The sequence below is a fragment of the Eretmochelys imbricata genome, chromosome 11 (assembly GCF_965152235.1).
Source record: "Eretmochelys imbricata isolate rEreImb1 chromosome 11, rEreImb1.hap1, whole genome shotgun sequence".
Taxonomy (NCBI): Eukaryota; Metazoa; Chordata; order Testudines; family Cheloniidae; genus Eretmochelys; species Eretmochelys imbricata.
This window is the reverse complement of record NC_135582.1, coordinates 2468693-2538970: the sequence shown is the minus strand read 5'-3', so window position 1 is coordinate 2538970 and position 70278 is coordinate 2468693. Positions and strand designations below refer to the sequence as shown.

The following is a 70278-nucleotide window of genomic DNA, read 5'->3' as shown; positions in this document are numbered from 1 at the left end:
GCCCTCCAGAAGCTTGCGGTAGGTGGCGATCTCCATGTCCAGGGCCAGCTTGATATTCATCAGCTGCTGGTACTCGCGCACCTTGCGTGCCATGTCCTGCTTGGCCCCCTTCAGCACCTCCTCCAGCTCCTGCACCGTGTCCCTGGCGCTGCGCCCGGCCTGCTCGCCCTGCTCCTCCGCCAGCACCATGGCGCTCTCCAGGCTGGCTCGCTAGCGCCGGGGGCAGAAACAAGGTCACCTTGGGGGGCGGCGTTCTGGGCTGCCCGTCGAAGGGAGGGGGCGATTGCACCGAGCCACCTGCCATTGCTTCCCCAGGATCCTTTTCACCCGGCCCCTTCGCCCTCCCCAGAAGCAGCCTGGGGAACCACGGCAGGGGGTCACTGGGACTTTCCCCCAGTGTGGGGGGGGGAAGAGAACCCAGCTCCCCACCCCGGCAGTGTCTGGCCTCAGCAGAGAAGCCGGCCGGAGCGGGCCGAGTTGCAGGAGGGGCTCCCTGGAAAAGGAGCATGACCCTGCCCCACACCGAGCCCCCCTGTCCGAGAGGCAGGCAGCACTAGGTGGGGCTCACCTGGTTCTTCAGGGCCTCGATGTCAGCATTGACCCTCTGGGCGTAGCGGCTCAGCTCCGCGATCTCATCCTTGATGCTTTTCATCTCGTCGTTGTGCTTCCGGGCCTGGGTCGCCATGTCGTCAACCTGGGGGGAGAGGGAGGTATTGCCAAGGCCTCCCCTCAGTCGTCTTGCTCCCAGAGCCCCTCACCTGCCCTAGAGAGGCACTGGCAGGGAGTCCAAGAGAGCAGAGCTGGGACAAACTCATTAGATCCCATTCACCAAGCCCAGCGCAGGGCTGCTCCCTATGGGCTGTTCTCCAGGGCTCCTGCCCCTTCCCCTGGGAGCTTGTCCATTGCATGGGGCTGGGACGTTATCCCCAGCTTTGTGACCAGGGCCCAGCCAGGGTCCTGCTCTACCAGGGAGATGATGGGAGCAGCCCAGCCCCTGGTTGGGGGATGTGAACCCACGACCTGCAGCTCCTGCTGGAAGCTGTCGCTACCTGAAGGACACACGAGTCTCCGCTGGGGGCCACTGGCGGGATCAGTCCCTGCTGACGAGTCGGCACTGGGGTCCCATCTCTCCATGTGGCTGCTGCTTCCCGTGCCCAGCTTGCACACCCGGGGCAGTGGCGGATTAGCCACTGGGCCAATGGGGCCCCTGCCCAGAAGCCCCCCAAAAATGGGCACCCCTGCACCCCGACCCAGTCTACCCACCCACCCGGTGCTCCTGTGGGCAGTGGGGGAAGCCCCCGTGCGCCAAGCCTGCTCCCCAGCGGAAACTGTAATTTGCCTCTGACCTGGAGGATGGGGGGGGTTCACTGATCCCTGTGGGGAGTGGGTCTCGGTGCTCATTCTTCCATGTACACTTTGGGATCCACAGCTGGAGAAAACCATGGGCCTGTCTGCAAGCCCAGAGGTGCATGCAGAGTTTGCTTGTGCACTCACAGGGTCCATGTTCACTATCGCAACCAGCAAGCTCACCATGCACGAGGACTTGTGCAAGTCTCCCTCCCCCCACCCCCCAGTGACTGCCTCCGACCAGCTGATCCAGCCAAACTCCTAACCTAGTGACAGGTTTCAGAGTAACAGCCGTGTTAGTCTGTATTCGCAAAAAGAAAAGGAGGACTTGTGGCACCTTAGAGACTAACCAATTTATTTGAGCATGAGCTTTCGTGAGCTGTAGCTCACGAAAGCTCATGCTCAAATAAATTGGTTAGTCTCTAAGGTGCCACAAGTCCTCCTTTTCTTTTTACTCCTAACCTAGTGAGTTAGGCAAACCTAGTGACAGAGGATGTGGAAAAGGCTAATGTACTCAATGCTTTTTTGCCTCTGTCTTCACGAACAAGGTCAGCTCCCAGACTGCTGCGCTGGGCATCACAACATGGGGAAGAGATGGCCAGCCCTCTGTGGAGATAGAGGTGGTTAGGGACTATTTAGAAAAGCTGGACGTGCAAGTCCATGGGGCCGGATGCGTTGCATCCGAGAGTGCTAAAGGAGTTGGTGGCTGTGATTGCAGAGCCATTGGCCATTATCTTTGAAAACTCGTGGCGAACGGGGGAAGTCCCGGATGACTGGAAAAAGGCTAATGTAGTGCCAATCTTTAAAAAAGGGAAGGAGGAGGATCCTGGGAACTACAGGCCAGTCAGCCTCACCTCAGTCCCCAGAAAAATCATGGAGCAGGTCCTCAAAGAATCAATCCTGAAGCACTTACATGAGAGGAAAGTGATCAGGAACAGTCAGCATGGATTCACCAAGGGAAGGTCATGCCTGACTAATCTAATCGCCTTTTATGATGAGATTACTGGTTCTGTGGATGAAGGGAAAGCAGTGGATGTATTGTTTCTTGACTTTAGCAAAGCTTTTGACACTGTCTCCTACAGTATTCTTGTCAGCAAGTTAAGGAAGTATGGGCTGGATGAATGCACTATAAAGGTGGGTAGAAAGTTGGCTAGATTGTCGGGCTCAACGGGTAGTGATCAATGGCTCCATGTCTAGTTGGCAGCCGGTATCAAGTGGAATGCCCCAGCGGTCGGTCCTGGGGCCGGTTTTGTTCAATATCTTCATAAATGATCTGGAGGATGGTGTGGATTGCATCCTCAGCAAATTTGCGGATGATACTAAACTGGGAGGAGTGGTAGATATGCTGGAGGGTAGGGATAGGATACAGAGGGACCTAGACAAATTGGAGGATTGGGCCAAAAGAAATCTGATGAGGTTCAATAAGGATAAGTGCAGGGTCCTGCACTTAGGACGGAAGAACCCAAATGCACCGCTACAGACTAGGGACCGAATGGCTAGGCAGCAGTTCTGCAGAAAAGGACCTAGGGGTGACAGTGGACGAGAAGCTGGATATGAGTCAGCAGTGTGCCCTTGTTGCCAAGAAGGCCAATGGCATTTTGGGATGTATAAGTAGGGGCATAGCCAGCAGATCGAGGGACGTGATCGTTCTCCTCTATTCGACATTGGTGAGGCCTCATCTGGAGTACTGTGTCCAGTTTTGGGCCCCACACTACAAGAAGGATGTGGATAAATTGGAGAGAGTATAGCGAAGGGCAATAAAAATGATTAGGGGTCTGGAACACATGAGTTATGAGGAGAGGCTGAGGGAACTGGGATTGTTTAGTCTGCAGAAGAGAAGAATGAGGGGGGATTTGATAGCTGCTTTCAACTACCTGAGAGGTAGTTCCAAAGAGGATGGATCTAGACTATTCTCAGTGGTAGAAGAGGACAGGACAAGGAGTAATAGTCTCAAGTTGCAGTGGGGGAGGTTTAGGTTGGATATTAGGAAAAACTTTCCTAAAAACCAGGAGGGTGGTGAAACACTGGAATGCGTTACCTAGGGAGGTGGTAGAATCTCCTTCCTTAGAAGTTTTTAAGGTCAGGCTTGACAAAGCCCTGGCTGGGATGATTTAATTTGGGATTGGTCCTGCTTCGAGCAGGGGGTTGGACTAGATGACCTCCTGAGGTCCCTTCCAACCCTGATATTCTATGATTCTATGATTCCTGGACATTCAGGCGAGCCTCTGAACACGTGGGGAACAGGCAAGTGCAGAAGGAAAGCTGGCCCACGTGGGGACACACCTATGAGCGCCCGAGGTGTGAGCAGCATGCGAGAATGAGGAAGCGCGGTCAGGCATGCTCACAGCTCAGCGGGCACGGGGCACGCACGGCAGGGGAGGAGCGCCGCTCACCTTGTGCTTGTACCACTGTTCGGCCTCCTCGCGGCTCTTGGCTGCCATGGCCTGGTACTGGGCCTTCACCTCATCTATGATCTGCTTCATCTCCAGCTCCCGGCTGTTATCCATCTCCACCGTCACCTGCGTGTTCTGGATCTGGGACTGCAGCTCCCGGATTTCCTGGGGGATGGAAGCAATTTGGGGGGGAGGGAGGGCAGGAATTGAGATAGGAATCTGGATTCTGCTCTCTCTGGCTGCATTTTAAATGGGCTCCCCCAGCCAGCAGCACCCCAACGCTCCCCAGGAGGGACCCCCTGCAAACAGAGCCTCTGGATCCCGATTGCAACCAGCCGCCCCCCCGCCCCAGACCGCATCTGTCTCCCCACATTGTTTCCTGTGCAACAGACTCAGCAGAGGCCCATGGGCCGGCACCCACCTCGTCATACAGCTGCTTGAGGTAGTTGATTTCATCCGTGATACTCTCCAGCTTCGATTCGATCTCCACCTTCTGAAGATACAGGTTGTCGAGATCCTGCAGGCACAGGAGAGACGCGGTCAGGGCACCTCCGTGTGGGGCAGAGGAGCTCCTGTCAGGCCCCTGTGCACCCTGGGGACAGATCCCTGCAGTGTGGGGACTGGGCAGCCAGCCACTGCAGCCCTTCTGCTTTGTGGACCAAGTGGGTGAGGGGGATGTTGGCCAGGACACCTGGGTTCTCCCCTGATTCTCCCCCCCTCCCCTCCCTGAAATGCCCTGTGGATCTTCAGCCCAGATCCCTTCCACCCATCTCTGGTGCCTCTCCCAGTGGAAGATGAAGGTCCCCTCCAGTCTTCTCCATCTGATCCTGCTTTGGCATGTGCCCTTGTCTGGGAGGGGAGCTGGACCCCAGGGGGCAGGGTGTGTCCTGCTGGGCTGTACGGGTAAAGCAGGGGCTGGCTGGGCAGAGATGTCCCCGGGAGGAAAGGTGGAGGTTTCTCACCTCCTTCGTCACAACGAATTCATTCTCCAGTTGGTTCCGCCGGTTGATCTCATCCTCGTACCTGGGGAGAGAGGGGACGTGCAGGGAGCCGGGCAGTGCAGCAGCATCCACGGGGCCTTAACGTAGCGAGCCGGGACCCCGTCCCACGGGAGTATGGGGATGGATGCTCGGACTCCAAGCCAGAGAGCAGCAAGGCCCAGCTGACAAGCAACGGGCTCTGGGCTCGAATCCTGGGCGTGGCTCATGTCCACTGGCTGTGGGGCTCTGAGGATGCTCAGAGATCAGGGTGTGGGAGGCCAGGGAGGCCCTGGGAGAGGAGCCCTGAGTCAGCTCACTAGCGCCCCCTCCTGGCGATAGCTCAGCAGCCACGCTGGCCAGCGTGGAGAGCCCCAGCCAGTCTGCACAGCAGCCTCGGGGAGGTGGAGACATGGAGTCTCTCGAGAGGGGGGGCTTAGGAGGAGAAATTGCTGGGATCCTCCACAATTTATCTGGGGCCGGGGGGGTGTCTCTGCCCTGCAGCGGGGAGGCCTCGGGGACAAGCGTCAATGAATGCCGGACTGGGCTGGCCCACGGGGGACGACTCCTATGGGCTGGGCCCCTGATTTCTGGGCTCCTCCCTGGGAAGGAGGCTCTAGGCTCAGACCCCCTGGGTTCTGAGGAGGGGAAAGGGCAGATCAGGTGCTGTGGAGGAGGAGTATGTGGGATAAATACGACCTGGGGGCTTCCCGAGGCAGATGGTGGCTGATCCCAGCCAAGACCAGCTGTGGGGTCAGACAGGACAGAAGACAAGAGCCCGGCCCCACAAGAACAGGGCTGTTTCCTGTCCAGCACCAATGTTCTGGGGGATGGGTCCAATGGATCTCACTGACAGGGCCTTTCCTTTCCTAGGTTCCCACCCCACCTTTCATGGTTTCCTCCCTCCTGGAGCTCACCCTGCCTCGCTCGCTGCCGTATGGGGACACCCGCTCCCGGATGCGTGTACCTGCCCTTCAGCTCCTCCACCAGCACCTGCATGTGGTCCAGCTCCGCCCGCAGCTTCCCTTTGTCCTGGCTCAGCGTCTCGATCTGCCGCTTCAGGGACTGGCTGGAGCGCGCCATGATCTGCCCCAGCTTGGACTTGTACTGGTCCTTGTCCTTCAGCAGCTTCAGCTGCGTCTCCAGCACTTTGTTCTGCTGCTCGAGGTTACGGACCTGGAGGAGAGAACAAGCGGTCCTGGGCCCTGCGCTTCGCTCAGCCCGTCAGGGTCGCCCAGGCGGGTAACTGTGCAGTGAGACGATCCCCAGCTGCGGGCTCAGGGCAGGTCCCTCAGAAATGTCTCACGAGGATCAGTTCTCTCAGGGAGATGCACAGGAGAGGATGGCTGCAATGGGCAAAGCAGCGGGTGTAAAATCCCCACACTCCCTGGAACCTAAAAGGTGTGAATCCTGGCCCAGGTTGGTTCTGCCCCCCCTGCCCAGGCGGATCCACAGGAGTCAGTGCTTCCCCTTGGCCCAGGTTTCCCCTCCCCATCCTAGATTCCAAGGCCAGCAGGGACCATTGTGAGCATCTGGCCTGACCTCCTGTCTAACCCAGGCCAGAGAACGGCCACACGATCATTCCTGCAGCAGAACATTTGAAAAACCACCACAAATGAGCTGTGTGGCAGGACCACATGCTGGCTGCATGCACAGATTTGGCAGGTGGAAAGGCAGTCAATCTAGGAACACAGGACAGTTGCCAGTAAGCAGGGCTGGCTGAAGTTTTGCAACCAAAACAAATTCTCCCATCGGAAAATGTGGTTTCTATCAAAAATCTACTTTTCCTGCAGGGAAATGCCGATTTTTGACAAGGGTTTTTATTTGCAGATCAAGCGAAGGAATCGAAACAAGAACATGTTTCAAATCCCAGTTTCCAAGTGAGACCGCTCCCTTTCCATGCTTCCAGACAGGCCGTTTTGATCAAAACACGGCGACGCTTTCGGTTTCGAAGTTGCCGATTTGAAACCGTGCCACGGTTTTGGGGTTTGCAGCATTTTTCCCCTCCGAATTTTCCTTCTGATTCTGAACAAAAAGTATCATAAAACAGTCAAAACTTTTTGACAGCTCTACCCATTAGCCAGCCACCTTTGGCTACTAAGGGATCGAACCCCAGAGATCCCAGTTTCCCCACAAGGGGGCGATGCAGTGTCTCCTTTTCCGAGAGAGCGTTAAGGAAGCTTGCAAGCCGGTGCATGCAATTCCAGCGGGTCCGAGTGGTGAATGCAAGGGAAGTCATTATTATTTGGATTTCTGCAACGTGGAGCAGCCCAGTCGTGGAGCATCGTGCTGTACCAACACAGAACAAACCTGTGATCTGCCTGTGGATAAGAGGGAACAACCGACAAAGGCAGCTCTCTCTAGCAACCAGGTGCCTGGCTGTTAATGAAAGACAGTCCCAAGGAAGGGAGCGATACAGGACTCTGCATGAGATCTCCACCTTGCAGCCCTAAGGTTTGTCCATCTTCTAGGTCACAGACAAGAATGAACCTAATCCACATCCGGGTCCCTCCTGGGCACAGTGCAGCTGGGAGGGCATTTGGCCTGTGAGACGGTTTGTAGGCTCCAGGGGGTCTGTGCCTCAACACATGCCCAGTCCCCGAGGGACTGGGCAGACACCCCCAGCTCCTCCCACTGGATCCGGCACTGACAGTGGAATGATGGGAGCGTGGCATCCAGAAACCTTCGGTGTCCAAAAAAGGAACAGCTGCTAGGTAGTCATGACCAGTCCAGCAGACAGAGGCCAGGGTGGGAGGGACAGACCAGCACAGAACGGGCCAACCAGAGATCCAGAGGGTTCAAAGAGACACAAGGGTCATCTAGTCTAACCCCCTGCTAAGATGCAGGATTTGGAGAGGGAAACCTCAAAGCTACTGGCAAAACCAAGTGCATGGACACGGATGGGGCTCCTTCTACCTTCCACATGCTCTGGCGGGAAACAGCCTCGTAGGGTTTCCAGCTCCTGCAGGGATTTGCAGATCTATTTATTCTATGGATGGGAGCTTCCACTTTGCTCTGTTACTACAGCCTCTGGGATGTGGCTACTCGTCAGACGAGACCCGGACTGAGCGCCACTAACAGATTTCATATGGGCCATCACACAGCTACCAGATGGAAATGACCTGCAGGCACGGGTTGGATTTGGGGGTGATTTAAACTCTGTACCCCATCATCGGGGCCGTCCCATCCCCAGCAGGGTGTGTTTCAGATGATCAGGGCTTGCTCACAATAAAGCAGCCTTGCGGAAATTCTTATTTGCATTTAACTTGCGGAATAAGAGGGGAATTAAGAGTCTTTTGTTCTCTGCCACACGAAGGGATCAAATGGCTGCGTTAGCTTCTGCTCCACAGAACTTCCTTGTGGCTTTGTCACAGCCAGCCACAGCTCACCCAGGGGCACTGGAACAACTTGTATCGTGTGGGTGCTGAGCGCCATTGAACCAAACTGTAAACCCTGCTTATCATGGAAACCACTTCAAGCCAGGGGGTGCAGCAGTTCCAGCACCTATGGGCTCACCCCTTTCGTGCCCGGCTCGGGTCAGGTGCCCTGCCAGCCTGGTCATTGCTACCAAGCCCTTTGGAGTGGTTGACATGAACCAGAGAGTGAGAGAGTCAGTGGGAGTTTTATTATTGATGCTGGGTGAGAACAGGAGTCGCAGAGTCCCAAGGCTGAGCAGGTCTCAAAACTACCTTTTTGCACCCAGTGGTAATTTCCTTATTTTTTAAGCTACACTAAGGCATATGGTAGCTCACAGGTGATCTGCACAGGAGGTCTGACAAACCAGGCTTGTGCCTCTTTGGTTTCTTTATTTTGGACTAAGAAAGCCTGACCCAAAAATTATTGTTTTGTTTTGAGAAGACCCCTCCTCCCCCCGGCTTGTTTTTGATCCTTGGAATATCGGGCAGGTCACATTTGCTCTTCCCTGGTTTTGCTGGAAGATCTGTGGGATGTTGTTACTCTTTAACAAAGAGTTTCTTTCTCTAACATGTTTGCTAGCCATTGGAGTGAAATAAGCATCAAACAGAAAAGCCAGAGTTTTCAAATGGTCTGACGGTCAGACGCTGAAAAGCCCCTCCCAGTGGCTCAGCTTTCACTCTTGGCTTTTGTGATGTTGCTATTTCACAAGCTGCTGCCGCACGGTACCTGAATTGCTAATGTGAAAAACCAGAACAGATTCTTTTAAAAACCCTTCCACGAGCTTCATCCACCAGGAAGCAGCAAAAAAGTCTCAAATTCATCAGAGCAGCAGAGACAGCAGGTGGCCAGATAAAGTTCATGCTATTATTAAGAAACACAAACTTCCCCATGGGTGGATTATCTTTGAACAGCTTCGTTTCAAGAATCTTTAGGAAAACAAGGGTGTCACCTCAGAGGCTGTGGATCCAACCTGTGAGTTAGCTTTAAGGGTGTGTGTGTGTCCAGGTGTGTGTCCGTGTCCGGGTGGCATAAAGAGGAACATAGGAATCCAAGAGTCAGCCGGAAATCCAAATACAACAAACAGAGGGCCCTGGAATTAACATTTGGATCATGGCGTTTGCATAGCTGACGCTCAGCTGGACCAGGGAAAGGTCAAGGTCAAGAGCAATATTAAAGAGTCAGTAACTCAGAATCTGCCCAGTCACGTTCAGTTCTGCTGACTGGAGTAGTCAGTTACGTCCCAGGTTAACACAGCCCTGAATACAGAGCCCCAGGACAGCGAGTGGATTCGATAGGATTCTCGTTTGTCATCACATTTGCTGATTTGCATCTACAATAACGCTAGTGGCCGTGATCCTGCAGAGGCCCCACATGGGGGACAGCTGTGCCCACGCAGAATCCCATAGGGCCGTGCACAGGTACAGACGGCCGTCCGTGTGGTTCCAACTACTGGATGGGCTGTCATTTGCACCTCTCTAGCTCCATCCCCCTGAGGGTTGCAGGGTGTTGTCATGAGCTCAGTGTCACACACCCCTGAGCAGCCGGTAAATGGCCTTGACAAAATTCTACAGAGAGGTGGAGCCGATCACCTAAAGTCACACCAGGCGTCTGGCAAAGGCAGGAACTTAAATGAAGGAGTTTATCTGTTAGGCCACCCGGCTAACCTGGCAGCTTTCGGTTGTGGCTCGAGGTGTCACACCTCTCAAAGCACATATGGAAAGCCAAGGAGAAGTGTTTTACAACACAGAACAAACACTCAGGCCGTGCCTACGTGGGAAGGGGTTTTCATTTTTTAGGTGCAACTCAGACAAGGGATTCTGCCACTAGAAATATTAGAGACAAGGTGGGGGAGGTGAGATCTTTCATTGGACCAACCTCTGTTGGTGAGCGAGACAAGCTTTCGAGCTACACCACGCTCTTCTTCTGGTCTGGGTAAACTTGAAAGCTTGTCTCGCTCACCAACAGACATTGGTCCAATAAAAGATAGGACCTCCCCACCTCGTCTCTCTAATATCAGGGGACCGACCTGGCTACGCCACCACCGCAGGGGACATTAGAAATATTTCCCACCAGGGACGCCAGAGGTCCCTTCCCTGCTGTTTTAGGGCCAATCTGGTTACTCGGAGCGTAGAGGTGTGGCAGGCGGCTGGCAAACAGTGCAGCCAGCTCCTAATTTGCTGGGATTTCCAGTGTCTGACCATTACTGTTAAATTTTTCAAAAATATTTTTCTAGGACCTGACCCAGAGCCCACTGGAGTTAATGGGAGCTGTCGGATTACGCCCATAATTCCTGTAACTACATTGGAACAAGCGCACGTCTAATAAACGCACACAGGTTTAGAGGAAAGCAATCCGCTCCGGCTGGGGACGAAGGAGAAGGATTTATGAGGAGTCTAATTACCCCAGAATCTCTTCCCTTCCCCCCCCCCCCCGACTTCACCTCCACCAGGTGCTTTGCCTTGAACAATAACTGTTTTTGTCCATAAAACTCCAGCAAATCAGCAGGGAAGCAACAGATGAAAAATGCACCCTTGGCTGGAGACTGGAATTCAGACCTCTACAGGGCACGGTGAGTAGGGACCTAGGAGACCTGTGCTCCTGGACTCCATGCTCCCAAGGCTGTGCGTTAGCGTCCACACTGCCCTGTAAAACCGGATTTACAATTGCTGGCTCCGGGTCTCACAACTCCTGTGCTAACTCTTCATACTGCACACTAGGGCTGGGTCCTAGGACCCAGGTCCTGACTGCTTGCTGAAAGTTGTGCGTGCGTGTGGACAGAGCGGGAGGATTGGGCTCAAACCGGAGTCTGAACCGGAGTTTACAATGCCGTGTAGACAGGACATACCCGAAACGACCGGCTGCAACCCCCGTATTTTCAGGCCAGGGGGGCTTCACGGGCGATCAGCCGGGAAAGGGCAAGTGTTTTGCAGGGAGGAGGACAGGGCATGGCAGGCGTGTGTCCGAGGGGGCCCTGGGTCATAGGCACAGGGCGGGGGATACATTTTCACGGTGGTCTTTGTAAATCGGCCCCAGCAGGGCGGGTCCTCCCGCAGAAAGGGAGCGGCGCCAGAGGAGCCTTCGCACGCCCCGTCCCTCGGCTCGCCGCTGCCCGCCCGCCCGCCCCGGCGCACCTTGTCGATGAAGGAGACGAACTGGTTGTTGAGCCCCTTGATCTGCTCCTTCTCCTCGCTGCGGATCTGGTGCAGCGCCGGGTCGATCTCCAGGCTGGGCAGCGAGGCGAGCAGGAAGGAGCTGGACAGGCCGCTGGGGCCGAGGCGGCTCAGGCTGGGGGAGCTGCGGAGCCCCGGCTGGAAGCCCGAGCCGGCCCGGTACGGGGAGCCGCGGCTGGGCAGCGAGCCCTGGGAGCGGCTGCTGAAGCCCATCGGCCGGGAGCGCGGGTAGCTGCTCATGGCCCCGGGAGCGAGGGAGCCGCGCGGAGCAAGGGGCGGCCGGAGTTCGAGCCCCGCCGCCGCCAGCGCCTAAACATAGGGGCGCGCTCGCCTCGCCCCGCCCCGAGCCCCAATTACCAGAGCCCCGCCCCCGCACTTAGCATGGCCCCGCCCACCCGGACTCACCTGCGGCCGCCAGGCGCCCCCCCCCCAGCCCCTCGCTGTCCCCACTTTCATTAGCATAGCGCCAGCCCCCTCGCCGGGGGCTCCTGACTATTGGTCCCCCTCCCCGCGCGGGGGGCGGGGTCCGCAGCCGCGCCTTCCATTGGCCAGCCTCTACCTGTGCATGCAAATGAGGCTCCTGCATAATGCAGCGGCCCCGCTAGATAAAGCGGCGGGGCGGCCCCGCGGGTAGGCAGCGCCGCGCACCATGTCCCGCTCCCGCAGCGGCTCCCTGGCCGGCTCGCCCCGCCCGTGGCCCGGCTCCTCGGCCGGCAGCATGTACGGGGGCTCGGAGCCGCGGGCCTCGGGGTCCCGCCTGCAGGCGCTGCTGCCCGGCCTGCGCGCCCACCTGGACTCGCTGGGGGCCGGCAGCCAGCAGGAGGCGCTGCAGGGGCTGAACGAGCGCCTGGCCGGCTACCTGCAGCGGGTGCGGGGCCTGGAGGCGGCCAACCGGGCGCTGGAGGAGGAGATCGCCCAGGTGCGGGCCCGCCGCGGGGGCGCCGGCCAGCGGGACTGGGAGGCCTGCGAGCGGCCCCTGGGGGAGCTGCGCAAGCAGGTAGGGCCCAGCCGGGGGGGCGCCTTGAGCTGGCCGACCCTGGGGGAGCTCTGGGGACGGTGCTACCCCATCCCTGGGCAGGGCAGGGGCCCTGCTGCTGTGGGTCCCCAGAGAAATGGGACAAGGGGGCTGTCCCGTGTCCCCTGCCCCGTCACCCCTTCCTTAACCTTAGAAAGAGGGCAGAGGGAGTCGGTCTTCTTCTTGCCCCCCGTCAGGTCAGCGCTGGCTGCCTGACCCCCTCCCTGGGGTGACAGAGCCGGGGTAGAACCTCTGGCCTGCCCTTAGCCCGCTGAGGCCAGACAGGAGCCGGGGCAGAGAGATCTGAGGGCGTAAGGGGTCGGACACACCCAGTCAGTGCAGGAAGCGTCTCCAAGCTGGCTGTCAGTTTCTGGAGAAGTACCACGCCCGGTAGCCCCAGCTTGCTGGTGCCGCATTGGTTTGCCCTGAACCACCAGAAACACCAGGGAGGCGTGCGGGAGCCTGGCCCTTTAGGTCTCATGTCAAACTCTGGAAGCTTCTTATTGCCCACGACCAAGTTCTGTGGAAACCCACACGGACCCAAGGGGGTTCCTGCCCCTGGGAACTCACACTTCCCCCTGTTAGTAGGGCGGCTGCAGGCCTGGCCTAGCCTAGCCCCAGCCAACAATACTCCGGCAAGCTGTAAAACCTTGAGCAAGGATACAACTCTGGGCAGATCAATCCTCTTTCCTTTGTCCTCTCTAACCCTCCGGCCCTGCTGCCCTTTGCCGACAGCCAAGGGGAGACATCACTGTCAAAGGTCAGGGGGTTAGTTAGGCTTAAATTTTCAGTGGTGACGTTAGCGTCCTTCGGTTTGGGATGCCTTGAAGAGGCCTGATACTTTCAGACTGTGCGGAGCACCCACTTTCTGAAAACCAGACCTCTTTAGACATCTCAAGTTACACCCCCAAAACCACTGTGTTTTGAAACAAGGGCGCTCAGGGGCTGATCTATCAGGAGCCCCTTGCGCCCGTGAACTGCAGCTGCGGCTTTGTCTGTCTCTCAGTGAATCTCTTCAGGTTTGAAAGTCCCCAGCGGATCCCCTGGTGTCTAATCCCTCCTGTTTCCAACTCAGCCATCCAGGCAGGGGAGAGGAGGGTGAAGTGCCTGCAGAGAGTAGCTGGGCTTCCAGAGTTGCTGAAACAAAATCCCTTGTCCTTTAAAGTCCTAACATACCTGTTGGGTGCAGCTGGCTTGCCTGGGCCAGCTGTCCCCACAGCACTGCCTAGCTGGCCTCCAGCTGGCTCTCTTCCCCCTCCCCCGCTTCTGGCAGTCTCTTGGGGCTGATGGTTAAACAGTCACTTCTGCTAAAGCTGCCAAACATAAGCATGTGTTTTTTTCCCTCTCTCCATTATTAGCCTCCTGAGAGTAAACAAAGGTGCCTAGATCCGGATTCCCTGTCTCTGTACAGATCTCGTCATCTGTCCAAACAGTGTGAACAAGGATCTGGACATGCCCTGTGGGTTTCAGCAGACCCAGGGATCAAGCTGAATTCAAGGTCATTGTGACTCTTGCTTCCCTGAATATAGTCATAAATTCAAAGGCCAGAAGGGACCCTTGTGGTCCCACTGCCCAGCCCAGGCCAGAGAACTGCCCCCCACTCATTCCTAGAACAGACCGTTTGGAAGAACAGCCCAGTCTGGAATCCCACCATGAACTTGGGCAAATTGTTCCAATGGTTAATTACCCTCATAGTTACAAATTTACACCTTCTTTCCAGTCTGAATGTGTCTAGCTTCGGCTTCGAGCCACTGGATCGTCTCCTTTCTCTGCGAGCGCCAAGAGCCCGTTATTAAATATTGGTTCTCTATGTAGGTATTTATAGACTGTAACCAAGTCATCCCTGAACCTTCTCTTTGTTAAGGTAAATAGCTTGAGCTTTCTGAGTGTGTTGCTATAAGGCATGTTGTCCCACCCTTTAATCCTTCTTGGGGCTCAAACTGGAGAGGGCTCAGTGATATCAACATCCTTCCTGAGAGCAGAATCCTTCCCCCAAGGGAGTCCTGGTCTAGGCATCCAGCAATGGTGGGGACTCCAGAGGATTCCCTGTTCCCAGCTTGGTTCTAGGGGGTGTGCTGTTGGATGAGCCCCTGCTTGCATGGGCTATAAATCTGGAGTCCTCACCACTTGTGGTCATTAAAGATCTAAGAACACAAGAATAGCCACTGTGTCAGACCAATGGTCCATCTAGCACAGGATCCTTTCTCTACCAGGGGCTGGGGCTAGATGCTTCAGAGGGAATTAACAGAACAGAGTTTTTTTTCAGTGATCCATCCCCGGTCTTCCAGGCCCAGCCTCTGGCAGTCGGGGGCTAGGGCCACCAGGAGCATGGGCTTGTGTCCCTGCCCATCCTGGCTAATAGCCATTGACTGACCTGTCCTCCAGGAACTTCTCTAGTTCTTTTTTTGAACCCAGTTAACTGTTGGCCTTCACACCATCTCCTGGCAAGGAGTTCCACAGGTTGACTGTGCGTTTGGCCTTGTGTTTGTTTTAAACCTGCTGCCCATTAATTTCATTGGGTGACCCCGACGTGTGTGTTAAGTGAAGGAGGAAATGACACTTCCTGATTCACTTTCTCCACATCATTCATGATTTTGTAGACCTCAATCAGCTCCCCTGAGTCGTCTTTTTCCTAAGATGAACAGTCCCAGTCTTATTCATCTCTGATCACAAGGAAGCTGTTCCATCCCCCTCATCATTTCTGTTGCCCTTTTCCATACTGTCCCCAATTCTAATTTTTTATTTATTTTTTTTTTTTTTGGAGGTGGGGCAACACAAACTGCATATGGTATTATAGGTGTGGGCGTACCATGGATTTATATAGGGGCACTATGGCACCTTCTCTCTTACTTGCTATCCCTTTCCTAATGGTTCCTAACACTTAATTCTTTCGGTTGCTCCTGCCTGCTGAACAGATGTTTTCAGAGAACTAGCCACAACGGCGCCAAGATCTTTCTTGAGTGGTAACTAACTTAGACCCCATCATTTTGTATGTGTAGTTGGGATGATGATTTCCAACGTGCGTTACGTTGCATTTATCAACCTTGAATTACATCTGCCATTTTGTTGCCCAGTTTTCTGAGATCCCTTCGTAACTCTGCGTGGTCACCTTCACCTGGAGAAATTTTGTATCGTCTGCAAACTTTGTCACCTCCCTGTTTCACCCCTTTTTCCCAGCTCCTCTATGAATATGTTGAACAGCACAGGTCCCAGTACAGATCCTCGAGGGACCCTGTTGTTCACCTCTTTCCATGGTGAAAACTGACCATTTATTCCTACTCTTGGTTTCATATCTTATAACCAGTTACTGACCCATAAGACCACCTTCTCTCTTCTCCACATCTGCTTACATTGCTTAAGAGCCTTTGAGGGACCTTGTCAAAGGCTTTCTGGAAGTCTAAGTACAATAGATGCACTGGGTCACCCTTATCCACATGTTTGTTGACACCCCTAAAGAATTCCAATAGCTTGGTGGGGTGTGATTTCCCTCTACAAAAGCCGTGTCGGCTCTTCCCCGCCATATCGTGCTCATCTGTGTCCCCTAATCCTGGGGTGAGCAGATGTCCTGATTTTATAGGGACAGTCCCGATTTTTGGGTCTCTTCCTTATATAGGCTCCTATTACCGCCCCACCCCGATTTTTCACATTTGCTGTCTGGTCAGCCTAGATAATTCTGTTCTTTAGTACAGTTTTAACCAATTTGCCAGGTACTGAAGTTAGGCTAACCAACCTGAAATTGCCAGGATCGCCTCTGGAGGCTTTTTAAAAGACTGGTGTTACATTTGCTATCTGCCGGTCATCTGGTCCCGAGGCTGATTTAAGTGATAGGTTACGCACCACCGTTCATAGTTCTGCAGGTTCACAGGAGTTCCTTAGAAGTCACGGCATTTCTCACAAGGCTAAGGGTGTTAGCCCGGCTGTCCAGCATCCGTTGCAACGCTGGCCACTACTCTCCGCTTCTCCAGATTCCCCCCGCCGTTTCCATTGCACACGATGCTCTTCTTTTTCCTGTCTCAAACCGCCACCTCAGAAGTGGCTGCATTCTGGTGACGGGTGAAGGATCCCTGTATATTGCAGCCTGTAAAGTCCACCCCTCCCTGAGAGTTTTGGCTGGAAAACAAGAGCATCCAGTTTGGGCTGGGTGGGTGATTTGTTTAAATATTTGCATCCCAGTCCAGTAGAGAAACAAGGGACCTTCCCCTCCTCCCAGCCCCTTTCCTGCTGCATTTATAAACAGGAATGAGGAACAGTATATTTCAGATGGGAATATGAGAAGGAATGCACTGGGGCCATCTGAAATGTCTTTTAAAAAACCAAACCCAGTGAACTATTAGCAAAAGATGAATCCTTTCCACCTGCAGGGGGCAGGGTTGACTCGCTTTAAATGTCTAACGACTGATCCAGAAGGGCCCCAGTGTTCAAGCTTGTGTTAAACGTAAAGCGCTCAGGTAGGATTTTCAACAGCACCGGAGAGACTTAAGCACATGGGCCCCAGGGGGTTGCGTGGCAAAGTCCCTTGGGCACATCTGAAAATCTCCCCCTGAAATAGACGTGGCCTTGAGTCTCGTTCCAGAGGGGCTGAGCACCTGCTGCCTTCAGTGAGAGATGGGTGCTCAGCACCTCCGAAAGTCAGTCCACTCATATACCGACTGAATTTGAGGCCTTCCAAATCTGTCGCTGGGCCAGCAGAGAACTGCCTGGAAGGGAAAGACCTCGCTTACTCTGTCTCCCATCAGACTCCTCAATCATTGTCGTATGGAAGCCAGGGGTACCTCCGATAGACCTAATCTTGCACTGACTGCATTGTCTTCTACCTTAGTGGGTCTCTGATCCTGCCACGAGCCCCATGGAGACAGACAGCCCCTCCCTCTCCCTTCTGGGTGAAACGCTGCAGCTGTATCTCGCTGTGCCATCTTCTGATTAGGGAAACTCAAGAGCGGGAACCTGGCCAGGTGTCCGAATGGGGGTGGCTAGAAAGGCCGCGCTGAAACAGAGCGGCTTGCTCGGGAAGTTGAGGACTCTTTCTGGAGCAGCAGCGTAGGTCCACGGCTCAACAACATCCGTAGATTCTAACAAGCTCTGGATCCAGCCCAGACTGCAGAAAGCAGCTTGGTTGGAAGCCGCTGCTAGCAGCCGGATTGTCCGTCTCAGTTAAATTCTCCTCCCTGGAACGTGCCTGGGCGACCTGACTCAACGCTACTGGGAAGAGATCCCCACGGGCCGCAAAGTAACAGCTTCTCCCCTGGGGACAGTGTAGCCACCTGCCCTTGGCTTGACTTTGCTGCAACCCAACCCGGTGGCTCGAAGAGCCCCATGGGGCAAAACAAATGCCTTGTTTTGCTTTGCAAATGTGCCAGTTTCTGAAACATGAAACCCACTGGCAGGTTCCCTCTGTGCTTGAGCTGCGGGTCTGAACTGGTTTCAGGAGGAGCTAAGCTGAAGAGGGGATCAAGGCTGAGATAAGGGCACTGCAGTGGTCAGAGGTCCAATGAGACCCAGGTCACTTCCAGCTTTTGAGGCCCCTAGCCATAATAAAAATAAGACATCGTCTAATCTTGTGCCATCAGAACCGATGTATTTTAATATTTATGAACATTTTAAACCCTGATATGACAATCTATATCTATTAACAAAAACCTGTCTTTTACCAAATCACATCTCTTATTTGCTTAAATTTGCAGCTCTAAGCTGAGGGTGTTTCACATTTTGGTTCGGGGGTGTGTGTGTGTAAAATAACCTGTAATATGTCACTTAGAGACCACAATGGCGGGAGGGCAGGGGGACAGCCTGGCTAGGAGTTGGAAGGACAGCCCAGTGGTTCAGGCCTGGGGTTTTTCCAACCTGGGCTCAATTCCCTGCTCCACCACAGACTCCCTGGGACTTGGGATCTGTGCCCCCATTCTCCCTCTTTGAAAGGGGGACACTAGCCCTGCCCTGCCTGCGAGGGGTAGTGAAGACAAAGGACTGGGAGGTGCTTAGCAGACAGTAACAAGGGGGTACTAGGGGGATGGACCGGCTGACTGGGAGTGGACCGGGGTTTGCCAGGAAGGGAGCGGAGGAGGCGGCCGGAGGGCAAAGAGGGAGGCCAGGGTTTCGAATGGATATTCTCAAAGAGCACACACTGCAGCGATGGGCGGCCCTGCGTGCCGGGGGGACGGGTGCCTGCCCTATGGAATCCAGCTCAGTGTGTGCCCAGGAATGAGGAAGTCTGGGAGTGGGCAGGCGTATGGAGATGAGGAATACTAAAGATGTAGCATTGATCAGACTGGATCTGATCATCCCTTCTGGCCTCAATCTATGGTAGGGGCCTTTTCCCCTTCCAATTGCTTCACCTTTCATTGATCGCTGCATACAGGTGCGAGCCGACAGCTAGGCCCAGATCAGGGGCTTGACTTGAGAGATTACAAAGCCCCTACAGCCCTCGCTGACATCAGCAGGGTGCTCAGCCCCTTGGTAAAAGTGACCCTAAGTGAGGTAAGACCCCGAGGGAATCTGTGCAGAGCTGAGGCTAGGGTGGCAGGTCGAGTCCCAAGACCCCACCTTTGGCCTGTCTCGCTCAGGGATAGACACGCGGTGATGGAATTTAGCTTCTCTGCAGCTGGGTTCCTCAGCTGTAAGCCACGCTCCTGCCGCTCTGCGGAGAGATGGGGGGGCGGGGGGGGAGAGTATACGTACTGCCTTTGCTTTAGCATCCCTTCCTGAAGTCCCTTGCCTCTCTTGCAGGTGGAGGATCTCAACATGGACAATGCCAAGCTGCTGCTGCAAATGGATAATGCCAGGCTGGCGGCCGATGACTTCAAGGTCAAGTAGGTCACCTCATTCACCTCACTACTCGTGTCGCAGCCAGCCTGGCCACTTGAGCTGTGTGTCGAGCAGAGGATGCTCCCCCGGACTGGGGAAACAGACCCGCTCAACAGCTGTGAGCTTGTAGCAATCCACTACTGCGGCCAAACTCCTCAGAGCTAACGGTGCCCTGAGCTCTGTCCCTGGGGTTTAGTAACAAATGCCCAAGCATTAAAACTCATGCACAGGAGAGAGGGACAACGTCCCCAGGTACTAGGTGAGATTCTCTGGCCTGGGCGATGTGGGAGGTCAGACTAGATAGTCAGCGATCGCTTCTGGCCTTAAAATCTCCGACTCTTAATTCGGATCCCCACATTTCTTCTCTGGAGCAACTCCATGTGGTTGAACGCTAAGTACGTGTCCACTTCTAACTCCTCCCACTTTCTTCCAGTCACCTCTCCTAGGGTCAAGCTGGAATCCAGGGCACCTTGCCCCACGTGGCAGGTGCAAAGTGTCAGTCTAGAACAGTGAGAGTGGATTCCCAATACAATGTAGGGCAGAGAACCTGGTTTCCCTTGCTAGTCTCCCAAACATAAGAATGGCCAAACTAGGTCAGACCAAAGGTCCATCTAGCCCAGTGTCCTTTCTGACAGCGGCCAATGCCAGGTGCCCCAGAGGGAGTGAACCGAACAGGGAATTATCAAGTGATCCATCCCGTTGCCCATTCCCAGCTTCTGGCAAACAGAGGCTGGGGACACTTCAGGTCATGGTTTCCCTTGACCAGCAGCTCCACTTTGGGAGGAAACAGAAGCAAGCCCCTGAATTAGCGTTGCCCTCTGATTAGAGGGCATTTCCAAAGGGCCAGTGCTCCAGAGAGGAGCTACTTCTAGGTGGGGCATCCTCTGTTACAGAGGTGCAGGACAGGTGCTCAGCATCTCCCCTGGATGCTGGTTCTGGGAGAAGTTGCTCATGCCGACCTCCCCTAGCTTCAAGCTCTCTGGGTGCCAGCCCCACATCTCTTTCCTACACACCTTGTTGCCTTCCCCCGACATGACTGAATGTGTTTAACCCTGAAGCCTTTCTTTGTAAGATCTGCTAGTCCTGGGGCTGGCTTTGTGGCTTCCCTCGCCATCCTTCTTGGAGGGCAGGACAAATCCACTTTCTGCTGCCTTGAACCATCACACCCAGAACTTTCACAAAGCAACTTGCCTTGCCGAGTTTGAAGGTTCCTGCCCTGGGGGCAGCTCCCTCCCCCAGGTGTCGCTAAGGTGGCTGGCGTTTTCCAGACTACTGGCCACATCAGTGCTTTGAAAGTGCCTGTCCGCATTTCTATTGTGCCCCTCACCCTGGAACTGGGACATGTCTGAATCCGCAGGCTCCAGTGTTACTCACACCTTGCTGGGTTAACTCGTCCTTGTCTTGATCCAAGAAAGCTTCCTGCAGTAAGAAAAGCCGGTGCTCGCAATGCAATCTGCCTGAAACCCGCTCCTCCGCCTTTTGATCTGATCTCTCCCCAGGCTGGAGGCGGAGCAGGCGGTGTGCGACAGCGTGCAGAAGGACACCCAGGGGCTGCGCAAGATCATGGAGGACACCAGCTTCCTGCGCATGAAGCTGGAGGCGGAGCTAGAGGGGCTCAAGGAGGAGCTCGCCCACCTGCGCAAGAGCCACAAGGAGGTAACTGCTGGGCAGGGCAGCTCGGGCTGCCGGAGGCATGGGAGCGTGGCTGGCTTGGCCACGCTTTGACTGGGGTGACGGTGCTTGGGGGCGACCAGCGCAGGACCGCGTGCGAACGGCTAACAGCCCGTTACCCTTTCCGCAGGAAGCGGAGGCCCTCAGGGCACTGATTGCTAACTCCGACGTGACCGTGGAGGTGGATAACCCGAAGAAGCAGGAGCTGAGCGAGAGCATCGCCCAGATCCGGAAGCAGTACGAGAAAGTGGCCGAGCAGAACCGGCATGATGCCGAGAGCTGGTACGAGGACAAGGTGAGGGGAGAACCCAGGAGAGCGGCTGCCACTCCGCGCCGTGACGGCCTCTGGCGTAACCATGGTGTCCCTCTCCTTTCCCATAGTTTGACACGCTGTCCCAGGAAGCTAACGTGAACACCCAAGCGCTGGAGGAAGCCAAGAGCGAGCTGAGTGAGCTGCGCCGGCAGCTTCAGGGCCTGGAGATTGAACGCCAGACCCTCCAGAAAATGGTGACAAGACCCTGCTTTCCCCCAGCTCTGTTCCTGGCAGCACGTGCTGCTTCCCTGGCAGGGCAACATTCTCCTCCTGCAGTCTGAGGAAGCAGGGGTTTGAGATGGGGTGGGGGGGGAACCATCCAAGACCCACTCCTGGGTGGGGCCGGGTTTTCTTCCTTCTACCAGTGAGCCTCTTTCCTTAGGAAGGAGGTGAGGTTTGCACTCTTATTGCCCCTCTCCTAAAGCTGTGCAGTGAGCCAGGTAAAGGAGGGACTGAGTTACACGCCCCGGAAGGATGCATCTGCCGTGTCTTCTCCCCCGAATCCTTGCAGGCCCGACCTGAAACTGACCACGGCATCAGTCTCTCTGGTTACAGCTCCACTAAACCTTAGCAAGAGCCATGCCCTGGCCTGGAAAGGGACCCTGCTGTAACTCCTAGGCGCCAAATGAGCCGGTCCCAATGTCCGCTACACAGTCACAGGGCGAGCAGCCGACCCCATACCAGCTCCAGCGGGGATGGAGGGTTTTTAAAAAGCTGCCTCTAAGTCTCAGGCTTTACTGGCCAGACTCCCCCCAACTGCTGTGGTACTGGTCTCGTCCCCTGCTCAGATACAACAGCCCGGAGAGCACTGACCCCACACATGCTTGTGGAGAGACCAATAAACTAAGTGCCCAAATTATGGGGTGAGCCTAGGTCCGATCTGAGCATTAATGGCAAGGGAAGGAAAAGGCACCTGCCTCAGACTGGTGGGAGCTCAAGTGCAACTGCACATCAAGCCATCCAAGTCCCAGGATGTGGTGGGTGCATTGGTCCCTCCCCACATTGCTCTGGGGTAGAGCCCCGCAGCCAGGGGCTGGTGTTCCTGGGCTGATGCAGGCCCCCGTGGCCTAGCGATTGCGTTGAGATCCGTGAGTGAGGTGCACACGGGCTGTCAGGTAATTGCTTTGAGCCCTGCTCCTATCCAGGTGGAGACCCTGGAGAACACTTTGGAGAACACACAAGCACGCTACAATGACCAGCTGGAGAACCTCAATCACGTCATTGCCAAGCTGCAGGAGGAGCTGGCCACCTGCCGGGCGGACCTGGAGCGGCAGGCCCGGGACTACGAAGCCCTGCTGGATCTGAAGAGCAAGCTGGAGAATGAGATCAGTCAGTACAGCCAGCTGATTGAGGGAGTGACAGACAGGTAATTGCACAGGGCCATGAACACTCCAGCCGTTGCTCTCCCTCTATCCAGCTGGCTTTGGGACCCCCGAGTGCTACCGACCCTTGGAAGTCACTCTTAGTTTCTCTGCTCCTGTTCAGTCACCAGATATGGGGTCTTCCTCCTCCTGTTCAGGGCTGATTGACTGAATCCCAGGTAGGTTTGTCCTGCCAGCTCCCACGCCCTGCTTTATCATTTCCTTCGGCCGGGTCTCCTTGCCGGATGCAGGATGAAATCAGCATTGGCTGGGGTGTGGTCTCTGATCTGCCAGCATTGCACTGACAGGTCTTCTTTATCTGTGCTTTTGGATAGGAAAAGATAGCCCAGGGCCCTTAACTGGGAGCTGAGCAGGATTCTAACCTCCTGCACCTGGTGGAAAGGCGTTGACCAGAGCAGGAGCGAGTGGAGCGTGGTTTTTTAGCCCATGTAACAGTCATGTTTTTCCCAGCCATGAGGCTCTGCAAGCCCTAGTTGCCAGGCAGAGATTGTAGTCATAGCAGCTGCTATGAAGAGAGGAAGCCACAAAAGACATGCAAATCCCATGGTCACTACAGCTGCAGTTGCCCAGGGCTATTGAGGGAGAGGTGCCCTCCGTAAGCAAATCCCACCCCCCAGAGGGACAGGGATCTCACAAACGCAGCCACGTTTTGTGTTTGCAGAGAGGAATTTCTGAATCCAGCCACCATGGGTGCGTGAGCCCGTGGGGTGCCATTAGCGTGGGGGTACTAGTTAGCTGGAGAGCAACCTCCTTCGCTGTACACGTCTGCCCTGGCCCCAAGCTGCTTGCAAGCTTCCTGTGTGATCACGCTCAGCGTGCCAGAACCATGTCCTGTCTTGTCTAGCTACTGTTCCTCTTCTACCAATGCGGCCGTGTCCTTCAGCTTGGTCTTCTGTCCTGTTCGAAAGCAGAGTTCCAGGCCTGGCATGTTCGGAGGCAAACCACGACACATCCAGCTCCCGAAAACGTGGTAGGGGAAATGGGACCTGAAAGGAGGCTGGCTCCATTTGGTCATCTAAGAAGCATCTTGCTGAAGCATATTGATGCATTGGCCCATTGGGCTAACAGCTAATACTTCTACAAAGGCCTCACAACCCTCTGGCTGTCCAGTAGTCACACCCTTCACACACAACACTGAGCTAATCCCCTAGTCTCTGCACCCAGACTTGTGCTAACTGCAGCCGGGTAACTCCAGCTGTTCTACGTCACCCCCTGGCACATCCTCTTCAACACTCCCTGGCGTGAGTCCGTGCTCTGCAGCACTGATCTGAGCAGAGGGGAGCTGCGGGATGCTGGTGCCAGTCGAGTAACCCCTTTTCCCTTCTCTCTCAGGCTCCCGGAGGCAGACCATTAAGGTGGCGGTGGTCACAGCCCAGGAGATTGTGGAGGGGAAAGTGATTGCACAGTGATCAGAGGAAGTAATTCAATCAAGAGGCAAATCTCGATCTACTGCTGCTGCATTTAAAGCTCATTTTAGTCTGCTTTAACAAGCCAGGGTGTGGGTTGCATTGTCCTCTGTAGAGGTCTGTACTCTGCTGTGACAGGAATACTGCTGAATAAAGATCTTCCAAGCACTTTGAAATGGCTCCTGTTACCTCTGGTTTGTCCGGACACCAGTGTGGGATGCACCATTTAGCTCACACCCCAAAAAGGCACCAAGGAAGCCAGCCACTGGAAGCTCCCAGGGTGAGAGGCAGCTCACAGATGGTACCTACCAGTAGTTAAGTGAAATAGCAAAGATCAGCCTGGGCATTAGGCTCTGCTGTTGTCAGGACTAAGAGGGGCTGCCTCAGTGCTGGATGTCTTCTTTCATACAAGATCAGGGTTGGAAGGGACCTCAGGAGGTAGCTAGTCCAACCTCCTGCTCCAAGCAGGACCAACCCCAGCTCAATCATCCCAGCCAGGGATTTGTCAAGCCTGACCTTAAAAACCTCTCAGGAAGGAGATCCCACCACCTCCCTAGGGAACCCATTCCAGGGCTTCACCACCCTCTGAGTGAAATAGTTTTTCCTAATATCCAACCTAGACCTCCCCCCACTGCAACTTGAGACCACTGCTCCTTGTTTTGTCATCAGCCACCACTGCAAACAGCTGAGCTCCATCCTCTTTGGAACCCCCCTTCAGGTAGTTGAAAGCAGCTATCAAATCCCCCCTCATTCTTCTCTTCCGCAGACTAAATCCCAGTTCCCTCAGCCTCTCCTTGTAAGTCACTGCTCGGTTCCTTACAGTCAGGGGTTAGTAAGGAAGAGAAGTGCAGCTTGTAACAGTTCAGTGATCCCACTCCCCAACTTCTCAGGCCGCAGAGGGGTTTCTTACCACACACCAAGTCATCCTCTGGGTCTTCAGCAACGCACTTATTTGTGGCTCCCACAGTGTGATCCCAGGTGCATTATCCTACTCCTGGGGCTGGACCCCAACCCTTCCCCTGCCTGGGGAGTGTTCAATAAGCTCATCTTTTATTTGTGCAGGGACAGGAAAAGGCCCACAGAGACCTGAAAAGTGAAGGCATTCCTGTGGGGCTGCTGGCTTGCCCTGGCCTGCCCAGTACACGCAGCAGTATGACTGCTCTGGGGAATAGCAAGTATGAGAAAACAGGCCCAGAAAGTTTCAGACTCTGCTCATCCATGGAGCAACACTTACATGTGCCCAGCTTCAATGCCCTATTTCCATAGGCTGCTCCCACAGTGCCCCATGCGTGGCCTGCTGTTCCTTCCTACACAAAGCTGCTTTCCTCCTCGATCACTCTAGCCATGAACCACCCTCACACTGTGCCGTGGGCTGTAACACACACAGTCCCTGCCCCACTGATGCTCGCAGGCTACTTACAAGGACAACCTGTAATGGGACAGGCTTATATTCCTAGGTGCTGTTAAAATGAATTGAATGAGAGCAAACAGTAGCTTCACACAGAGGTGAGAGCCTGCAGGGACGATTCTTTTCTCTTCAGTACTGTCCTGATATTCACCTCCACCCGAATGCAGCAGAAGGGTGGAAGTGGAGGGATAACCAGGGGCTTAGAGCGATCCAAGGTGCTATGGAGGGAGGTGGTGTGAAGTAACACAGAGCACCTCTGACAGCAGCCAGTGGACTGCCCCAGTAACCTTACCTAGCAAGGCTGGCCTGACTTCCTCCTTCACTGTGTTGTTTAAAATGGAATTGCCTAGTTTTTTAAAAGAAACGAAGGTAGAGATGTTCCCGCATCTGCAACTGGCTGCTGGGCAACAGTGAAACACCCGCACAGCACGGATCACCCAGAAGGCAGGAGTCCTGGCCTCAATTCTGCACACTTTTCTATACCACGGTGGAGTCAGGGCTCCCTTTACATTGTCCTAAGCTACACCCAAGTGTGCAGAGTCCAGCGGCACAGAGCAGGAAGGGACCACACTGTATCAGTGAGCGTGTGCAGAGGTTTTACGCCGTTCACTCTTCACACATCAGGCGATTTTCACAAGAGCAGAGGGAGCTCTAGGGCCATCACCCGGCAGCAGTTCCCGTTTCAGTTCCATTAGCTGGGGCACCCCAGCTGGTCAAGGATCACATTACAGGGGAGAAAATACCTACCTCCGTTTTTCAAAATCAAAGCCACCTTTGGTTCAGCTCTGAAAAACAGTCACTCCTGGGCTGAGCCTGATGTTGCCAAATTTCAGCCCAAAAGATTGAAGATGTTACAAGCGAGTGAAAGTGCTTAGACCAGAAATGCTTGCTCAACCTACACTCTGTCCGGGACTACTGGGAAGTGCTAAGTGAACTTCATAGGGCTTTTCCAGGTCTCATTTCTAGAACAATCCAAACTCCCACAAGCCGTTAAGATAGAAAGATCTCCTTTATTAATGAACCCCAACAGTATTTCTTCAGATACAGGAGTTTTGAACTCAAATACTCAGAAGAAAACAAGTTAATATTGCATTATTCTCATAAGAAATACTGCAACTCATTACCAGAAACATATTGCAAAGCAAAACAGCTTGGAAAAAAAAAGAAAAAGAAAAGAAATTAAACTGATCAAAATGGAATTAAGGTGGTTGTTTTTTTGTTTGTTTTTTTGAACTAGTAAGTCCTTGCAAGCACAGCTCGTTTCCGCAGATTACTTCCCAAACTTGTACAAAACAGAACCCGATTGGTTGTATTCCTTAAGAGCCCAGAGAGGTGCAACATTAAAAGCTACGATTATCAAGTAGCAAGTGCTCCAGCCTTCTGACTTCAGCGGCGGCCTCCGCCACACCCCATGCGTTAACGGGATGCGAACGTCTTCCCCCTGTAAGGAGCAGAAGGGCAATATTAGGGGTATTCTCTTGCCAAGTATCGCACACGTTACTCAGTCACAGTACAGTTCCACATGGACATCCATTGTGCTCCCTTTCAACATAGGCGAGACAATGCCGTTTGGGGAAGGGAGGCCGTGGAGAGGATTTGGGGGAGTGTTTTCAAGGGGGAGCTCAGCAAGCTGAAGGGCAGGCTGTTCCACGCAAGAGGGGAAAGAGGAGGGGGAGAGAACTGCAAGGAGCATGGAAGGAAATGAGAGCAGATACGTGGTCATGGTTATGGAAGGCCTGGAAGAAGAGGACAAGGAGCAGAAGCCAATGAAGGGACTGGAGTGGCAGGAGGGGAAGATGCCTAGCCTACGTGCACACGTCCCAAGACATAGGGTGACCAGCTGCAGAGGATCAGTCACAGTCTGGTTTGCTTTCCTTGGGCAGTTTGTTGCAAGAGGGTTCAGTGGAGGAAGCCTCCATTCACCAGAGCCAGACGGATACGAGCATGGATGACAGCAAGGCACCATGCGGGTCTCTCAGAACCAGTAATATTATGACCAAGAGGGTTTCTCTACACAGCAACGTAAGCCATGGGTTATAGTGGGACTCGAGTCAGCTGAACCCCGCAGGAAGCCTGGGCTTGAGCGCCAACACTGTATTGTAACCCTGGGTTAAGGATTTTCTGACCCAGGCTCGAATCTAGGGCTCTGGCCTCCACGCTGCAGTGCACAGACCAGGGTCAAAGTAACCTTATCCCAGAGTGCATGGCCCCCCTCCCGGCCTCCGTGTCGACACTCTAGCCCTACAAATGTGTGGCACTGTGGGAAAACTCAACTGCCCACCCTGTCTCCTCACTGTGACGGTGCTGCGGACAGGACTCAGGTGCTGTAAGGAGCAGGAGTTCATAAACAGCGTAATTAGCTCCTTCGGTGGCTGTCCCCGTAGGATGACTGCTGCCCGGGGAGGCTTTATACTGAACTGATTTGAGAACTGGGCTCGCCAGCTCCAGGCTGAGTCAGGCCGGCGGGAAAATGCCCAGGGGCATCTGTTCTGAGGATAATTAGGACATCAGTCTCCAGGGCCATCAGATGATTAAACTGAAACTTTGCAATGCTGAATGTTTAAAATGGGTTGTTCAATGAAGGGGTTTTTGGTTGGTTGGTTTTTTATTTATTTTTGTCTGTTTTGAAGTTGACATAAGATGTAGGTTTCAGAGGAAAAACACTCGCACATACCAGCCTGGCGGCTGCCAGCTACAAAGCAGTGAAGTGCATCCCCTGGGCTTGGGGAGCAGTGTGCTCCAGCACCCCTCCGAGATCAGAGGTGGATTACGGTTTTGTGGGGCCCTGGGCCCGAGCAAGCGGCTGTTCTCCCGCCCCAGCGCGGTTGCTGGGGAAATGGGGGTTGTGGCACAGGGGCTTGTCCTGCCCCCCAAGTCCAGCACTCCTGCCGGAGAGCAGGGTCGGGGAGTGCCAGGTGAGCGGGCAGGCGGAGCAGGGCATGCCCACTTTTCCAGGCCCCCCGGGCACTGGCCCCATTGGCCCAGTGACTAATCCACCACTGCCTGGGATCCCTTATTCCTGTACCTGCCATGCCCCAGGAGGCAGAGATAAGGGATCCCTGGGAGGATGTGGGGAATTTTGGGGCTGACTCCCACTCAGCACCCTGACAGTGCACACTAGCCAAGCAGCTCTGCATGCACAGCCCCAGGGAGTGGGAGCAGCCAGAGTGTTGGGGGTCATCCTCCCCTGGCCATGCTGAGCAGGGAGCTCTGCCACTCCCTCTCCCTGCAGGGCAACCCAGGCAGCGCGCACCAAAATCTGACTGTGCTCTTGTGACTCAAGCAGCTCTCTTTGCAAAAAATGTCTTCTGATAGGTCTCCACTGAAAACCCTGCAGGCTCTCTGGTAGCATGCTTGAAGACCAGTGTTCAGCAGACAATGGGTTTATATTGATCTCAGCTGTTATCTTTGCAAATAGACGTGTGGTTTCCATTTGTAAGCAAGTGCAATAGATTGCATCACAGACTGTTAGCATGGAGAGGACTAAGGAAGTTGCCCCAAGGAACTCTGGGATACAACTGGAAGAACTGGAGCACTAGAATGGGTTTCCTAGGGAGGTGGTGCAATCTCCATTCTTAGAGGTTTTTAAGGCCCAGCTTGACAAAGCCCTGGCTGGGATCATTTAGTTGGGGTTGGTCCTGCTTTGAGCAGGGGGTTGGACTAGATACCTCCTGAGGTCCCTTCCAACCCTGATGGTCTATGAGTCTATGAATTCTGGGACCCAAGTCAAGCCGGGGCTGCAAGCATACACAAAAGCAATAGGGCTCGAACCCTAGGTCCCAAGTTAACATGGGCTCGGACCCTCCAGCCCTGCAGGGTCCTGGGACCCTAGGTTAACACAATTGGTGTGTGGAAGCAAGGGGGGTTAGGTTTGAGCCTAGGCTTACGTTGCTGTGTAGACATACCCCTAAGAGGCTCCAATGCACTGGACAGATGTGACATGAGGAGGAAGAAGCATTTAAAAGTCATTATCAATGCCCCAGCTGTGGCAAAACTCCCCTCAGAAATGCACCAACTACCTTCTGGGGGAGCGAACACAGCAAACACCCGCAGCTAACTGGGACCAAGCAGTTCTGCCCTCTGCCCTCCCCCAGGCAGGCCCAACAGCACAGAACCGTTTTGTAAGAGGAGAGAATTTTCTATCATACTAAACCCCCCAGACCCTGCTCCCGGCACCTGGAATTTCCCCAGTGCAAACCGTTAACTCAAAATGAATCAGTGCGTGACACCGCAGCACCATGGCGGAGGCTTTAAGCTACCCACGGCTGCCGAAGGGCACGTGGAAAAGGCTGAGAAGGGCGCACCTAAACCACCACCACCACCATTAGTAGTGGGCAATATTGGATTAAAAATGAGCCCGGCCCCTTTTCAGTAAAGCCAGCTACAGTCTGAACGTTGAGAGCGGGCAGAGGGCTGTCTTGAAAGCCTGCTGGGACTTGCACTATCATCTCTCTAGGGACGCAACATTTCTGCATGTGGTTCTTTTGTTTCTTCCTGGTGTTTTGCTGTTCCACACACCTATGAACACATAACAAACCTGAGTGTTTCCATGGCAAGACTCCCTGCATGGCTGAGCCACTTCTAAGGCCCCCCAAATATCATTCCTCTCGCTGGAACAATCCACTTCTTCAGAGCGGCCTCTTACTCCAGGTGCTTCAATGGACACACAATATTTGCACTGGGCCCAAAATCTGGTTTTTGAAGATATTCTACAAGGCTTAATGGAAATTCCAGACCCACTGGACAATCCCCAAAACAGTCACTCATTGCAGACCAGTGCTAAGGTGAAACTGACATGTCTATTTTCACAGCCCAAGCTGAGTGAGGTGCAAAATGTGAACCAAGCGCAATTAGTGTTAAGTAAATGAGATTAAACCCTCCCCCTCATTTTTGCACCATTTCCACCAGCCCCAGAGATTTTATACGTTGCTTTTCAAAGTATGATTCATAGCCAGCAATGTCACTTTAAGGGACAGGAGAGGCACAGATCACTTCATCAGCCACTAAGATGTGTTCAAGGATCCTGGATAAGGCCGAGGGTCCCTGCCTAGAACCCCTCCCGTCTTTAACTCCACTTACTGCAAACGATGCCTATTTCAGAGCTGTATGTCTACACCCTGCCAAGCTCTGTCCATCTCCGGGTTCACACACACACCCCGACTGGCTGGACCCAAAGCTCACCACAGCAATATGTGCCTTAGGGACAGTTCTCTGTGACGGCACTGCACGTGACCTGTGAACCCCCCCAGGGCATTTCTTCCGACTCGCGAGGAGAGATGCCATGACAGCTGGCACCAGACTAACCTGCTGCTCATGCCAATTACTAGTCAGTTCCTGTACAGTCATCCTGCTAGATAAGCAAGTAGCATTAGAACAGTAAATGGAACATTAACGGCAATTTGGTACTATCTACTTTCAAACCCCCAGCTTTCCTGACTAGCCCTTAAGAGGACTGATTGCTGGCAAGAAGACCGAGCCAGCTGCCTTTCTGCTGTACCTATCTGCTGTTTCATCTCTTGGCCTCAACTGCTCTGCCTGTCAGCCTTTGGCTCTGGACCTTGACACCTGTGCGGGACTCTGTCTGCTGAAGAGAGTCGCCAGCGAACTGTCTGGCATGGAAGAGGCTCCTGCAAACAAGAAAGCGAGCGGGGAAATAAGCGAATGAGATACGAGCTCATCTTAATCCGCTCCCACATTGGGGTTATGCTCTTGTACCCAACCCTCCATAGCTCACTCAACCCCCAGCCCCCTTGCTCACCATCTGCCCTGCCCTCCACCAGGACAAACCTGTTCCCTCTCTCTGTGGGAAGGGCTCAGCGATGGATGCCAACGTCTTCCTCATCAAGAGGCCTAGTCCAGCTGAGAATTGCTGTGTGGTTTCTCTATGCCCCTCCAACAGCCTTAATCCAGATTTGGTCACTCTGCCGTATCTAGGGGGAGAGGTAGTTCTGCCCCCATCCTGTCTAGGGATCAGAGGCAGTAAGCTGTGACCAACGGCTATCCCATATTATAATAGGGAAAGTTAATATGCTTCTGGAAATGGGCAAGATGTCCTAGCTCATTCTCCTTTGGGCCCTAAAGCAGAGTTTAAACTAACTAAGGAGATCTGAACTCCAGCCCTGAAAGGGCCAAACTTATTGATTATCATCAAAAACACATGCAAGAAGCTTCCTCAGCACTCAATTACAGAACTGCTTAAAATCCTTCCCTTCAGAGCCAACGAACACAACCCCCCATGCGCTAGGACTGAGCTCCCAAACTGTCTGCTCTTTAACAGCAAAACAGGGCAATTTAAGGTACTTACTGAGGTCAGTCAAGACAAGAACTACCCGTTTAAATGGAGGCAGACAGAATTTTAGCTTTCCCCCATCATCTAGGCTAGCCAGGTGTGAGATAAAAGCCTTTATTTCCCTTGAAAACAGGCAGTTAAGTGGGATTCACACACAGAATAGCTGCAGGTGTTGGGCTTTAACCGAACTGCAGGCAGGTCAGCCTTTCCCAATTCTCAAGGCTGACCCTTCCCCCTCAGAGGTTCCAGGATTAGCTGGGGAGAGAGGACCAGTGCAGACTTACAAGAGACTGTCACAGGATTATGCCCTGATGCTCCAGCCCTTCTTGTCTGAATGACAGAATCACATCTATACTGTTGCATCGTAAGCTAACGGCTAGTTCTCACGTTTTGATTTTCTGGGATTCTCTTTTGCTCACAGGGCAGCGGAGGCATAATGCAACTGCTAACATCTACCGTGCGTTCAATGCTGAGAGCGCTTTACAGCCATCCTCCACCTCCTGCAGACGGCGGCGGGCAATGGCACCATCCCCATTTCACAGAAACGGGAACAGAGGCAGAGCAGCAACTTCACTTGTCCAAGACCACAGAGTCAGTGTAAGGGAAATCCAGCCTTGGGTTCCCCAGACAGGCTCCAAGGCTCCCAGCCGGAGGGAAGAACCTGTCTGATACCTGAAAATGAGTTTGTTTTTCAAATGCAGGCGTGAAGGAAAAGTCTGCCACTCTGAGATTTGAGTTTAGGTTCCGTGAAGATTTAAAGGTGAAATTTGCTAACTAATTAGTCCGCAGTCAGATCCCTTAGTTAAGGGTGAATGTTTGAGCCAACTTCTTAGCCTGGGATGGGCTGGCCCGGCCCGTGAATACTTTTCACCGGGTTTATAAACTATGCATGTGCCTAGTCCACATTTACGTTCCACACTTGAGTGGAGCATGGATGAGCTCTACTGATAGATTCTGAAGGGAGTTGCCGAAATGTGAGAATATCTAACAAGAGGCAGGACATTCAGAGTTAAGTTGACAGCATTTAACACGCTACTCTTCTGCCTTAAGGGTGACAGTTTTAGGGATGAGCCGTCAGCCTGTCCTCAAAGTTTCGATTTTCTCCTAACAATATTTAAATATGGAGGAGAGTTGCGTTTAATTTAACAAGGTTTTAATTCTAGGTACAAAGTCAACCCCACAATCTGGAGAATCAATGCACTTTCTCTCTGTGAAGGAAAGGCCCTGGAGTGCGTGTTAGACTAGCTACTGCAAAAACTCTGCCAGCAGAGAGCCATGCTAGCCCATCACTTGGGATGCTTTGTTCCGCACACTTCAGCAATGCCGTTTATACAACAGATGCTATATACAGAGGTATCAAAATGCTTCCTGTCTCCAGATCTGCTGCCTTCCACCAACCCAGATCTACCCCTTTCAGAATTGAGAAAATGCCCTCCTGGGAAAGGCAGAGTGCACTTTACAAATAAGCTGGATTATTAAAAAAAGAGAAGGTCAGACAGCAGAAGCCTTTAAATAACCAAGCTTGTTAAAGAACATCATAAGGTTCTCTATTCTACTGCCCTCTTCCCAGGGCTTCCTGGGCTCTGGACAAAAGAATTCTACTCCATTTTATAACCGTGCTTACTCACCAGGAATGCCTTTCCAATGTGCGCTCACCATGCAAAGCTATTGAGAACCTCTCCAACACACACTGTACTGGCTGTGACGTGACCTGTGTTCACGAGACTCTTACAGGCCCACGGGTCCCGGCTTTGATACTCACGTGATTGTTTTCATTTCCTTCTTCTCCGCGTCTGGACGGGCACGGTTCAGCACCTTGAGGAAATCTGACGTTTTTGCCCTCATACGCGTGTGAATATAGGCCTGGGTTGCATTACAAAACAAACGCTGAAGGTTCCATTCGCACACTTTGGTTTTCAAACATCAGCTGGTATCATCCTAACAGGACTAAACCCTGAAACCCGAGGGCTGGCCTGAGGGGTGGAGCGCGCATGCTACCCTGCGGGGATCACGGACAGAACCGAAGAAGAGGGCAGGGTTTAAAACGTGCCCCCTCTGCAGACTCAATTCCACATTCAGGGATTATGCAGCACGTGGCATTTCCGAAGGGCTACACGCTATGCTCTCAGCGTTGGAAGCACGTGAAGCAGAGAGGTGGAGATGAACTCTGCATTTAAGACCCTCCCCCGCCCCTCCAGAACCCAGCGTTACATGAAATCAGCACAGTCCCCGCTGTACCTTGGAGCATTTGATATGATAGTGCAGGTAGTCCCGGAACGTGTGGATCAGGTTGATGGTGTTGTCCCTGGCGGCGGGGTTGGTATGGCGGGGGAACAGCACTGGAAAGATAAAGCAACAGCGCAATGAGTTTTATTTCCGACCCAGGCTGAGCACCAGCTAGGAAGAGTGGCAGAGGCAGACACACCCACGTCTCTCGGATATGAACAGCTACTGAAGAGCTGTTTGAATACATGAGCCTTAACACACACGAGATCCATGCAAGAGCCCTTGCCTGCACCATATGCCTGAATGGCACTTGGAATTTTAACACAAGGCTTAACAGCACTGCTCCAAAATTTGCCGTCTCAGAGTCACCCATGGCAACACTGACAGCTGTACGATCTGATAGTCTGGTTGACATAGGTGACTGGAGTTAATCTGAAGATGATCACATCGTTGTACCTGCAAAAAGTACTTCTCATTCACTTTTCCTAAGCTAGACGAATGTCTTTCAACAGACACCTTAAGAGGGCAGAGAGGCAAAATAAACTAAAAACTGGTCTGTTCAGTGAATGAAACATGGAAAGAAACCTAATCCCGCCTGTCTCTTCTAAACTAGTAACAAAGACCCCATACATATTTTCTACTAATGACAGAGCAGAAATCTTCTTCCTGATCTAATGCACAGAGAAAACCTCATGACCATGAAGATTTAAGAGGCCAGGTAGAGAACGTGTGATTTTACATGGCAAATCAATACTGTATTCATGTCAGAATTCTACCCTTTGACATGACCCTTGCTCATCACCAGACCCTGCCAATCACCCCACCCCCAACTACAAGCTGACAGGGCAGATACACTTGGACAGCACCTTGGGAAGCCATCAGGTGCTGCTGATTGCCCTGTCACCGCTGAATATAATCTGCTAAAACCCCGATGCATCCGGAGGAAAATAAGTGTCCAGGATGAAATTTTGCATCCTTCTGCCACAGTACAAACAGAAGTGCCTTTCACAGAAGGCAGGTCTCAGCACTGCCATGTGGACTGTCCGCTTGCTGGATAAGCCAAGAGCTATTAGTTACGCCGGCCCAGGAAGCAAGGTGCCAACTGTGAGTGGCAGACATGTACAGTTCCAAGGGCTGTTATTTTGTGGGAACAACTCAATTACCATTCCCAGGACTGACAGGCCTCTGGCATGGGGCTAATTTCACAAAGGGGCAGTTAAATCTGACATTGAAGAAGAGCTGCTCACACATAAAGCCTGTGATCTAAAGCGAGTTGCAGAGCTCGTGCATGGTCTAAGATCTGCTATTACATTGTGCTCCCATATCACTCACGAGTTGCCGGATGTCTCTGAGATACGAATCTTAGCTCAGGACTCTTGTACAGACAGGTATCACAACAACACACCAGTATGAACTTCGCTTTATTCAGCAAAGGGAGGCAACAGCATCTGTGCGTCCTACTCTCAAACGAGTGCAAGAAAGGGTGCTCTGAAGTGAAAAGCCTTAACATACTGACCCACTTTTGTCCCAGTTTCATCTATTGACTAAAAGCTGTAGCCAATCATTAACTGCACTTGTGGCTCATTCTTAAAAATGTTCAAGAGGCCAAATAACCGAACTTAACCAAACGTATTGCCTAAGGACAAAATAGTACCATGAAAAAAGGAGACAAATATCCTCCTTCTGGAAAGCAATTCTTATCTCGCAGGACGTTCACCTTACACCAAAGGTGCGCTTTGGAAATATGTATTTATACTAGCTATATTTATAACATGGTTTTACAAAACGTTTCAAAACTTTCTGTATGTAACAAAAATCCAACCCGCCAGTTTGTACTTGTTGCTCTGTATCTTCCTTCTCTCTGTTTTGGATACTAGCATCCCAGGTACTGGTCTGTGAAGTTACATCCCTACACTTTCCCTTATCTCGTTTCAAATATTACATCCCAAGTGCTGATGAGCCATGCCAGGACTCCCTCACTGTCCTTGGCACAAGGTATTCATGCATCTTTGCTTTGACAAGGTTCCTGTTCTCTAATGCCAAAGCTGATTTCAGCTTTGCCAAGTGCTGGGGGATACCTGTCACGCGTGAACAGAGCTGTGGGAAGATCCTGATCATTCAGTTAACAACTTCCCAAAGCCACATACATAACGTACATTCCGTCAATACCATGTGCATAATGCCTATCAGTATGGCGCACTCTACGCCTACACCTAGGTATTGGTGAACACCTCCATATTTTTATTACTGGAGTCTTGGAGAGCAGTCCTCACTTAGGCCTGTCTGATCCACGCAGGGCAAGAGTGCCCAGCACATAAATCAGAGCCCGGTGCCAAGCATCACAGGAAAGGATTGGGACAAGTGTAGCAGAGCATGCTGCAGCTCAAGAACCAGGTGTATTGTCACAGCTCTCATGGAGAAGTCTGCACAGTGCCTGCTTCCAGATCTACCACCAGCCGATACTAACAGCTCCTAAGTCATGGGCAAAGTTGCCCAAAAATGGGCTGGAGGGCATACTATTCCAGGGGAGTATCTAGCACCATGTGGTGCTTTGCAAATATTAACTAGCCCTCCCAGCACCTGGCAAGCAAGTATCTCGGCTTTACAGATGGAAATTAGAGGCAGAGCTCTAATGATTTGTCCAAGACCAAAGAGAATGCTGGAGAGCCAAGATGGAAGTTTCAGGTCCCAGCTGTGCATTCAGACCATGCGTCTAATAGAACATTTGCAACACACACATTTGTGGCCAAACAAATTATACAAAAAATATGCACATCTTTCCCCAAATGAATAACTCAAAGCTATACCCCTGGTCATCAACTGAACCTGTATTTTCAAAATAACACGATGCATCAAATCATAAAATCTGTTTCTATTTTTCCCATTATTTAACATGCTTAATGACCTGGGCTATCAAATGATTAACCTTCCCCTCTCTGTTTCCTCATCTCCTGTTACAGAGAACAAGGAACACTTTGAACACAGAAAATGGATGTCATTTATTTTTATCAACAGGAGAGGAGAGATGACAGATGATGATGTGATATGGACTTCTGTTACCCCCAAAACCTCTTTTCAAACTACAGGAATTTCATGTGTCTCTCTCCACCCCAACTGAGGAATATTCAGACAGGTTGTTGTTATTACTACTACTGTATATAAAGTTGTGGTGCACCACGACAACGTGACATTATCAGCATGCACCGGAGCCAAGAATTGCGAAGCAAAAACTCGGAACATTTTCCCACGCTGCTCTGACCAATCTGCATCAGTCTTAACTTGCAGCATTCCTATTTCAGTCGTGAGCCACAGACTGCCCATCTTGCTGAGCCATTCAATGGTTTCAGGCTGGGAACACGTGTCCAATAGGGATTGTCATTACCAGTTGCGTGCATGGCACTTTACGGCCACGTAGCAAGACAATTGTCCAACGTTTACAGGATGCCTAGGCTGGAAGGAGTGTAAGACTCACTGCCCAGAGGGACAGGTACCTGGTCCCCTGAGGTGAATGACTGCTGCATCAATCTCTGTACTGCATCCCACTCCATATGCAGAACCATGTCACGAGGAGTTTCACGGTTTCACTCCCAGTCTCAAGCAATGAGACAGCGTGGAGCAGCTCTCCGCAGTGAACGCTGGAGGACAGGGATAAATTGCCCTTCCTGGGCCCAGCTTACCAAAGGTGATGTAGCCAATGTTGTCACCTACTGCTGCGTCCGTGTCTTTCAGTTCAAGGGGGGGCTCCCTGTGGCTGAAGAGCACCTGTGGAGCTGTGTGACTGGCACGGCGGCCTTCCTTAAATTCCTGAGCAGAGAAGACAAAACCAACATGAATTCACTCAAGTGTAAGACAGGCCAAACGATCCTGCTTTAAGTGTGAACACTGGCTTCTGAAGCCCCCTCACCCCCCACACACGCAACATGCCCATAGCTCCCACTGTTCCATACCGGACATTAGAACCCAAAATCTTTGACATTCGAAGTGCTGACTTTAATGTGCCAGCCTTCCCTTACAGAATGTGAACAAGGATTTTTCCTTACAGGGGATAAGAAATATTTAGTTCAGTGGAATCAGAGTCCTGTTACACCAAAGATTTCCTAACCCCATGTGAGCTTCGTTTATTAGATTAAAACCTTGCCAAATTAACCAACAGTAACACAAGCTCAGATCAGGAACATGAAGCTTAGGAGTAGAAAGCATCCTACTTCACACAAAACAAACAGCCTAAAATCATAACATGAGAAGAGACGCTGAAGAGCAGTCACTAACAAGGGTCATTTGTGCTTTCCCAGGCGAGCTGCTTCTGACAGCATCAATTTCATTGCAAAATTGTTTCCTTCTTTAGGACACAAGAGAATTAAAGAATTTAACTGCGAATGACATCGCATTTCATGCAGAATATGAGAAGTATGTGAAAGAACAGGTACCAATTGAAACTAAGCCTTAACCCAACACTAACTAGGTGAAACTCAGCCAAATGCTACTAGTGATAAACTGCGGGTTACAAAATGCGAAATCCCCTAAGGTTATAACAGATGGGAGGCTGCTGGCAGGATGTTCCCCATATGGGCCCCAGGGCTCTAGTATCTCTCTCTCACCATCCTGCAAAATAGCCCAGATTTGTCAGCTTTCAGGGCACGTTTGTTTCATGTGCCCTTTGACAGGAGGTGGGGGTACTGGCTGGTGTATGAAGAGCAGCTACTTGGCAGAAGAGCTGACTGAAACATGTATTAGTTTGGTAATAGGTCCTCGTGGCGTGCTCACGTTATATATGGAGCATTTTCATGATCCTAACTTGGAATAAAATAAGCGAAGAAGTGATGTGTCCCACAGTTCTAACATAACAAATATACAGGTGTGAAAGACCTGCAGACACCCTTTTCAGGCTGAGAGGGCCCCATCTCCTGACCTCACCCAAACCACGTAGTGCTGTTTTCCTTAATTAACCACACACACACTACTTGCAGCTTCACCCCTTCACATGAGGTACCTGCACACTGCTAACTCAACACGTAATGTATCACACAGATCGTTATCAGCTGTCCTTCCTTAGCTGTGCATGGTCTTCAGTGTCTGAACTCTCACCCTCCATACCCGTAGCATGTTCCTTGCTCTAGAAATGGAAGGAGACACACATGCATCCCTGATCTGGGAGAGTTCAGGTAGGTTACTAATTAATCTACCGGGGCAGTTTATTGGGATTTCTCTGTATTAAACTCTACAGCTTTGACTTCCAACTGCTAAGGCCAATGGATAAGAGAGATCAAAGAGCTTCGCCCTGGCTGAGCTGGTTAATGGTGGATTCTCTCCACGAAAGGAAAGCTCGGTTGTAGCTAATGTTCGACCCAGCCACATTACATAACTGAGCAGAGGGAGGGCAAGAACTAGAGGAACGTGTTAGCATGACTCAGAATGGAAATTCCTGTGGTTTGAACAGCAAGTTTTTAGAAGCTTTAGAGGGTACAGAGTCCGGAGCAGCATCCCCTGGAAGGCTCACTGCAGCCCAAAACCTGTTTTATTAACTCTGTGGTTTCCCCTCATTTCATAAAGCTGAAATTCAGGGACCCCAGAATCAGCGTAGCACTGTGCACTTAGAGTTGGGAATTTTGACAAGTGCTGGGGATTTCACGTTTAAAGCAGATCCTCTGCTCTTAACTCATGCCACAGCAGAGAGAAAGACACACAGTGCAAGCTAAGAAGCCAGCATCAGCCTTTACTCTGGAACATGCTCGCTGACGTGGGCTGGAATGAGTCTTACACTACTAGGCCATCACAAGGTTAATACTTGTTAGCTGGGTTTCACCCTGGCCAGCAGCCTAAGCTGGCACCTAGCTGTTCTCTTACTAGACTGGCTGGGTCCTCCTCCCTCCTAGCTCTCCGTGCAACAGGACATACCAGAGCACACTGCTCCACACGTCTTGTGCCACTACACACAGGCTGCCCCCTGCTGAGGCATTATGGAACAGCTGCCCAGATTCTTCCCAGAATGCACTGACTGGCAGCACCACGGGCATGGCTGGATAAACGTACCCAGCAAACGGCTGTGGTGGGAAGAAAGCTGGTGCATGGCTGGTTTAAGTGGTTTAGATAAGCATTCTGAACGTGCAGACAGAACGTCAGACGGACGAAACTTCAGCCTGCCAAACTCAGAAAGCAGTCACATAACATGCAAATTGTTTCTGAGATAAGAGAAGAACTCTAGTTTGGCTAAGTGACAAGTACGATGGGAAAAACAGTCTACAAATAATTTACCTTTAAGATTGAGATGAAAAAGCACTTATCCCAGGCTCTAAGCATAGTCTTTCAAACACACACACAAGCAATACCCAAAAACCCACCAACCCCTCAAGACAGCGTATTAGTGCAGACTAGGGCAGTTTTTAAGGTGGAACACATTTCCAGAGACTCTCAGAAATACAGGCCTGGAAGGGACCCTGAGAGGTCAAAGTCCAGCCCCCTGCACTGATGTAGGACCAAGTAAACCTAGACCATCCCGAACAGGGTTTTGTCCAACCTGTTCTTAAAAACCTCCAGTGATGGAGTTCCCACAACTTCCCTTTGAAGTCTATTCCACAACTTAACTATAGTTAGAAAGTTTTTCCTAATATCTAACCTAAATCTCCCTTGATGCAGATTAAACCCATTACTCCTTGTCCTACCTTCAGTGGACACAGAGAACAATTGATCACTGTCCTCTTTATAACAGCCCTTCACATACCTGAAGACGTATCCAGTCCCCCTCAATCTCTTTTTCCAAGACTAAACATGCCCAGTTTTTTTAACCTCTTGTTATAGGTCAGGTTTTCTAACCCTTTTATCATTTTTGTTGCTTTCCTTGGGACTTTCTCCAATTAATCCGTATCTGTCCTAAAGTGCAATGCCCAGAACTGGGCACAGTGCTCCTGCTGAGGCCTTCCCAGTACTGAGCAGAACGGGGCAATGATCTCCCATGTCTTATATACGACACTCCTAGTAATACTTCCCAGAATGAGATTAACCTGTCTTTGGAACTGCATCACAGAGCTGACTCTAATTCAATTTGTAATCCACTATAATCCCCACATCCTTTTCAGCAGTACTGCAGCCTAGCCAGTTATTCTCCATTTTGTAATTCTGCATTTGAGCATGAGCATCCTTCCTAAGTGAAGTACTTTGCACTCGTCTTTATTGAATTTCATCTTGTTGACTTCTGACCAATTCTCCAATTTGTCAAGATCCTTTTTAATTCTAATCCTGTCCTCCAAAGTGCTTGCAACCCCTCCCAACTTGGTGTCATCTGTAATTTTATAAGCATCCTCTCTACTCCGTTACTCAAGTCATTAATGAAAATACTGACGACTACCAGACCCAGGACTAACCCTTGCAGGACCTCACCAGATGCGCCCTCCCAGTCTGACAACAAACCATTGATAACTACGCTTCGAGGGCAGTCTTACAACCAGTTTGCATCCATCTTATAGTAATTTCATCCAGACCACATTCTATAGTTTATTTATGAGAACGTCATGCAGCTCTGTCAAAAGCCTTACTAAAATCAAGATACACCATGGCTACTGCTTTCCCCCATCCACTAGGCCAGAGACCCTGTCAAAGAAGGAAATGAGCTTGGTTTGGCATGATTTGTTCTTGACAAATCCATGCTGGCTAGTCCTTATAACCCTATTAAACTCTATGTACTTACAACTTTATTAATAAGTTGTTCCAGTATCTTTCCAGATATCAAAGTTCGGCTGACTGGTCTATAACTCCCCAGATCTTCTTTGTTCCCCTTTTTACAGATAGGTATTTTGTTTGCCCTTTTCCAGTCCTCTAGCCTCATCGGTCCTCCAGGAGTTCTCAAAGATAATTGCTAATGGGTCTGAGATTGCTTCAACTAGTTCCTGAAGTACCCTAGAATTAATTTCATCAAGCCCTGCCAACTTGAATACATCGGACTTATCTAAATATTCTTTAACCCATTCTCTTCTCATGTTGGCTTGTATTTCTTCCCCCTTGCTGTTAGTATCAACTGTGTTGGCTATAACATTTCCTTGAGCAATTCTTTCATCGAGAGAAGCTATATGCTCTAATAGGATTCATTCTTGGAACAAAGAAGGAAACAGCCTGATTCCTGAATGCAGCATAACACTAAGGCAGGACTGGCCCAGGCAAGGAGCATCTTCAGCACACCCCTCCCACCCCCATCTATTAAACTTTTCAATACCTTATTTTTATTGCATTTGTAGCCCATTTCACGCCTTTGATGCATGACTTGCATGCATGATTTATCCTTGTCATACAAGACAATAAATTTGCATGCTATGATCTGTAAATCTGTATTTATTCATGCCATATACAAGCAAAGAAAAAAATTCATTTCCTCTATGCTTTCAGAATTACACAATAAAACAAAGTTCACAATATCGCAACTGGGCTCTCACTTCACTTTGTTCTTGTATCTCACTGAATGACTGGCAACACCCCGCCCCGTATATACCCGCGAGGGCATGGCTGACAACATTCTAGGAGATTCAAGGAAAATGTAGTTCTCAGAATGTCTGGAATGTTCCACGAGATTCTACAAAGGCCCAGAACATTCTAGGAGGTTAGTGAAAAAACGAATCCACATAATAGAATACCTGAAACATTTTACTTCAAAAGTTCTATTTTCCCTTTTGTCGCTAACAAATACAGCCCCTCTCCCCGTCCCCAGCACCCCAGGTGGTAGCCTGCCCTTATATCCAGCCCCGCACTGTGATCTGGACCAGCTTAGAGATAATGCATTTTTGGATGGTCCTGTCTACTATACAGGTACAAAGTGACACCAGGGCATTTCCCATACTAACAAAGGTTTGCTCTGGTGTCCTTTGCCAAAATTCAACCTTCCCCTACCGTGCTGACTTCTAGCTGGCTACTGCTGAAACCTACACCATGGGTGGCTGCATTTCAATGGAATCGTGTGTATGCTGAAGTATTCTTTGATTAAAGGAATTACGTAAATATGTAAAAAGAACAGGAGGACTTGTGGCACGTTAGAGACTAACAAATTTATTAGAGCTAAGCTTTCGTGGGCTACAGCCCACTTCATCGGATGCGTAGAATGGAACATATAGTAAGAAGATATATATATACACATACAGGTAAGTTGGAAGTTGCCATATGAACTGTGAGAGGCTAACTAGCTAAGATGAGCTATTATCATCAGGAGAAAAAAAACTTTTGTTGTGATAATCAAGATGGCCCATTTAGAGAGTTGACAAGAAGGTGTGAGGATACTTAACTTAGGGAAATAGATTCAATATGTAATATGATCAACTGTGTTAAGCCAGCAAGGAATTCAATAGTTAAAGACACCAACATGACAGACCAGACGAGAAGAGAAACTGTCTAAGCTCATTAATGTGGTACGGCCATCCAGTAGAGTTCTGTCCCGCACAGAATACACTGCTGTGAAGCATTTAAATGCATTAAGCCACCAGTGATGCCACTTCAGTTCAGAGTCTACTTGTTCAGTGATTCTACTTTGAGAAGAAGTGGGTATATTTCTGGATTATGCCATTTATAAACATCTATAAACAACTCAATGTCCTTCAGGTTCCATACCTGCATGAACACCTTTCCAATCACCACGTCATCGTCATCCTTAAATACTGTGCTGAACACAACCGTAACGCGGTCCTTCTTTGATTCAACGTACCTGGAGGAAAACCAAGCCACTGTGAGGACAGGCTTAAAACTTCACATCTGGAACACGCACAGCTTGCAAACCAGTTTGCTGCTGCCACATACAACCCAGATGAATGAGGCACAGCCACCAGGTGATCTGTGTCAGCATATTCTTGTGATAAGTCACAAGATGGGCTCCATGCAGCGAGCTGTAGTAACTGCAAGAAATACTGGCCATACTCAGGGACAGCTGCTGGAATATATCAAATCCCCTCTTGGCCTGGAAACTTGAGCATTCCACAGGGAACCAGGCACAGCATTCGAGAGTTGAACTCCATTGTCCCCCACAGTAAAAGGTGATGTCACTAACAGGTCATTGGGTATTAAACCTCTGTCAGTCAGATGGACAAGCGTTGTCTTAGCTACACACCACTGACAGGCTGAAGGATAAGCAAGCCAACGCATAAAACACTGGGGACTTCGCAGCTTACCACAGGACTTCCTACACGTTTGAACACAAAGACCTGGAGCAGATTTAAACACTGCCTGACAACTTTCCTGTGCTGATGAACACTGTGGGAGCGGCAGGACAGGGGATGCACTCTGCATGCTTACATCGTCTCATCGTCCCTGTAATGGATGACAGCTCTCTTCTCCCCATCCTTCCCCTCTTCCTGGCATTTGAAATACTTCTCGAAGACAGAGGCAAAGCAATTCCGCTTCAGCATGCCAGCTTGGTGCACAATGGAATCCTTGGCTGCAGGAAGGTTCTCCAGGTCATATAGCAAAGAGACATTGTAACCTGGAGAGGGAGGTTAACCCACCTTTAACCATTTATAATCTTTCTTAAATAAGAGACGTTAGACACTTGCAGAGGCAAAATCCTACTGTGCAAACCCTTCCACATTAGCTTGTAGGTTGTCTCCTTCTCACCCCTTCCGAAGCCCTAAAGGGTGTGGGACCACACTAATGTCAGCGTGACACTTTCTAACTCAGAGGAGGGAGCGGCCATCTAACTGAACTCAGAGCGAGGCCATGGTAAGATTAAGCTTTCTTTCCCCATCTCAAAGGCAGAAGCAATGGCTCAGTAGTTCCTGCTCCTAAATTTTGTAATGTGTGAGTAGGAAGAGAGGTTGTTGCAAGTAACCATGGTTTTCTGAATCTCATTAAATGCTTGTCAGTCTCATCACACAGAACAAAAATCCCTATTGTAAGGAACGGAGGCGTTCTCAGGGGTGGAATCAAGAATTATGGTCCGTGCTGCAGACAAACGCTGCCCTGCTGTACCCAGCCCACCTTGATTTTTTTTGTTTGTTTTAAATGCCTTTCAGTTGTACTAAGAGCCCAACGGTGTCGAAGCGCAGTGCTCATCTGAACCTCATTTATAAAGCAGCACGAGAGCCACCTTTGCCGTCTGCACACATTTAAAAAAAACGCAATTATATTCAGGCTTACCTGCTTCTGGATTTACCAAGAAGTTTCCATACACTCTCTTCAATAACTAGGAAACAGACAAAACATCAGCAGTGTCAGTCTTTCCTTCGCAGCACATCCCACTTTCCCCCCCACTAATACCTTCTCCCTTTTTTCAAAGGTTTTGCCTCAGCTTTCTGGACACTGGTTTAGGCCACGTCTGGTCTTCAGCCAGAACCCCAAATTATGGGCTTTTGCAGGCTAGATCCTCAACAACCCTGTCGCTGGCCTCACTGGAAATTAGTCTCAGGCTTCCATGTTTTACAGAACTAGCTTCCACCTATACTCTGGACAGGCCCCCCACATAGACTATGGTTCCTCAGCCATGAACTCTGGTGCGGAACTGCTGTCCACAATCAAAACTTTCATTTTTAAAAAGGTCTAGTCTTTACAGTGGCAGAGACAATCTTGAAAACCTGAACCAAGCGTAAATCAATTCAGTAACACCTGCCTGGCTCTCTGCAGACAATAGCTCTAAAAGATGTGAACTGCCTCTTTCATCTCAAGTTGGGCTTTGGGGATGCCATGATTCCAAGGTGCAAAATTCACCATTTTGTTTTTGTTTTCTATCTCCCTGCCCTGTTGGGACCGGCCTGCACCCACACCTTGCCCTACAGCTCCCCACAGGGGGAACTGATTATAATGCATGATCCCTCCACTGTTCCATAGGTCAGGCAGCAGGAGCTGGGCAACCAGAGAGGAAGGAGAGCACCAGAAGTGTAAACGCTAAAGAACAGTGCAGCACCGAGGGAAGATTACCCACTGAAGCCAGCTACAAGCCAATCCTTCCTTGCCCCTATTCTCTGGCACATATGGGGCTAGAGGAGGGAGGTTCTGTGCCAAGCAGCTTGGATAACATCCCAGGAGCTGAGCCACCTAGACAGCATAGCGAAAGAATCTATCTTCAAAAGTAATTGGTGCTGAATTTCACATCGATGACTATTTTCACCTTTGAGTTGTAGCTGTGTGTCTGTGAGGGAGCTGGGAACAAGAAGCATTTCATAGCAACAGAATAAATTAATCTGCAGCTGAATTTAGGGGTGCTTGCTGCAGAAGTTGGTCCCGTTATGCCACCTGCTGCACGGGGCCCTGATTCTGCATGACAGGAGACAACAGACATTTAGCTGACCCCGTCTGCTAACGGACTTTGCATCAAGAATTAAGGGATTTTTCCTGCCAACACCCACATCCAGTGATCAGCATCTCTCTAGCAATAGCTGACGACAACACAGATATTTAAGCTGTGGTGGGAAGGGCCATTCTGCACTCCTCATGCCATCGAGGGTGCTGGCGAGACCATCAGTTGCAGCAGGGGACACAAAATCTTCTCTTCTCCACAGTGCAAAAGACAAATTAATTTAAATGATTTTATTTTAAAATGGAATTGTCATTTCCAAGTACAAGCACGTGATGGATTTAGTTAGCGATTTGGAATCCAACATGGATATTTGTATTTTAAAAATATTTTAATTCTCCCTCTAATGAAGAAATACACTGAGAATCTATATTGGGGGATTCAGAGTAACAGCCGTGTTAGTCTGTATTCGCAAAAAGAAAAGGAGTACTTGTGGCACCTTAGAGACTAACCAATTTATTTGAGCATAAGCTTTCGTGAGCTACAGCTCACTTCATCGGATGCATACTGTGGAAACTGCAGAAGACAAACCTGGATTTGTGCTGGAAATGGCCCAACTTGATTATCATACACATTGTAAGGAGAGTGATCACTTTAGATAAGGTATTACCAGCAGGAGAGTGGGGTGGGAGGAGGTATTGTTTCATGGTCTCTGTGTATATAATGTCTTCTGCAGTTTCCACAGTATACATCCGATGAAGTGAGCTGTAGCTCACGAAAGCTTATGCTCAAATAAATTGGTTAGTCTCTAAGGTGCCACAAGTACTCCTTTTCTATATTGGGGGAGCCAGAAATGAGGCCCTAACCTTCCACCTGGAAGCGCGGCCCACAGAGACCACAGATCCCACATAGCTACTTGGGTGAAGATGGAACATGATGCTCCAGCTGCGTCTACACTGAACTTTATGTGAAAATCTCTCACCAGTGTGGTAATGCAATTGTCAGAATGCTTGTCTGGCATATTTACCACTGAAAGCGTAGCCCTGGCTCAGAGTGGCTCTAAGCCACATGGGGTAAAAATGCTAGCAGTTGGTCTACACTAGTGCTGCCAGTGTTGTGATCACTAGTGGATTGCACTGATGGGAGATTTGCATAAAAAGTTAAATGCAGACAAGGCTTCTGGGAACCTGTAGTTTCCACAGGCTGTACCTTCTGTATTGAAGGGAAGGGCAGCGTCAGCCTGCTCCTTTACATACTGGTTAAGCATGGTCCTCTGGCTCCCAGTAAGTTCCCACTGCATCCCATGGCTAAGCAAACTTAGTATTCATGAACAATGTCAACAGAAGGCCGTAACAAGATAATCAAATCACTTGTACTTATTCAAACACTGTTTGACTGTTCAAACTCTCCCCATGTTGGAATTCTCTAGGTTTGAGACACTTTCCAGTCATGTGTAAGTAACTCCAAGAGTTATAAGAAATTTCCCCCTAATTTCACAGGAAAAACCAACAAAAGACACCCAAAGGTAAAGTGCTGCATGTCTCTCTGCTGAGACACACGGCATGAACCCCATTAGGTAACATGAGGAGATTTGAAAACTAATTCAGGAACTGACTCATACTTCCTGCTTCAAGATCCAACCACAATGCACAGATGTTCATAAAGGCCTTTTCTTTCTACCATAAATGGCTCTCTGCAGCATAAGCAGAGTTGAACAGGAACTAAACCTGCTACAAAAGCGGAACGAGGCTGTGCAGCCTGCAGATAAAGGCGTGTGCATGTTAAAGGCAGCCTTTCATTTGCTTTAAAGTGTGGTTAGAATGAGAAAAGCAGCACTGTGGGATTCCATATTTATTCACACCGTGACTTCCTTAGCAAGTGAGTTTACAAGAGGGTATTTCTAACTTCTGTTGCCCTACACACCATTAGGGGAATCTGAAAAATCAGCTGTGCTCTTCTACCTCTCATGCTTTCATCAGGATCAAAGGCTCTGTAACTGGAACTTATTAGATATCGATTGGAACAGAATTTAGGCTGTTCTTCCAGAATTGCGCCCACTCTGTGTTGGCGATGGGAGTAACACGGTGTCTATTACGTGGTGCAATTTTTCACTTTTCTTATCCACAGGGCCTCGGTAGGATCTTGATCCATTGTAGTCAGTGGGACCCCTCATGGTAGTCAAGTATGCACAACAGAAAGTGTGTGATCAGGGCCTAGAATCCCAGGAAGAAAGGGAAAATCGGAAATGTGGCCACTCACCTCATCTGCACCATGCTCCTGTAGCTCTTTGTAGAATTTCAGAGAAATACTGATCATCACTTTTGTCTTGTCTCCATTGGGGTTGGAAATATGATAAAGGACTCCATCGAAATCTTGGAAGGAAGCAGAGGAGAGGGAGGTTAGGAACTCATGTAATTTCTTAGTTCCAAAGCATTGCATAATGTAAAAGTTTTTCAAAATAGGAACTGTATGGTATAAAGATCTCCCATATTACTGGGCCCACAAGCACAGTAGCCTGTAATGACGGAAAGAGTGCTAACTTTATGGAGGAATACTGGAGATTAGTAACAAAGACTATAATGATCTTTGACAATTTTGTATCCCAAGTTAAAGTTTACCCCAGTCTTGTTTCAACTGTCACCGACAAATTTGCCACATCCTTAATCCATACAAGCGTATTGAGACGAAAAGCTCTCTCAGGCAGTTAACTTTTGTCTCTCCACTTGGCTTGAGGGTTGCCATTGGCATCCACACGTCTGACACACTTTGCACCATGTGGGCTACAAATATCTGACAGTGGAGAATTCGAAAGCCAGAAGAGCAGCAGGAAGTGCTCAAGCAGAACGCAGGTAGTACAGCAGCGGTCTCCCTGGGCAGTTTTCTTTCTAGGCTCCCCGCTTTGGTTCAGAAGGTAGAATGGACTGTACGGCCTCTGTTTTGTTTAATTTAAAAGCTCTGTTTAAGGTGGGTTTCTCCACAGAGCAGTAAAACTCTAACTGGTAATTGGAATCGAAAATCTGAACTGCATGATGAATACTTGCTATGTAGTTTTCAAATCAAATCCCATCTCATTGGAGACTAAGCTACAGGGAACAGGCTTTCAGTTTATCTTGGCCATTTGAGTGCCTATCATCCTAAATCAGACTCCTATCTGCTGTATCCAGATGGGTGCTACATACCTCATTACACATGCCATTGTGGGCATGAAACATCCTGGCACAGAGGGTAAACAAGTTAAAGCCATTTAGTTCATTCACTTTATAAGTGCTGTGACCATTTAATTCATTGTCACCGGCTAGTGCATCAGGTGAGGAGGATGGATGGAGAAAAGAGCCTAACGAATTCCAAGCACACTTCTTTAAATTATTCCGTCAAGAGGAACGCCTACTAAATATACCGTGTGGCACATACACGTAAAGGCACAGATTAGTCGATGAAACAAATCTCTCCATATGGTGCTAGGTGAATTCGAGCACACCAAACACTGCGATCATCAGGCCAGACAAGCTTGAATTTTTTAAAGGAGATAAAAATTTTGTGAACCATACCTGCAAACGTTACTTCTACTGCCTCTGGTTTGTTCCTAAGGAATAGGAAACATCAGATGTCAAAAATCAAATCACAGCCCCCTTAAAAATTGTACAGAAACATTGGTTTACTTGTTTTAAAAAGCAACATGGCCACATTTCTGATTAGGAGAAGTGGCTTTTTCTGAAAGCCCCAACTGTATAACTCCCTAATACTATTCAATTAGGAAAGATGTTACTGACAAGAGTTCTGTACTTTGCCATCTCCCCATCACTCTCACTGTGAGCAATGATTTTACCTCAACCGCTATACCCAGCTTTTGAAAACAATCTTGCCATTTTAGTATGACATTATTCATAGCCTATTAATAGATACCGGAATTCTCCATCGGAGTCTGAGATCCTAAGCAATTAACAATGCATGAGTAGACTTAACATTACTAAGAAATGCATTTTAAAACCAAAATGTATTTATTTTTAGCCTCCCAAGATGACAGTTCCGGAGTCAGTGGTCCCCCTGTAAGCATGGACATCATCATAATCATGTAAAGCATGGTAGGGAACTGCAGCCCGTACAGAACTTTAGGTGTTAGCAGAAAGACCCTTCCTCTGAGCTTGGATCCTGGTAGATGAATAGAACAGGAAGCTTTTTAAACGTGTTTCGCATCATATAAATTTAAACTGTATCCAGGCATTCTGTTTGTAATTTAGGATTCCAAACAAATACAGACGTTTAAAATATTTCACTTTACCTTTATATGCTCTAAGCTTAAAAGCTTAACAACAATGCCCTGAAAGGTTGCATTTCTCCAGGTGCTGGAGTTAACTGGCACTAACTACTCTGATGGAACTGAGTGCTTATGAAGGATGAACTTGCTATGATCCATGATAAGCGGTTTGCCTGCTGTCTCTGCATCCTGAGAGGTGTTGTTGAAACCATAGCCACTAACATGGCATTCTCTGATGGGAAGAAATACAAAGGTAGCAGTAAGGTATGGGCAGGGAATTCTAGAGGACAAACAGGGTAAACGATTTGGAGATTAGAGAGATGAGGTGGGGGAGCTGGTATCTCTTATTGAAACAACTTCCGCTGGTCAGAGAGATAAGCTTTCGAGCTTACACAGAGCTCTAGACAACAGAAGTAGGCCCAATAAAAGATTAACTCCCCCCACCTTGTCTCTCCAATATCCTGGGACCAACGTAGCTACAACAACACTGCATACAATTTGGGGATTGACAGTTTACCCTTTTTGTGGTATATGTCTGCTTATTTTAAAAAGAGAATCTAGTAGCCACTACTGGATGGGTGCAAATAATATTAGGAAAAACACTGCTTAAAATATTAGGACCAAAGAAATCTTAAGTGAAGGTGTTTGGCTTTCATCCTCACCCAGATGTATCAAAGGAATGACGCAAAAGGCCCAATTCAGCAAATAAATCAAACTGGTATCTACACAGACATGTCTTTCAGATTGTGCGTGGTCACAACCTGGCTACCCCACTCTAGATGTTTGACCTTTTGTCGAATCTTGCTCACTGTAGGCAACAACACTGGCAGATGCCAGGCACACCTTGGCATATCAGGGAAATTACACAGAGGCTGGAGGGAGAGCAGCGGCTTGTGATGTGTCTTCATCACCTTGTTTCAGAACCGAACAACGTTAATGGGTTTTTTGCACGATAAAAGCCACTGCTTTGTCCTGCCATCTGCTCTGTTTGCAGACAGCTCCATTTCAGACACTGCTGTGGAGACCCAGGAATGCAGCAAGGTGTGCCAAATTCAGCACAGACATACAGCAAGACTGATGCAATGAAAGGCATTAACATTAGGGCTGAGTGTAACTCATATAATTGCTTTGCTGGGGCAGGAGAGGCACTTATCCTGCGGCTAAGGCCTATGGGCAAGTGGATTTGGTGGGCCCATCCAGCCCTTACTGGTATTAGCACTGGCAGGAAGATGAGACATCACTACTTTCTGTAAGTTAACAGCTGTGAAAGGCAATAGCCTCCTTCACTACAAAACTGGAGAGTCTCAATCTCTTGCACTGCTGCAGCAGCAAACATAACCCAGCAATTGGAAGAAGTGATGTAAGTGGCCTTGGGGCAGATCTTTTAGTTTAAAAATTGCTATTACTTGCTGATCTCTCTCGCTAATCTCTGCTCCCAGCTGGGTCTTGGGAAGTTGCTTCTATATTATAACTTTTGCTCTGGAGTAGGGAGCAGTTCCCAAATCACATCAAATTAATCTCTGCTCCTGGGTATCAGCCCACAGCAGATTAACAGAACTTCCACTGGTGCGTATCAACTCACCACACAATGTAAGGTGACTGGCAGGGTGGTGCTCCTCAAGGGGGGTCCATGAACATAATAGCAAAGGGGTCCTCGTGGCCAGGAGCAAAATATCGTGAATAATGTGCACAGCACCTCCCCCAAAGTATTTTGTTGACCCCACAGCCATGACTAGGGTATTCTTTGATGGGGAGTAATGCAGAGGGATAGAGCAGTAATAAGGCATGGGGGAAAGGAATGCAGGGTGCATCAGTTTGTTTTTGTGAGCATCACATTCACTCAAATTTAAAAGATAGTGCGGACTAGAAATATTTCAGCAAAAGTCCCAGGTAGGGAACTTTAAGGTGGTACAGTTAAACACCCTAGAGTCAGGAAATACACAAGTTAAGGTTGCTTGTGCACCCTTAACTCTGCCCTCTCACGCGCAGGTAATACAGCCGTTTCTAATTACATGATCACACACCATCTGCCACGCTCAGAGAAATAGCATTTTCTAGAACCTCACCTGTAAGCGTAACGTCTCCTGCTACTCTATGCTACTCTTGTGCGTGCTGGACCAGAGTCCAGGAAAGTATGTTATACACAATATGTGCAGTGAACAAGGCAAAGACTTTGCTTAAGGGAGTAGAGCCCCTACCCATTTACTTTGCACCTCGTCTTAAACGGCTGTAGAAAAAGAAATACTCACAGGCATTTCTCAACGAGTTTCCCTGCCAGATTTCAACTTAAAGAGATCAAGCCTAAAAAAATTTCAGCCCCACATCTAAAAGTTTCAGAAATGTACAAGCAACTGGAAACAGAGTATTGGAATGGAAGTGCTCCCACACAACACTATCGGTTTAAAATGGGCTCCAAATACAACAGGTGAAGTAGCTGGGATCACTAGTCCTAGTCAACAGATGATGAGGTGCACACGGCATTTATCCTGCAGATTGCTGGCAAAATCCATTATAAAAGCTCCTTTTAGATTCTTACATTTAAATGACAGGTTTCAGAGTAGCAGCCGTGTTAGTCTGTATCCATAAAAAGAAAAGGAGTACTTGTGGCACCTTAGAGACTAACAAATTTATTAGAGCATAAGCTTTTGTGAGTTACAGTTCACTTCATCGGATGCATTCAGTGGAAAATATAGTGGGGAGATTTTATATACACAGAGAACATGAAACAATGGGTGTTACCATACAGACTGTAACAAGAGTGATCAGGAAAGGTGAGCTATTACCAGCAGGAGAGCGGACTGGATACAATTAACTTAGGCTTGAATAAAGACTGGGAGTGGATGTGTCATTACACAAAGTAAAACTATTTCACCTTGTTTATTTCCCCTTCTACAGTTCTTGTCAACTGCTGGAAATGGCCCACCTTGATTATCACTACAAAAGGTTCTCACCCCCCAGCCCCAATAACTCACCTTTCCTGATCACTCTTGTTACAGTCTGTATGGTAACACCCATTGTTTCAAGTTCTCTGTGTATATAGATCTCCCCACTATATTTTCCACTGCATGCATCCGATGAAGTGAGCTGTAGCTCACAAAAGCTTATGCGCTAATAAATTTGTTAGTCTCTAAGGTGCCACAAGTCCTCTTTTTCTTTTTACATTTAAATACATCACACTGCTTAAGTAAGGGATTCCTTTAAATTCACAACTACAAGAGCTAGCAGTATAGTACCTACAGTATCACTGCAACCTCTGTTTGCATATTGGTTTGTATATATCCAAGTGGCCTGCACTGTGAAACCTTATTCTTCTTATGTGGAATCTCCATTACTGGAGGTTTGCAACCATGGTAGCCCAGTCCCTACAACCCTCTGCTCATTTCTTTGTGGATGAATAGTCCTTTTGATCCATGGAGAATACCACATCATCCACCCAAGACCTTCTTTCTCTGCATCCTGCTCTTCCACCATCAGCTTTCCCTTCCTGTGCCTGTATACATGCATTGCCCGCTGAAGCTCTTAAAATTGTGGAACCATATTCCTCAAAATCAGGTTTACTCAATTTGGCACTGAACTGGAGTTCACTTATCCCCAACACAGCTCCCTCTGGTGTCAGCTTGTCTAGGTTTTTCCACAACCGTAAGGTTTCGAACAGTACATCGTCTTCTGCTACAGTGAATAATGAGCTCCTCTTTATCCCTATGTTGCTACCTCAAATTTCTTACAACCCAAATTCACCAAAAATATAACAATCTTTTCTTTTTGCTACATCCTGTCCTAAAAGACAAAGAAAAAAAGGTCCCATACCACAAAATAATTCTATCAGCTCCCCTTTTGTTACCAACTCTAAATACAAGACAGACCTGATTGACAAATCTGTCTGAACCCTGAACCTAAGATGGCTGCAGTTCCTACGAAAGGCAGTTGTCCATTTCCCAACAACGTGAATATTAATCAAGTCCAAACCACACACATGCAATCAAATACTCACTAAATCCCCCATCAGGAACATCTGCTCTGTACTTAGAATACAAAAAGGGTTCTGGCAGGTACAATTTCTTCCTGCTCCACTTCCTCCCACCATTCTTGCCTACCTCAACTGGGTTTTCCTAGAAGATTATTACATTGGCTCATCTATAAGCACTCCACTTAATGTATGTTGAAGTCCAAATCAGATTTGTCACCCCTAGCAGAACTATAGCTTCAAGAAGATCTGCAGTTTTCCAACAGGCACGTAACAGCAAACCCCCATCTGACAGCACTTCCTCAGTTCTGACTCGGACCACTGCCAAGTTCCTCAGCTTCATTACTCAGCCTACAAACGTTCGCAGCCCTATGTAACAATAATTAATTTTTAAAAAGAGAGGAAAGATATAATTATAAAGCTTGTTCCAACTGTCCTAATCTTCTATATTAATCAAGAGCACGTGCAAATGCAGACCTGGCCAGTAATGGCACAGAGGATCGTGGCTCACGATTCAAATGCCTGGACCAAGCCGCGGAGGCCCGCGAGGGTCCAGGCAGAGCAACGCACAGGTATTCTAATCTCCAGCTTCAAAGGATAAATATAAACTACTTCAAATCGCAAAGACTTACACCAGAGGGTCTCAGCCTTTTCCTTTCTGAGGCCGCCCTCAACATGCTATAAAAGTCCAAGGCCCGGCAGTGGGATGACTCAGGGCTCCAGCCAGGGATGGGACCCTTGGGCATAGGCGTAGTTTGACTTCTATTTTGGGGGGGCAAGGGCCAGCGGGGCTCGGGCCAGCTCCACACAGCAGGGTCCAGGGAGGGAGCGCCACCTCCACCTCCTAACTCATCTCAGCGGGCCACCCACTGCCTGGGGCTGCGTGCCAATGGCTGCTCCACGAGGGCTCTGCTGGCCCCAGAACCGGGTCCCCACCAGGGTAACTCTGACCAGCTGCGGGAGCAGGCAAAGGGAACTGAGGAACAGCTGCAAACCCAGGTGCCAGCAGCAGATGGGCAAATGCCACGGCTGCCCACTCCATGGCACCACCAGCCAGAGGAGTAGCTGCCCCTCACTGTCTGGCTCCAGCTTCCCGTCTAGGATCTGGCCAGAGGGTGAGAGCTGAGGGAGGTGTGGGGGGTGGAGCTGCTCCCAGGTCTGCCCCACTCTGGGTAAGGCACAGCAGTTTGGGGAGCGGGCAACACCCTCATGCCCCCTGAACTCTCCCTTTGGGCTCAGGGCTTCAGCCCCACTGCTCCCAGCTTCAGTGGGAAAGAGCTTAGGGTTTTAGCTCCCTGCCACTGACTTCAGAGAGGGAAGCGGAGCTCAGGGTTTCAGCCCTGCGCCACTCCCAGCTTCAGCCCCACCGGAAGGTGCCAGAGATGGGGCTTCAGCCCTGTAGTGGGGAGAGGAGGGTGTGTTTGAGGCTTCACTGGGATTTGGGGTTCCAGCGGTGGGGCCCCACCAACCCCCTGAAAGGGGTCGTGGATCCTCAGGGGGCCACAGACCACCGGTTGAGAACCGCTTCCTTAAAGGACAGAGCGTCACTTTGTAATCATTGGCGTCTATGTACAGGTTTACCCAAGAGGGATAAGATAGCATCTCATGAGGCCTGATACAGTTTACAGTGACCTGCATTACACCTAGGGAAGGATCAAAGCAAGGAGGCATGGTCTACTGGTTAGAGCAGGGGCCTGGGAGTCAGGTGCTCTGAATTCTATTGCTAGTTCTACCACTCTCTGACCTTGGCCACATGACCTCTCCACCCTAGCATTTCCCCTCATTTATAAGGTGGAGATATGAACCTGGCGTGAGACTTGTTCACAAAATGTTCTGAGCTCCTCGGCTGAAAGGCACGACAGAAGTTCAGTGTATTAAGAGTACTGGGACACGGCGCAGCCAAAGAAACGCAGCCGCACGTATCTGGAGCCTTGCTCCATCACACAGAGCACCAGACCCAGACGCACTTCCTTTCTGGTTTGCAGCAGACACGCTGCAAGCATTCACCTTGCTGGCCTAGTGCTGCCTGCTGTGGGACTCCATGAGAGAACCAATAGTTATGTTAAGTCCAGGATTAAAAAAATCCACTTGCCAGTCACCTATTGCAAGCCTTCCCTGGACAGCATGGGGATCTAAGCCATCAATTTTATATCTACCTTTGGCTACACGTTTAGTCCTCTGGCTAGCACCCACATATTCCTGTATTAACCACCAAGAGTGCGCTCGGTGCTGTTCAAGACCTGATGCATGCCTGGAGAAGCTTACATTCTAAACGGATAGGTTACCCAAATCAGACAACCCGGTTCTACTGCAATTCCAGCTAAAACGATTTAAGACAATAAAACTAAGATGACTTAAACTGTTCAACAGAAGCACGCCTGAGACAAACTCGCAACCACGACATCCTGCAGAGTTCCCATAGCTCTAAAACCATTTTAAAGGCGAGAGGACAAATGCAAATAGTTGACAGTAACCACTTTTACTCCCAGGGCTGCTTTCTCACTGCAGGGCACAAATGCTGAAGTGTTCTGCTGCAGAAGATGCAGCAGTGCCCCGCAACAAAAGAGTTAAAGTGACATGTATGAAGTAATAAGGGCAATAAATTGTGTGGCTACAGCTTTAAAGGCTCTATAAACCCACCATTAAAGATGGTATGGCTGCATTTTTGTCATGGCTGCCAAAGGAATCATACAATCCGTCACTTTCATGGGTTTTTCTTTGTAAAGAACACCCAGGACTTGACATTCTGGGATTCTTGCATACTGGCGGGTGGATGCAATGAACCATCAAGAACCTCATTCAACTTGGCAGCTCTCATGGTTCGAGTGGGAGACAGAACGAAGAGCTCAGCAATATATGAAACCAGATCAGTAAATTCTTAGCAAGAATTTAAATCCTCCACAGGAAAGGAAAGATTCCTTTTAAAGAAACATATACGGCCCTATCCTGTAAAGTGTTATTAATCTGTCTTTTAAGATGCCTATCACATTGCTAATTTCCATGAGAGTAAATGGAATTCACATTCTGCAGGATCACACCTCTACACACTACATTTCTCAGAGCAGGGATCTTGCAGCCCAGCTATGTACACCAATGATGTTATAAACTGATCTTAAACGGGAGTTACGCTGGATTTCAGACGTTCTAATATAATTCTATAAAAGTGCAAAGTATCTTTTATCTGAGGTTTTGAAAGTTTTACACAAGGTGGATATCATCCCTGTTCTACATCTGGGAAAACAGAGCTAAGTTAAGTGTCATGATGAAGGTCATATAACAAGTCAGTGGCAAAGCTGGAACTACAGCTCATGCCTCCTGACTCCCAGTCCTGTGTTCTAAACATTAAACATAACTGCCTCTATGATAGCGTGTATGTTCAAGTCTGTCCGCTCTCACCACACACTCGCTCAATTCAAGTTATTTGGACTAAAGGGGGAAAATGATGATTATTTCAAGTAAGATGTCCAGACCTGATTTGTTCCTGAATTCCCATGATTTTGCCCTCATCATGACAATCCTGCAATGGTTCCTAAGATGTACCCCGAAAAAATCATAGATAAAATGGCATAAAGCAAATGCCACCAAAGGTCTTAAAATATCATTGTGGACAATCATTCATTGTCCAAAAGGATACACACCAGAGTTGTGGTTTGACTTTGAATAATGGAACACATTTTGAGATCTCTAATTAATAAAAGCATAGACTGAAACCCACTCCATATGACTTATAAGAAATATGACAGCTTGAAAAATACATCCCTGCATGTTTCAGATCCTTGTCTTGACCCTGTGCTTGCCTGGACAAGAGCGCTAGGAAAAAATGCAGAAGTTACAACTTCTTCTCTTATATCACCATGACAAAGGGTCAAAGATTATACAGAAATAAAGCCTATTTGACTCATTTTTAAAAACATAAAAGCAGTGTTTAGATTATTATAAAGTAAAGGCAGACACCACATCAGCAAACCAAGTCTCTGAGATAAGTAGAACCAATCCAGAAACAGCTGGTATTGCATGGAAGTATGGACAATGCAGAGTAGAATGGAAATCTGCAGGCCGGCAACTGTTACAGAACGAGCAACATGGTGATTTTAGTGGTATGAAGCAACAGAATTTGCTTATGCTCAAATAAATTGGTTAGTCTCTAAGGTGCCACAAGTCCTCCTGTTCTTTTTGCGGATACAGTCTAACACGGCTGCTACTCTGAAACCAGAATTTCTGAAGGCAGTACTTTGCTACCTCAACTGTAAGAGCTTTATTAGATAAAAACAGTGTCATGTCCTCCAAGCTTCCTCCAACAGGAAGAGCTCCTCAGTATGAAGCCTCATGACAAATGAGAAACTTTGCAAGAGACAACCTCTAACACACAATATTTTGCTCTATACAGGCCAGGCAAGAGCTGCGCTTTAACAGGGTCAGCTGAGGGCTGTGTGTATAATGTGGTTGCCATGTCTTGGCAAGACTCTTTGCATTAGACGCTTGTAAGGAGAAACGTGATTTGTTTAGAACTAATGGCAGGTTTCAGAGTAGCAGCCGTGTCAGTCTGTATCCGCAAAAAGAAAAGGAGGACTTGTGGCACCTTAGAGACTAAAACTTATTTGAGCATAAGCTTTTGTGAGCTACAGCTCAGCCTACCGAAACTAATCGGGGATTGATCAAAGCTAGGTGGCTATTCAGATTCCTATTTTATCACAAGTGGACAAGGATGAAAGATGAGCATGTTAGTTTGTAAGGGTCTATTCAATGTCTGAAAGCTGGGGGGAAGTAGGAAGAAGCAAGTCTCATTTTGCACAGGTTACCACTATTCTGCACACACAAGGCAAATCTCTTCAAAGAAACCTTAGAGTAATAGATAAGAAGTGGAAGAGGCATGAGAATGGGTCCCTTCCCCCAAGCCTGACACGGGGCCTGTCCAGTGTTCCTGCATGATGCACAGTGAGTGTGCAGAATGGGGGCTGGCAACTCCACCCCACTAAGAGAGGAAGTACACTTCAGAGATAACCCCAATGCCTTCTGTGCAAACACTGGTTTTGCAGGGCCTTGTCGACACACCAGCATCGCACGGCTTTAACAATACCAGTATAACACAGCACAAACCCCCAGGCACGGATGCCGTTACACCAACACAAAAGCGCTCCTACCAGTTTCGCGGATTCCCCTTTAGCGGGAAGGGGACTAAAGCGATCCCTGAATAAGCACCTTTACGCTGGCATAACTGCACCCGCACCGGGGGCCGCACCAGGAGCACCGTTTCCGTACAAACCACCCCCCTTTCTCCCCACCCGCAGAGCGGGCCCAGAGGTGCCCTTGCTGCCCGCGGGCAGGATCTCCCCGTGTCCTGACTGAGGGACGCCAGGCCAGGCTCCGGGCCCCAGACACAGGGGCCCCTGCTCAGGTCACTGGGGGCAGGTGGCATTTGGGCTGCCCGGCTGAGACCCACCCGCTCCCCGCCCAGAACCGCCCCTGGAGCGGGGGGGGGGCGGAGCTGAGCCACTGCTGGGCCCGAGAGGGGCCGGTTCCCCCGCGCCGGGCCGGACCCAGGGCCGCCGCCGCCGCCCTTCCCCGCCCGGCAGGGCTCGGCCCGGGGCCCAGGGAGGGGGCGGCGCCTGCCCGGCACCCACCCCCGGGGAGGGTGCGGCCCCAGCGGCTGCGGAAGTGCCGCACCCCGGGCGGGCGGCGTGTCTGCCCCCGGCTCCGCCCGAGCCTCCCCGCGGCCGCCGCCGGGTCCCCCCCTCCGGCCCCCCGGGGCCGCTCTGGGCCCCCCCCGGCCCGCCGGCCCCCGCCCCGCCGGCCCCGCTCTGGGCCCCCCCGGCCCCCGCTTCCGCCCCCTCACCCGGCGGCCGCGCCCTCGAACTTGAGCGCCAGCGTCTCCTCGATGATGCGGTTGTTGACCTCGAGCAGGATCATGGCGGGGCCGCGGGGGGCCGGGGGCCGGCGGGGCGGGCGGGGGGTCTCAGGGACCGAGGCCGGGGAGGGAGCCGAGCCCGCTGCGCGCACCGGGGACCCGCCCGAGCCTGCGCCGCCGCTTCCGCTCTGTGCCCCGCCCCCGCCGCCGTCACTTCCGCTCGGGGGCGGGCAGGTGCGCGCGGCTCTGCGGCCGGTAGGGGCGTGCCGCTCGTGCGCGTGCGGGGAGTCGGGCTGGTGCGCGCGGGATCCACGTTAGCCTTCAGAATCCGAATTAGTGCACAGGCTCCCGGGATCCACGTTAGCCTACACAATCCGAATTAGTGCACAGGCTCCCGGTTAGCTACAGGATCCGAATTAATGCATGGGATCCACGTTAGCCTTCAGAATCCGAATTAATGCACAGGCTCTCGGTTAGCTACAGGATCCGAATTAGTGCACGGGATCCACGTTAGCCTTCAGAATCCGAATTAATGCACAGGCTCCCGGGATCCACGTTAGCCTACACGATCCAAATTAGTGCACAGGCTCCCGGTTAGCTACAGGATCCGAATTAGTGCACGGGATCCACGTTAGCCTACACGATCCGAATTAGTGCACAGGCTCCCGGGTAGCTACAGGATCCGAATTAGTGCATGGGATCCACGTTAGCTTACACGATCCGAATTGGTGCACAGGCTCCCGGTTAGCTACAGGGTCCGAATTAGTGCACGGGATCCACGTTAGCCTACACGATCCGAATTAGTGCACAGGCTCCCGGGTAGCTACAGGATCCGAATTAGTGCACGGGATCCATGTTAGCCTACACGATCCGAATTAGTGCACAGGCTCCCGGGTAGCTACAGGATCCGAATTAGTGCACGGGATCCACGTTAGCCTACACGATCCGAATTAGTGCACAAGCTCCCAGTTAGCTACCGGATCCGAATTAGTGCACAGGCTACCGGTTAGCTACAGGATCCGAGTTAGTGCATGGGATCCACGTTAGCCTACACAATCCGAATTAGTGCACAGGCTCCCGGTTAGCTACAGGGTCCGAATTAGTGCACGGGATCCACATTAGCCTACACGATCCGAATTGGTGCACAGGCTCCCGGTTAGCTACAGGATCCGAGTTAGTGCACGGGATCCACGTTAGCCTACACGATCCGAATTAGTGCACAGGCTCCCGGGTAGCTACAGGATCCGAATTAGTGCACGGAATCCACGTTAGCCTACACGATCCGAATTAGTGCACAAGCTCCCAGTTAGCTACCGGATCCGAATTAGTGCACAGGCTACCGGTTAGCTACCGGATCCGAATTAGTGCACAGGCTCCCGGTTAGCTACCGGATCCGAATTAATGCATGGGATCCACGTTAGCCTTCAGAATCCGAATTAATGCACAGGCTCCCAGTTTGCTACAGGATCCGAATTAGTGCACGGGGTCCATGTTAGCCTTCAGAATCCGAATTAATGCACAGGCTCCTGGTTAGCTACAGGATCCGAATTAGTGCACGGGATCCACATTAGCCTACACAATCCGAATTAGTGCACAGGATGGGCTGGTGTGCACGGGATCCACCTTAGCCTTCAGTGTCCAAATTAGTGCATGGGGTCTGAGTTAGCCTACCGGAGCGTGATTAGTGCAGGGGATGGGCTTGTACAGGATCCAGTCTATTCAAATCTTTTTCAGGGGTGGGGGCCAGAAACATGGACAAGAGTGATCCAGTGGATACTGTGTACTTGTATGTTCAGAAAGCCTTTGAGAAGGTCCCTCACCAAAGGCTCTTAAGCAAAGTAAACTGTCATGAGGTTAGAGGGAAGGTCCTTTCATGGATCGGTAACTGGTTAAAAGACAGAAAATGAAAGGTAGGAAGGAATAAATGGTCAGTTTTCAGAATGGAGAGAGGGTAATACTGGTATCCCCCAGAGAACTGTATTGGGAGGAGTGCTGTTCAACGTATTCATAAATGATCTGGGAAAAGGGATAAAGAGTGAGATGGCAAAATTTGCAGATGATACAAACTTAGTTAAGATAATTAAGTCCAAAACTGACTATGAATTGTTACAAAGGGATCTGACAAAACTTGGTGATCAGGCAACTACATGGCACATGAAGTTCAGTGTTGATAAATGCAAAGTAATGCACATTGGAAAATGTAAACCTAACTGTACATATAAAATGATGGAATCTAAATTAGCTGTTATCACTAATAAAGAAAGAGATCTTGGAGTCGTTGTGGATAGTTCTCTGAAAACATCTACTCAATGTGCAGCACCAGTGAAAATGAACAGAATGTTAGGAACCATTAGGAAAGGGATAGATAAGACAGAGTATATCACATTGCCTCTGTATAAATCGACACCCACATCTTGAATGCTGAGTGTAGTTTTTGACACCCCATCTCAAAAAGATATATTAGAATGGGAAAAGGTGCAAAGAAGGGCAACAAAAGTGATGAGGGGGGTGGAACATTCTCCATATGAGGAGAGATTTAAAAAAGTGGGACTTTTCAGCTTGGAAAAGAGATGACTACGGGGGGATATGATAGAGGTCTATAAAATCATGACTGGTGTGGAGAAAGTGTATAGGGAAGTGTTATTTACTCCTTCTCAAAACACATGAGCCAGGCGTCACCTAATGATTGAATAGGCAGCAGGCTTAAAAGAAACCTAAGGAAGTAGTTCTTCACCCAATGCACAGTCAACCTGTGTAACTCATTGCCAGGGGATGGTGTGAAGTCCAAAATTATAACAGGTTTCCAGAAAGAACTAGATAAATTCATGGCGGATAGGTCCATCAATGGTTATTAGCCAAGATGGTCAGGGAGGCAACCCCCTGCTCTGAGGGTCCCTAGCTTCTGACTGCCAGAAGCTGGGAATGGTGACAGGGGATGGATCACTGGATGATTCCCTGTTCTGTTCACTCCCTCTGGGGCACCTTGCCCTGGCCACTGTTGGAAGACACGATAGTGGGCTAGAGCCCCCGGCCCTTTAAATTGTTGCCACAGCCCCGCTGCCGGAGCCCTGGGGTAGCAGCGGTGGGTCTGGGGCGGCGATTTAAAGGGCCCGGGCCGGTAGTGGCGGCCGGAGCCCTGTCCCCAGAACCCTGCCGCCGGAGCGCTGGGGAAGCGGGGCGGGACTCCGGGGACGATTTAAAGGGCCCAGGTCTCTGGCCGCTGCTACCGCCCAGGGCCCTTTAAACCGCTGCCAGAGCCCCCGGCTGCTGCTGTTACCCGGGGGAGGCGGAAGGAGGCACTTGCCGGTACAGGGTGGACCAGGGCTGGCTCTGACCTCCCCAGCCCTGCCCCTTCCGCCCAAGGCCCCGCCCCTTCTGGGGGCCAGAGCCAGCCCCCTCCCAGCCCCGTACCCATAAGTCCCTAGACTTACTTTCACCCCTGGCTAGATGGACCATTTGTCTGACCCACTATGGCTGTTCTTATCATCCACATTAATGCATGGGATTGGCTTGTGTGCATGATATCCCAGTTAGCCTACAGGATCTGCATTAGTGCATGGGATGGGCTTGCGTGCGCATGATCCTAATTAGCCTACAGGATCCACATTAGTGCGTGGGATCTGCTTGTGGACATAGGATCTCTGTGTGTGATAGGATCCCAAATAGCACACAGGATCCACATTAGTGCATACATCTGCTTGTGTGCACAGAATCCCAAATAGTGCACCAGGTCTTTTTTGTATAGCATCACAATTAAGCACGCAGGGTCTGCATTAGTGCATGGGATCTGTGCACAAGTCCTGCATGGGCTTGCATTCGTGCATGGGATGAGTGCATTTGCATTAGTGCATGGGATGAGTACACAAGTCCTGCACCAAGAATCTGATTGTGCACAGAATCTACCCGAGGGTACAGACCATGGGATCCACCAGTAAACTGTGCGGGATCCACAGTAATGCAAATTACCTGTTTGTGTGCAGAGAGTACAGTCTGCATTGCTGCACACACAAGAAACACAAACTTCACTAACGCTTGCCACCTGCTGGTGTGCACAGAATCGGTACAAGCACACAAGCGTCGCTCGTGTGCAAAGAAACCACCTGGGTGCCCTGATTGCCAAGTACTGCAGGGATCCAGGTAATAGATCTTTTGTTTCATTTAGCTACATGGAAAATAATTGTCAGTAAAAGGTAGGAATGTGAGTGTTGACTCATTTACTGTGGGGATCATGATAAATATGTTCCTAGAGAGATTTGAATCAGGAGATGGTGTGGGTTGAACCCAGGACTGCCAGCACCTACCATTTGATCAAAAAGAGTAACTCTGAGCAGGCAAGTCATAGAAATTTGTCCTCTTATATGAAATAGCCATTAACGTGTAGGTGGGACTCATCAAACCAGTGAGTCCCAAACAGAGTCCGTTAGTATCCCCAGTGTACAGTTCACTTTAGTACAGTGATTGCACTTTGTGTGTTATCTGTACTGCTCATTTGTGCATCTAATGCACAGAATCCAGGTGAGCGCCCACAAACCCACGATGGTGCATGGCTCCCAGATACACATCACTGGCTGGGCAACACACAACACGCCCTTTGTGCGCACAGAATGTGGCAACGTGCCGATAGGGGGTCTCTGGCGAGCTCTGCATGGAGCAGTTGCCTTCGCATGCAGCTCAAGCAATCGTGTGACCAACAATAAGTAGCTCCCATTTATACGTTCCTATTCCAAAGTCATTCTCCCAAGGGTTCAAGTAACTCCCACGGAAGTCATCCTACAAGGGTGGCCTTGGGAAAATTGAGATCTCATCTAGAACCCTGCCCCCGCTGCCGCCCCTAGGAGTTCCGATGCGCAATTTGAACACTGAGATCCCAACTCCTGAGGACTTTGGAATCTATTTTATATTTTATTTTATTTTCATGTATCAATCTGCATCTGACAGGACATTGCAACAAAAAGACACACATCAGGAAGCACAAATCTGGGTGCAGAGACTTCCCCACCCCAGTAAACTAACCCTCCCTAATAAGCAAACAGGTGGAGTCGTCCTTCCTCTGCCAGTTAAGGGCTGGCAGAGACCTGGGTGGTGATTGCACGTGGACGAGAACATTCCTCTGCATCTTGTTACCTTTACGTGTTAAAAGCTTTGTTTGGAATTTGGCACTTAAAGACCACAAGTTCTTTATGGGAAAAATTTCAAAGCTAGGAGGGGCCAAGGAGAGCAGGATGTGAATTGTGTTGCAGGGCAATGGGCTGGATCATCAACTTGGGAGAGTCAAGTTTGTTAATCTACAGGACAGGGGCACTATGGCCAAGCGGCAGGGCTCAAGCTTCCCCAACCCATTCCACCAGAGTCCCTTGCCCCTGCCCTGAGGCTCCTGAGCTTAGAGCAGTGGTTCCCAAACATTAACAACCTGTGAACCCCTTTCACTAAAATGTCAAGTCTCGCAAACCCCCACCTAAAAATGAATATTTCCAGGGATTTTCTCCTTTACCTGAGTATAAATTATAAAAGCAGTGATCTTGGAAATATAACAATAATATATTTGTTTTTATGACATGCTTATTACACACTATTCATTATTAATTATTATTTATCATGACAGTATTTTTATTACATTATTAAAACGGCAAGACTCTTCCAAGATCTTTTGTAGCTTGTATCACTTTGAATCAGCCTGTTATAAGACAAGGCTCCTGTGTTTCGTCAAGGGGTATCAGATGTGGAACAGCAGGAAGGTATTTAAGAAGCCAACTCAGAGAGTTTCTCCTACAAAAGCAGTCAGGTCTTGAGCAGTCCAGGCAAACAACGCACGTTACCACAAAGCTTAAACTTGTTCTTTGTCATAATTTTAAAAGCAATACGAGCTGCCTATTTAATTTTAAAAACAGCAAAAAATGTCCCCCTCCCTTTCCATTTCTTGTAAGGAGTCTTGAAGTTTAAATCTCCTCAGTGTGATAGAGATGCTTGCTTTGGTCTGCTTAGCTCTTGGAAGTCCAGGGGCTCCGGGCTGTTGGCCCCGTGCTGCCTGGGGTCCCTAGGGACAGCTCCGTCCGCCATTAGGGAAATTTTTCCCAAGAACCCTGTGTAACATTTCGCGAACCCCCAGGGATTCACAAACCCCAGTTTAGGAACCACTGGCTTAGACGGGTTCACTCTCCAGTGGTCCATCGAGGCTTGTCTTTTCTACAGGGCCTGCCATCTAGTACCCGTAGTGAAGTCAGCAACGGCCTACAAGCAGCTGGACTGAGACCCCCCCACCCGCCTGCCCACCCACTTCAGTAGGTCACTCGACAGCATGACGTGAGTCAGTTCGACGGGACTGTAGAGGTGTGACAAGCACTTACAAGTCTTGTTGCCAACTGTGTAAAAGCGACAGGCCCTCGGCTGTCTGAATGCAGATTGGGAGCGTCTGTTCTCCCTGCCTCACAACACAAGGATGAAATTGGAAGTTGGGAAATTCAAAACGGACAGAAGGACTTTTTCCCCACAATGTGTCGTTAGCCTGTGGAACTCACTGTCACAGGAGGTCATAAGGACTGAGAAGCTTATTTTGGGGAAGTTCTCTGGCCTGTGCTAGGCAGGAGGTCAGGCTGGATGATCACAATGGTCCCGTCTGGCCTTGGAATCTACGAATCTATGAATTTAGGAAGATTCAATGAGAAATTGGACCCTCAAATGGGTGTGAAGTATAGCCCGTTATCCTAGTAAATTATATTTTTGAAGGGCTATTCAGACTCTGGCTTCAAGGCTTTAATCACTCTCTAAGGGAATGTCTACACTACAAAATTAGGTCGATTTTATTTAAGTTGACATTGAGCCTCTGGTTTAAGCAATTTGATTCTGCATGTCCCCACTGTGCACGTTGTGTCGGTGGAGTGCATCCTCACTAGCACGGCTTGCATCGACTCACAGAGTGCTGGACCGTGGGTAGCTATCCCACAGTGCATGGAGCCGAGAGGAATGCTGGGTTTGGCTTGCAACGCCTCATGGGACCAAAACATTTACGCAGGTGTTCTAGGAAGGAACCGAGGGCAAACGCAAGGGCGCCAAAAAATTACAACACGCCAAAAAGGGCAAACTGAAGACTCTAAAGATGAGACAGGCACCTATCAATGGGGAGAAAATAAGCATAACAAGCCGCGTTTCCTCTTGCTAAGCAATTTGGGATCCTTCAAGACGACAGGCTGTATTGAAATGTCAGCCATTTTCATTAGCCACCAGTTTGACTGGTTAAGGACAACTCCTCATCACGTCTCTCCGGCCGTCCCAACTTTTTGCAGCATACAAAGCGAAACTCTGCTCCCCACCTTGGCCAAAATCCTGAACTTCCGTGAATTCATCCTAAGCGGAAAATCCCCATTTTCACAGAGCACTTTTGCTACTTGCCAAGGAAAATACACAGGCTGCAGAAGTGGTGAAACCTGCCAGATGTTTTGTCACAACATCATGGGATGTGACAGGGGGAAACATTTTGCTTTTGCACCGATCCTCAAGGAGGAGAGAAGCTGCAGCCCAGCTCCCGACTCCCAGATCCACAAGGACGGGCTGTTAGCCAGTTCCCAACTCCCTTTAACACGGGTACAAATGGAGAAAGAGCTTTAAAGGGTGAACTCTCCCAACGCTGCCTGGATCTGCACTCGTGGAAGTCAACGAATGGCTACGCAAGTGGTGTCAGAGAGAAGGCTTTGAATTCTTTGACCATGGGATGGTGTTCCAAGGAGGAGGAGTGCTGGGCACAGACTGGCTCCACCTAACGAAGAGAGGGAAGAGCATCTTTGCAAGCAGGCTGGCTAACCTAGTGAGGAGGGCTTTCAACTAGGTTCACCGGGGGAAGGAGACCAAAGCCCTGAGGTAAGTGGGGACGTGGGATACCGGGAGGAAGCACAAGCAGGAGCGCGTGAGAGGGGAGGGCTCCTGCCTCATAGTGAGAAAGAGGGACGATCAGCAAGTTATCTCAAGTGCCTATACACAAATGCAAGAAGCCTGGGAAACAAGCAGGGAGAACTGGAAGTCCTGGCACAGTCAAGGAATTATGATGTGTTGGGAATAACAGAGACTTGGTGGGATAACTCACATGACTGGAGTACTGTCATGGATGGGTATAAACTCTTGCGGAAGGACAGGCAGGGCAGAAAAGGTGGGGGAGTTACATTGTATGTAAGAGAGCAGTATGACTGCTCAGAGCTCCGGTACGAAACTGCAGAAAAACCTGAGAGTCTCTGGATTAAGTTTAGAAGTGTGAGCAACAAGGGTGATGTCGTGGTGGAAGTCTGCTATAGACCACCGGACCAGGGGGATGAGGTGGACGAGGCTTTCTTCCGGCAACTCACGGAAGTTACTAGATCGCAGGCCCTGGTTCTCATGGGAGATTTCAATCACCCTGATATCTGCTGGGAGAGCAATACAGCGGTGCCCAGACCATCCAGGAAGTTTTTGGAAAGCGTAGGGGACAATTTCCTGGTGCAAGTGCTGGAGGAACCAACTGGGGCAGAGCTCTTCTTGACCTGCTGCTCACAAACTGGGAAGAATTAGTGGGGGAAACAAAAGTGGACGGGAACTGGGAGGCAGTGACCATGAGATGGTCGAGTTCAAGATCCTGACACAGGGAAGAAAGGAGAGCAGCAGAATACGGACCCTGGACTTCAGAAAAGCGGACTTTGATTCCCTCAGGGAACTGATGGGCAGGATCCCCTGGGAGAATAACATGAGGGGGAAAGAAGTCCAGGAGAGCTGGCTGTATTTTTAAGAATCCTTATTGAGGTTACAGGGACAAACCATCCCGCTGTGTAGAAAGAATAGTAAATATGGCAGGCTACCAGCTTGGCTTAACAGTGAAACCCTTGCTGATCTTAAACACAAAAAAGAAGCTTACAAGAAGTGGAAGATTGGACAAATGACCAGGGAAGAGTATAAAAATATTGCTCGGGTATGCAGGAGTGAAATCAGGAAGGCCAAATCACACCTGGAGTTGCAGCTAGCAAGAGATGTTAAGAGTAACAAGAAGGGTTTCTTCAGGTATGTTAGCAACAAGAAGAAAGTCAAGGAAAGTGTGGGCCCCTTACTGAATGATGGAGGCAACCTAGTGACAGAGGATGTGGAAAAAACTAATGTACTCAATGCTTTTTTTGCCTCTGTCTTCACGAACAAGGTCAGCTCCCAGACTACTGCACTGGGCAGCACAGCATGGGGAGGAGGTGGCCAGCCCTCTGTGGAGAAAGAAGTGGTTCGGGACTATTTAGAAAAGCTGGAGGAGCCCAAGTCCATGGGGCTGGATGCGCTGCATCCGAGAGTGCTAAAGGAGTTGGCGGATGTGATTGCAGAGCCATTGGCCATTATCCTGGAAAACTCATGGCGATTGGGGGAAGTCCCGGACGACTGGAAAAAGGCTAATGTAGTGCCCACCTTTAAAAAAGGAAGAAGGAGGATCCTGGGAACTACAGGCCAGTCAGCCTCACCTCAGTCCCTGGAAAAATCATTGAGCAGATGACACTAAACTGGGAGGAGAGGTAGATACACTGGAGGGTAGGGATAGGATACAGAGGGACCTAGACAAATTAGAGGCTTGGGCCAAAAGAAATCTGATGAGGTTCAACAAGGACAAGTGCAGAGTCCTGCACTTAGGACAGAAGAATCCCATGCACCGCTACAGACTAGGGACCGAATGGCTCGGCAGCAGTTCCGCAGAAAAGGACCTCGGGGTTACAGTGGACGAGAAGCTGGATATGAGTCAGCAGTGTGCCCTTGTTGCCAAGGAGGCTAACGGCATTTTGGGATGTATAAGTAGGGGTATTGCCAGCAGATCGAGGGACGTGATCGTTCCCCTCTATTCAGCATTGGTGAGGCCTCATCTGGAGTACTGTGTCCAGTTTTGGGCCCCACACTACAAGAAGGATGTGGAAAAATTGGAAAATGTCCAGCGGAGGGCAACAAAAATGATTAGGGGACTGGAACACATGACTTATGAGGAGAGGCTGAGGGAACTGGGATTGTTTAGTCTGCAGAAGAGAAGAATGAGGGGGGATTTGATAGCTGCTTTCAACTACCTGAAAGGGGGTTCCAAAGAGGATGCATCTAGACTGTTCTCAGTGGTAGCTGATGACAGAACAAGGAGTAATGGTCTCCAGTTGCAGTGGGGGAGGTTTAGGTTGGATATTAGGAAAAATTTTTTCACTAGGAGGGTGGTGAAGCACTGGAATGTGTTACCTA

The 70278-nt window shown here is 50.1% G+C and overlaps 3 protein-coding genes across 4 annotated transcripts in view; 1 reads left to right on the top strand and 2 right to left on the bottom strand.

Annotated features, from left to right (window-relative positions):
- LOC144272054 (keratin, type II cytoskeletal 8-like) overlaps positions 1–11621 on the bottom strand; it is a 13486-nt gene extending 1865 nt beyond the window's left edge. The window contains 8 exon segments of the mRNA XM_077829843.1: positions 1–210; positions 569–694; positions 3741–3905; positions 4162–4257; positions 4703–4763; positions 5685–5893; positions 11266–11562; positions 11565–11621. The exon segment at positions 1–210 is cut by the window's left edge and continues 11 nt beyond it. Coding sequence (XP_077685969.1) covers positions 1–210; positions 569–694; positions 3741–3905; positions 4162–4257; positions 4703–4763; positions 5685–5893; positions 11266–11562; positions 11565–11621 — 1221 coding nt within the window.
- A 332-nt stretch (positions 11622–11953) lies between these two features.
- On the top strand, positions 11954–23840 carry LOC144272055 (keratin, type I cytoskeletal 18-like). Its single transcript, XM_077829844.1, has 7 exons — positions 11954–12301; positions 19043–19125; positions 20620–20776; positions 20922–21086; positions 21173–21298; positions 22250–22470; positions 23819–23840. Exons 1-7 carry the CDS (start codon positions 11954–11956, stop codon positions 23838–23840), a joined length of 1122 nt encoding a protein of 373 aa, XP_077685970.1.
- A 2450-nt stretch (positions 23841–26290) lies between these two features.
- Positions 26291–60210, bottom strand: ARPC2 (actin related protein 2/3 complex subunit 2). Of its 2 annotated transcripts, XM_077829430.1 has the most exons (11): positions 60061–60210; positions 49557–49591; positions 48268–48380; positions 44916–44961; positions 44076–44262; positions 43398–43491; positions 37493–37619; positions 33828–33928; positions 33352–33452; positions 30798–30927; positions 26291–26741 (listed from the first exon to the last, which is right to left on the bottom strand). In XM_077829430.1, the coding sequence occupies exons 1-10, from the start codon at positions 60132–60134 to the stop codon at positions 30810–30812; spliced, it is 996 nt and encodes a 331-aa protein (XP_077685556.1). In that variant the 5' UTR covers positions 60135–60210; the 3' UTR covers positions 26291–26741; positions 30798–30809. The 2 variants fall into 2 exon arrangements, with proteins under 2 accessions (XP_077685556.1, XP_077685557.1); XM_077829431.1 differs by lacking the exon at positions 30798–30927 and having other exon boundaries at positions 60061–60208.
- Positions 60211–70278: the final 10068 nt, after the last annotated feature.

Excerpts from the sequence above, each read along its gene's own strand:
- LOC144272055 (XM_077829844.1), top strand. The coding sequence starts at position 11,954 with ATGTCCCGCTCCCGCAGCGGCTCCCTGGCCGGCTCGCCCCGCCCGTGG. Across the intron at positions 19,126-20,619 it reads GCCGATGACTTCAAGGTCAA|GCTGGAGGCGGAGCAGGCGG; the intron begins GTAGGTCACCTC and ends ATCTCTCCCCAG. Across the intron at positions 20,777-20,921 it reads TGCGCAAGAGCCACAAGGAG|GAAGCGGAGGCCCTCAGGGC; the intron begins GTAACTGCTGGG and ends CCCTTTCCGCAG.
- ARPC2 (XM_077829430.1), bottom strand. The coding sequence starts at position 60,134 with ATGATCCTGCTCGAGGTCAACAACCGCATCATCGAGGAGACGCTGGCG. Across the intron at positions 48,381-49,556 it reads AGTAGAAGTAACGTTTGCAG|ATTTCGATGGAGTCCTTTAT; the intron begins GTATGGTTCACA and ends CTTCCTTCCAAG. Across the intron at positions 33,929-37,492 it reads CATTGGCTACATCACCTTTG|TGCTGTTCCCCCGCCATACC; the intron begins GTAAGCTGGGCC and ends TTATCTTTCCAG.